The sequence below is a fragment of the Jatropha curcas genome, chromosome 5, assembly GCF_041381405.1.
Source record: "Jatropha curcas cultivar XTBG-Jc1 chromosome 5, XTBG_Jcur_1.0, whole genome shotgun sequence".
In the NCBI taxonomy this organism is placed as follows: domain Eukaryota; kingdom Viridiplantae; phylum Streptophyta; class Magnoliopsida; order Malpighiales; family Euphorbiaceae; genus Jatropha; species Jatropha curcas.
In genome coordinates, this window is record NC_143155.1 from 21604072 (window position 1) to 21674041 (window position 69970).

At 30.2% G+C, this 69970-nt stretch overlaps 10 protein-coding genes across 18 annotated transcripts in view; 5 read left to right on the forward strand and 5 right to left on the reverse strand.

Moving 5' to 3' along the window:
- Positions 1-690, forward strand: part of LOC105650696 (zinc finger protein BRUTUS) — a 10078-nt gene extending 9388 nt beyond the window's left edge. For all 3 annotated transcript variants that reach the window (XM_020676694.3, XM_012237640.4, XM_020676695.3), the window contains one exon: positions 242-690. In XM_020676694.3, the coding sequence (XP_020532353.1) occupies positions 242-379 (138 nt within the window). In that variant the 3' untranslated portion in view covers positions 380-690. The remainder of the gene's footprint in view (positions 1-241) is intronic.
- A 2773-nt stretch (positions 691-3463) lies between these two features.
- Positions 3464-6771, forward strand: LOC105650695 (DUF1639 family protein, putative (DUF1639)). 6 transcript variants are annotated; one of them, XR_002283539.3, is made up of 4 exons: positions 3464-4347; positions 4671-4748; positions 4854-4937; positions 5791-6771. XR_002283539.3 is itself a non-coding variant. In XM_012237639.4 (3 exons), exons 1-2 carry the CDS (start codon positions 3700-3702, stop codon positions 4743-4745), a joined length of 723 nt encoding a protein of 240 aa, XP_012093029.1. In that variant the 5' UTR covers positions 3464-3699; the 3' UTR covers positions 4746-4748; positions 4854-5010. The 6 variants fall into 6 exon arrangements, 1 of the variants encoding a protein (XP_012093029.1); XR_002283540.3 differs by having other exon boundaries at positions 5866-6771; XR_016320885.1 differs by having other exon boundaries at positions 5882-6771.
- Positions 6772-11457: 4686 nt separating this feature from the next.
- On the reverse strand, positions 11458-12982 carry LOC105650726 (uncharacterized). Its single transcript, XM_012237667.4, has one exon. It carries the CDS (start codon positions 12352-12354, stop codon positions 11566-11568), a length of 789 nt encoding a protein of 262 aa, XP_012093057.1. The 5' UTR covers positions 12355-12982; the 3' UTR covers positions 11458-11565.
- Positions 12983-18515: 5533 nt separating this feature from the next.
- On the reverse strand, positions 18516-26072 carry AMSH1 (associated molecule with the SH3 domain of STAM 1). Its single transcript, XM_012237638.4, has 14 exons — positions 25821-26072; positions 24820-24884; positions 24590-24665; positions 24307-24486; positions 24037-24131; positions 22376-22481; positions 22254-22300; positions 21595-21991; positions 21129-21218; positions 20983-21045; positions 20811-20885; positions 19453-19515; positions 18960-19012; positions 18516-18887 (listed from the first exon to the last, which is right to left on the reverse strand). The coding sequence occupies exons 1-14, from the start codon at positions 25938-25940 to the stop codon at positions 18713-18715; spliced, it is 1605 nt and encodes a 534-aa protein (XP_012093028.1). The 5' UTR covers positions 25941-26072; the 3' UTR covers positions 18516-18712.
- Positions 26073-29602: 3530 nt separating this feature from the next.
- On the forward strand, positions 29603-35739 carry LOC105650692 (cysteine-rich receptor-like protein kinase 10). The gene is made up of 5 exons (XM_012237637.4): positions 29603-30037; positions 33615-33825; positions 33941-34178; positions 34275-34425; positions 35124-35739. Exons 1-5 carry the CDS (start codon positions 29846-29848, stop codon positions 35532-35534), a joined length of 1203 nt encoding a protein of 400 aa, XP_012093027.1. The 5' UTR covers positions 29603-29845; the 3' UTR covers positions 35535-35739.
- A 2322-nt stretch (positions 35740-38061) lies between these two features.
- LOC105650691 (ethylene-responsive transcription factor 4) lies at positions 38062-39095 on the reverse strand. The gene has a single exon (XM_012237636.4). The coding sequence runs from the start codon at positions 38996-38998 to the stop codon at positions 38363-38365; it is 636 nt and encodes a 211-aa protein (XP_012093026.1). The 5' UTR covers positions 38999-39095; the 3' UTR covers positions 38062-38362.
- A 76-nt stretch (positions 39096-39171) lies between these two features.
- LOC105650690 (hypothetical protein) lies at positions 39172-43223 on the forward strand. The gene is made up of 10 exons (XM_012237635.4): positions 39172-39414; positions 40102-40410; positions 41105-41200; positions 41510-41594; positions 41793-41914; positions 42250-42274; positions 42379-42462; positions 42558-42587; positions 42676-42781; positions 42931-43223. Exons 2-10 carry the CDS (start codon positions 40318-40320, stop codon positions 42992-42994), a joined length of 705 nt encoding a protein of 234 aa, XP_012093025.1. The 5' UTR covers positions 39172-39414; positions 40102-40317; the 3' UTR covers positions 42995-43223.
- Positions 43224-43617: 394 nt separating this feature from the next.
- Positions 43618-46386, reverse strand: LOC105650689 (small ribosomal subunit protein eS7). Of its 2 annotated transcripts, none has more exons than XM_012237634.4 (6): positions 46232-46386; positions 45076-45180; positions 44911-44984; positions 44713-44836; positions 44159-44341; positions 43618-43905 (listed from the first exon to the last, which is right to left on the reverse strand). In XM_012237634.4, the coding sequence occupies exons 2-6, from the start codon at positions 45148-45150 to the stop codon at positions 43786-43788; spliced, it is 576 nt and encodes a 191-aa protein (XP_012093024.1). In that variant the 5' UTR covers positions 45151-45180; positions 46232-46386; the 3' UTR covers positions 43618-43785. The 2 variants fall into 2 exon arrangements, with proteins under 2 accessions (XP_012093024.1, XP_012093023.1); XM_012237633.4 differs by having other exon boundaries at positions 45076-45160; positions 46232-46381.
- A 6478-nt stretch (positions 46387-52864) lies between these two features.
- LOC105650688 (transcription factor MYB62) lies at positions 52865-54301 on the reverse strand. The gene is made up of 3 exons (XM_012237631.4): positions 53935-54301; positions 53722-53851; positions 52865-53642 (listed from the first exon to the last, which is right to left on the reverse strand). Exons 1-3 carry the CDS (start codon positions 54101-54103, stop codon positions 53078-53080), a joined length of 864 nt encoding a protein of 287 aa, XP_012093021.1. The 5' UTR covers positions 54104-54301; the 3' UTR covers positions 52865-53077.
- A 10127-nt stretch (positions 54302-64428) lies between these two features.
- Positions 64429-66265, forward strand: BEE3 (BR enhanced expression 3). Its single transcript, XM_012237630.4, has 6 exons — positions 64429-65045; positions 65140-65259; positions 65381-65446; positions 65579-65647; positions 65764-65841; positions 65941-66265. The coding sequence occupies exons 1-6, from the start codon at positions 64605-64607 to the stop codon at positions 66034-66036; spliced, it is 870 nt and encodes a 289-aa protein (XP_012093020.1). The 5' UTR covers positions 64429-64604; the 3' UTR covers positions 66037-66265.
- The last annotated feature ends 3705 nt before the right edge of the window (positions 66266-69970 follow it).

Below are 69970 nucleotides of genomic sequence, written 5' to 3' on the forward strand. Positions count from 1 at the left end.
TGAGCTCGGCTCGTTTGTTAAAAGAGCTCAATAAAAAAGCTTGAGCTCAACTTGTTGGCCTGACTCATTTACAGCCCTACTGAAATGCACTCACTGCACATTCACATCATGTGGTCCGTTGTATACAAGAAATGTTGAAGCCAGTATAATTATTGAATGGTATTATCAATAGTGCAAACTTCTAATCCAGATGATTACACTTAGGTATCAAATGAGTCTAATATTCATCTAAATAATGCAGGATATATTATGTAATGATTGTGATCGAAAGGGCACTGCACGTTTCCACTGGTTATATCACAAGTGTGGAGTTTGTGGTTCGTACAACACTCGGGTGATCAAGAGTGAGACAGTAAAGCCCAACTCTGCTCCACCTTAATGAGACTCACATTTTGATGAGTTATAGGTATTAGGCTGTATATACTTTGTCAATCCGATCAATTTTCCCTCTTGAAGGAGAGGTGATTTCTTGTCATTTTTTGTTTCTTGCACCAAAAATTCATCACCCTTATAGAAACTCTTTAGGATGATTTTCTCTTGCTTGAGTTCCTCAGTTGGTGTAGATGAGCAAAATTAGGAGATCTTTTGGTTCTGATTTACTTCATTATGTATAGAATAGAAAATGTTCTGTGTAAAGTACGTCTTTTCATGTCGAAGAGGACCCGGCTTATGAACTATTATTACTGTCAATATTTTTCTAATTAGTGATCTAATTGCCAGTGAAATCGTAGATCATACATGATATATACATGAACAGGTGATAAGATTCAAAATTTCAAGTCGTCATTGTGTTGCTGAAGTTATTACTTCACTAGCGTGTACTTATCAGATGCTGCAATTCTTTTTTAATTTCTACAGTTTATGAAAGTAAGAATCTTATTTATTTTTTCCTATATGATCCTTTTATCCAATGATTTATCATTTTAATTTTTAGGTACTGTTGGTGCTACATCTTTATTTGGTACGAGTGAATTCTATAGAATTTTGTAGTATTTATTTGGAATTTTATATTATTTATATTTGATATGAATAAAAGTTATATTTCATAAGTGAATTCAAAATTTCAAATTATTAAGAATTTAAATTATTCATAAAAATGACAATTATTATATTTAATAACACAAGCAAGTATTCCTCAAAAACAAATAAAAATAATAAAATAAAACATAAGAATTACATAATTATATTTTTATTTATTCTCTTTATTTTTTGGAAGGTAAGTGTAGTCATGTTATTAGCATAGTAAAGGAGTATATCCAAAATAATAAAAGGAGGAGACAAACTCCACTTACAGAATCAGATAAAGAAAAAGCAGCCCTAGCTAAAGCTTTTTGACATAATGAAAGAATACAAATGTTTGTTACCTCTTAATGCTTGAAGTAAAGATAAGCAATCAACCTCTAGCAAAAACAAGGTGCAAGGAACTGTGTCTTAAAGTTTCTGCAGTCAAGGCATCAACAGTAGAGGGAACCAGAACTATTTTACCATCTAAAAACCTCCATCCATGCCTCTAACAGTCCGACCCAGCCTCGCCCTACCTATTGTCACGTCAAACGCAGCACCAATGTTGCATTTAACTCTTGGATTTGTTGGAGCTGTCCAAGAAGCTAAGAAATATCCGCAGCGGTTGATATACGAACTGCAGCAGAGGCAGGCTGCTGAGAAACATTCCATTCATTCACAACAACAGTCGGACTTGAATTCTTTCCGTTCCAAATCAGCTTATTACGAGCAAACCATTGTTTTCTTAATAATGTAATTATTTTTCTTGATAATATAATTTTTTTTTTATCCCTTATGATGTACAATGTATATATTTCTTATTTTGTAAATATATATTATATATTATTTTTTATTCTGATATATTTTATGAATAAAAATATTAATTAATTTTTTTAAATAATATTTAATAAAAATATTATTATTAAATAACTATAAAGAAAATGATTATAAAAAATATTAATTTGAAAATTGTATTGGTACATATTTTATTGAAATCAGCTAACAATTGACATGAAAAAACTTCAAAATGTAGCTGATGAAATTAATAACTGTTAACTGCTGATTAAAAAAATATACCAGACATTTACAAATTAATCATTGGGTATGAAACGAAATGTCCTCCTAATAGTTCAGATTTTCATATAACACTGCAGTCGTGTTCGGCATCAGCTGTATTCAATAACATAACGTTTGAAATAATTTTTATAAAAAAATTATCTTAAGTAACATTTAATTTTTCAGCATTTTATAAAAAATATTCAAATAGTTAAACTAAACGCTATATAACGATTAATTTTGCCTACCAGGACTATGGGAAAAAGCTTATCCTTACAAGTCACTATGTACACGTAATCGACATTGTGATTAGTTGTTAATTTTCATATTATCTAGGAATTTTACCTATTTAGTTTAATAAAAGACAAAGGTCAACCATCTAAATAATATTAAAATATTTGATAAAATTCTCTTAAAACCTATTTAAGAATATTTTTGGATATCCGTAGCACTTGCTAGTACGAATTATTAAAAACTAATGAATTTCCATTCCAATATAGGCTAGTAAAGTTATATCTTTAGAATAAAATTTCTGATTCATGGATTTAAATACATAAATTAATTTTGCAAATTATTTTTTAATGAGATCCATTTGCAAATAAAATGAATTTCATATTAATTTATTTGTAGTACTATGTTAAAAAAAATGATATTTTTCATAAGTCGTATTATTTTTTTAATTAAATATGGCATTACAACTATTCTCAAAAAAGAAAGAAAGAAATAGGCACACTTTGATCCTCAAATTCTCGCATAAAAAATCAAGCTCAAATTCTCAGATTTTAGTTCATACGAAGGATTGATAAAAAATTAAGAGTTATGCCCCATTATATAAATCATTTAATTTTTATGTATTAAAAATATTATAGTTTTCATTTTAAAAACTATTTATTTTATATAAATATTGGGACATGCCAAAACTTTTTAACCTTACATTTTACATAATACTTAACTATCTAGCTTAAATTATACATCAAATTGAAATTTACTTTATGAAAATTTAATACTCTAAACCAATTTTGTGGGTTAAAAAAAGGAAGAAAAGAATTGAGAGTAAGAATACTTAAAAAAAAAAGTGAGATTGGATATTGAAATATAAACTACTAATATTAAGCTTAATGCTAGCATAAAAATATTAAATATAATTATATGCTTAAGATTTTAATTTTAAATATTAACCATGGAGCCACTATTTTTTTATTGGAAATTAAATTATTATATAAATAATAGGAAAAGAAAAACCCCTAATTTTCTTAGTAGCAAAAGAATAAAAATAAAGAAAACACTAAAAACATTGAAAAATTCTCTAATCTCTATAAATCTGGAAATAGCAATAATTTACTTGGAAACAGCAACTTACCTAAAGTCTTTCTACCCGAACGTTAAAACCGCTTTCTCTCTCTTAGTTCATATTCATAAAGGAAATATATAAATATAAATATAAATTTCCCGGCGATTATGATCATCGCATTACAACCCAAAAGCCAAAATTCCTTCTCTGTTTCTCAATCTGAGCAAAATCTTCCATACATTCTCAAAATCTAACCTCCATTGAAACAAACCCAACCATAAAAATCAAAATTTTACATGATTATCAAATAGAGAAGCTACACAAATAGAGGACTCTACACACAGACAACAATGGCGATGCCACCTCCTACGCCTCAACAACAACCACAGCAACAAGAGAGATCAAAGCCACTACACAACTTCTCTTTGCCTTTCTTGAAATGGGGACAACAAAGAGTCCTTAGGTGTGTCAAAGTCAGTGATGATCATCGATCTTCTTCTTCTTCGATTCCAAATGGATTTGGATTTCAATCCAAACCCACCAATTTTGACTCTTCGAACAATCACAACCCTAATTTAATTCAACAAAATCACATTTCATCTGATCTTAGACTCAATGGAGGTGCTGCTGCTAAAAGATTGAAGGTTTCTCCTCTTCTTGAAGAAGAGAGACCACCTCCTAATATTAATGATGATGCTGCTGCTGCTGCTGCTCGGCCTTGGAATTTGAGAACCAGAAGGGCTGCGTGTAAGGCGCCACTGCGAATAGAAGACAAGAGGAATTTGGAGTCTCCGAAGAGAATTTTGGAGATTGATTCGCCAAATAGAATTGAGACTTCTTTGGTTAAGAGGCAGAGTGTTGAGCCTGTTAAAGAGAGAATCAAGTTTTCTGTTCCTTTATCAAAGACAGAGATTGAGCAGGATTTCATGGAGATTGCAAGGATTAGGCCTCCTAGGAGGCCTAAGAAGAGGCCTCGAATTGTGCAGAAGTATTTGGACGTAAGGACTTCTGGTTTTCTTCTCTTTTCTTTTCTTTTTTCCATCTTTAATATTTTTTTTTTTAATATTTGCTGGGAACATGTGGGAAAGTAGAGGAAGTTTTGGATTTTGATTATTTGAAGTTTTGCTATTTGGGGAGTGGTTTATTTAATTCAGTTTTTGGAGCTTTAGAGGTTGAATTAAAATTGCATGTAATATTTAAAGTTGTTTCCTTTTTCTCCTTATCTTAGTAACTAAATCTTGATTGCTATTTCTATTTATATGTTTTATAATTTGTATTAAGAATGTTTGGTGTTTATATTTTGTTCTTTGGTTGTTTGCAGTCAATTTTCCCAGGATTGTGGCTAGCAGAAGTTACGCCAGATTCATATAAGGTTCCTGAAGTACCTGAGTCATGAGAGGTGATAATCTCTAATTTCATATTTATGTTCTTTTTTTTTTTTTTTCTCATTGATTAGATGGGTTATTTGGATTCTTACATATAGAATTCAATCTTGTTGTTGCAGAGGCAGAAATGAAAGTGTAATTGTTTTCAGGGGAATTCCTTATATTCTGCTTGCTAACAATGGTGCATTTGACCTCAATTAATGGTAAATTTTGCACCGTCTTTGTAAATTGCAAATTCAATGGAATAAAGTTCAAAATTTCAGTTGTTTTTGCTAATTTTTGGTCTCTGTGATTCTAACAGCATTGCCTTATCCTAATGTTTTTGTTCTGAGATAGTATAGTATGAATTACTCGTTTTGACATGAAAAATTCTATTGCTTCTCGATTCTTTGTACAGGTAGAATTCGAACATGCAGTTCACCTAGTTGGTATAAAGATGGCATTCTTGATCTTGCATTTAACCCTATCATGGTGCCTGCAAAAGAAACACACCTTATGATAATCTATCATTATAATCTCTCATCTATTTTGGCAAAAGTTGAGCCATAATTTATATCTTGAGATGACTGCTCCATCTTGTTCATCAACTATGAATATTTGTCACTGTAAATTCAAACATGAATTTTGAACATTCTAGAAAATGGTGCAGTCATTCCTTTTTATCAGCATAATCATCTGTTTAAAAGCTAAATTACATGGAAAGAACTATGTCATGGTTTTCAAGTCTCTGAACGTTAAGATTTTAGCTGATGGTAAAGCTACTTATTCTACATGTCAAAATGGTATTACAGCAATTGCCTTGATTGAATACAGATATATCTATGTTTGCTCTAGCAATTCCTGCATTGAACATGATGTCACTCATTAACATGTTTTAGTTACCGGCATAAAAAGTTTTATGTTGGATTTATAAGTTTCTTGGCTTATTATCAAAGCATGAAAAGGAGCGATTATTTTTGCTACTTCCACGTTAGTCGACTCATCCAGGTCTTCCTGGTATTTCCATTTTTTATTTTTTATTTTTTTTATTTTTTTTATTTTTTATTTTTGGAATAGAGTTAGAAAACTTACTACAAATGATAAAAGAGTAGTTTCCAAATTGGGATGCAATAATAGAGGAAGCTGATACAGGAATATGCTTCATCAGCAGCAGGTGAAATTTGTGCTGAAGTTTACTCTCAATTTTGATAGATATGTGGGACGCCGGAGGTAGTAGTTGTAAGCTAATTGAGCTCCATATCTGGTTGCCAATTTTATCAGTGCCTCTTTCAAGGTTGAAAATAGTCTAACAAAATAAAATCCTTTTCTGAGTGCTGGTGGGATCTTCCGCTCAAATGGCTGGTGTTATATTCTCTGCTTTACCACTTAGCTTTATGTAACATGCTGCAAAATGCAGAAACCTATTTTGCTTTGGAAGGACCATTGATAACAATATCTCAACCTAAATAAATTCATTCCTGAAACATACTTGGATTATTTGCTTTTCGGTTCTAGTCTGATATGAACTTTTCATAGAGAGCATCATGCAGCACGTGTTCAACGAGTAAAATATATGAACTGTTTGAAAATGCTCCTCCGTTGCCAAGGTCTTGGAATTTGAATTGTTTCTACTACTGAGACTAAAAGGATGTTCTTGAGATTTCAATGATTGTATTGGCTCAAAAGATGCGTATGCTACGAGAAGGCTGCAAATAACAGAGAAATGAAACAAAATATTAGGTAGGTAGTCTGGTGTTACGTTTGTTGCTCGTTTCATCGTTACTACACCTAATAAGTCTAAGCTTTTTGATAATGTTCTGTTATCTTTAAAAGTCAACTGAAAACAGATTTAAGCATCAAGTCACCTTATTGAGATGTGGGAATGAAATAGGAAATATTCCTCATTTCTGATATTAGAGTGAATAATAGCCAGTTCAACTGACCTGATTGTTTACTGATAGATTTTGAGGTTACACTTTGACATTCCTATGAAAGTGTATGTAAATATATATCTATATCTTTTGAACAAAGTTATTGATTGCATCTGCTCTATTATAACTGCTGTCCCTGCCTTTTACCTGTACATTGCAAATGTATCATTTCTTGTTTTCAGTTGCAGATGGGTACATAAATTCATAATTTGGTTTAAAAAAAAAAAAAAGAAAAGTTCCAAATCTTGTCATATAGTAGATGGATTCTTTAGGACTGTTATTACAACAGTCAGTATCTCTGTAGAATGGTCTTTTACTCTCTTCCTGTTATTGACAGAGACTATTTGATTTCAAGGTAAAAGCATCTTTTCTTAACAGGTAATGTATCAAATGCAAATAGTTGGTTGAAACTTGAAATTCCAAGGCATTCAAAAAACAAAGGGAAAAGCTCCCTTTCAAAGAGAAAAGGTTCCCTGTAGTTGGAACAACACGAAAAATTTTCTGTCCACAAAGGAAAGAAGTACCTTTTATACCTGTAGTTTGAACGCTAGGGAAAAGTTTTATCCTATCAGGAAAAGAATCTCTTGTCGTTTCCATCGTTTTAAAAGATCTGTTTTTTTTTTTTTTTTTAACCAGATTTAATCTCGTCGAACCCTAAAGCGTAAAGGTTTAAAAGATCTTTTTAATAATAAATAAGTGGTTTATATAATTTTTTTTCTAAAAACTTGTCTGTTAAGGTTCACTGGACAACTATCATTATATTTTGATTAAGGGGTTTGATTTAACTGATAGCTTATTTCGGACTTGAAAGCTCAATGCAAATTATAGCTTATAGAATTATGATATTATCTCTCAAGCAACCGTTGATTTGTATTTATATCAGTTTTTGTATTACATTAACTTTATGAAAATAATTGCTATTCAAATTATTTTGTGTTTAAGTTAATATTTTTTGTCATCATAATTGTTAAAAATAAATAAATAACTGTTAAATATTATTACAAAAAGCTTAATTAATATTTTTATTTATATAACCATTAAAATAACAAATAATATATATATAATACATGAGGATATGTAAAAATAATTATGTCCTTAATAGTTATTTTATATTTTAACAACAATTGTACTAAAACTTTCCTGACTATCAACAATTGCTAACACGAATGGTTAAACTAAATTGGCTCTAAATTGTATAATTTTCAATCTACAATTCTGATATTAATTTGTACTCCAGGAATTTTTTTTTTTTTTTTTTTAAAAAGCACAGACTATTAAAAAGCATTAAGTTGTTGGTAAGGAATTCTGAAAATCAAAGAGTTTAAGATTTTTTCCCATCATGGGGAGCATTATTTTATTTATTCACATATTTGGTAGAAAGGAAAAAACAATAATGTAAGAAGTCATTGAGTAAGTATGCCTGGATCAACAAATACAATAACCAATAGATGATATGATTAAATTTAGTTTATCAAAATTCAAACGATTGGATTTTATATGTTGATTCAAATTTTTTTAAAAAAAAAAAAAAAAACGTGTTTTTCCTTATCCTCACAATTTCATGTTTCTCTAGCAGCCTTAGAGGAATCAGCAAGCAACTAAGCACCAACATTAACAGCAAGAAGCAGCCTTCCGTTATTGCTCTTCCCCACTTTGTACAATCTCCATCTATATCTCAATCATTCTACAATTACACATTTAGGTTAAAACCCTAATTTTGAAGCTTAGCTGGCTATTAATGTTAGATTTTTATTTTTATTATATATTATTTTGGATTTTTGTAAAGGCATCTTCTTGTCAAAAGAAATCGAATGGCTTTTAGATTAGATGGGTGGCTGAAGACTACAGTTAATGCTAACAAACAAACTAGAAAAGTTCAAAAAGCATTTGGTCTTTGGATTTGATTTGAATTTTCAAGGGTTGCCTCTTCTAACATTGCCTTTGTCTTAATCTCATAAATAAGAAACATTGCCTTTGCGTTTGTCTTGACACAATGATTGCCTTCGACGATATTTTTTAAAAATAAAGACTAGTTTACAATAGTTTTTAAAAAATAAAGGCTATGTTAAAATGTTAAACATGTTATGAAATCAGTGGATGTCCTATATGGAGTAGAAGTTTATATTATTAAATATTATTACGAAATCTATCTTACTGATTTGTGTAGGGTTTCACTTATGTAACTATATATGTAGCTTCTCATCAATAATAAACACACTCTCATATTCTCTCATATTTTGCTCTCTATTCATTCTCTCTATTCTCTCTAGTTTTATATTATTTTATAACACGTTATCAACACGATTATTCTACCACGATTTTTTCTATCGATTTGAGGAGGGATCGACAACCAAAGTTAAGATTCAAGTATTTTGAATTTGTTTATCTTTAAAAGTGGTTTGAAAGGAAGGTACAACGCTTAAAAGAGCTAATCATAATTAATGCACTTATGGTCATAAGATCATAAAATTGTAAGTTACTTTAATTTTGCAATATCAAGGTTATTATTTTATTATTATAATTAGTGCAATATATTGGTATATATTATCCATGTGCTACAAACCATTGAGAATTGATTGATTTATTTCTTAAATATAATTAAGACATTGTTGTTATTATGTTTGGAGCCTATACTAAGCTCTTGATTTAAATTTATCAATGATATTTATGCCTCAAATATGCTCTTGAAGTAGTAATATCGATAAAATAGATTTTAATATATATATATTTTGGGTTTATATCATGTCCTTTTATCATTGAGTAAAATAAAAAGGTCGTAATGAAAAATCATGAAACTCATCCAATTGGATTTGCTCCATTCCCTGAAGTGAATGGAACCATATATAATAATGGGTGTGGGATAGTGAAACCCGCGTAACTAGACATGAAACATCACATGAAGTGAATGCAACAAATGGATGTGAGTGTGAATAATGAGGAAGATATATTTGTCATTGAGAATATTAGTAAGATCACAGTTGAAGTAATGATCTTAGCAATTATAGTGGACACATAATTAAGAATAAATTTTACCACCAGAAGTGATACAAATAAGGTGACATATATGGATATTGGCTATGTACTTGTTGTACACCAAAATATTGAAAGAAATTTGGCTTTGGTAGTAAAAAAATATTTAAAAGCTCTGGAAGAGCAAGTATTACTACCTAAAAGAATACATTTTATGCATAATACATCATTCCAAAAATATTCATCAAATTTGATATCATATAGAGATAATGATTGAAATAAATATGGTTGTAAACCAGAAGTTTGAAAATCCAAGTACTTTATTATTTGGCATAATCGGTTGGACCATCCTAATCAATGATGATGTGAAAAAGGAAAATTGATCCTTATATAGATATTTATTGAAGAACCAGAAGTTTCTTCAAATCTGTTGAATTTTTCATGCTTAGTTTGTTCTTGAAACAAATTAATTATTAAGCAATCACCGAGTAGAGTTTAATTTGAATTGTTTATATTTTCTGAAATATATAAAGGGAAATTATTGATCAATTTATTTGGATATATTATGGATGCATCTAAAAGATAATTACATGATTATTATTAACTTGCAACGTGAAGTTTGCAAAGATTATTATCAATATGCAATTAGAAGTTTGCATGATTATTTGTGCAAATAATTTAATGAAAAATATAATTTTCAAATTATGCTATCAAGACAATTTATCTTGAGAATGATGGTGAATTTACACATTGGCCTTTAATTATCATAGCATGTGTTAATTGAAATAATTCAGGGCAACCTATTATTGCTTTTATTTATGCTCAAAATGATTTAATATAATTATTTATTAAATGATTGCAATTATTGCAAGACAATTATTATAAGAACACAACTCTATATTTTTATAGAGGGACATGCTATTAAATGTAGTAACACTTACTCGTATCAAGCAAATAAATTATTATAAATTCTCTCATTTATAATTAATTTTTGGACTAGGAACCAAATATTATCCATCGAGAAATTTTAAATGTACATCATATGTTCTAATTGCTCCATCACAGCATACTAAGATGAGTTCTCAAATGAGGTTGGAAATATGTATCGAGTATTGATTTATTTCTAAAAGGTTAAATACTAACCAATTAATTAGCTAAATTGTTATTCTTATATACCCTTTTATGGATTGGATATTTAGTTGATATGAAATTCATTCTTAATTATTTGACCTAATTTATGAATAGCAAATTTATTTTAATCAATTACAAACATTGAGAAGAATCAATATATTGAATTTAACAATGAAAACAAAACATACAAGAAAACAAACCCAAAAGAAATCGTCCTTATGATAAGAAAAAAAAAAAAAAAAAAGACCCCTCTGGTGAAGAGAAATTGAAAAGATAGACAGAATGTGACAAGCCATGAAAGAAGCATACCTGTTGCTATGTCTCCTATGCTTGTGACATTTTGATTTACATCAACATTATTTCCAAGAAACCCCCTTCTTCCATCCCTATCTATTTGTTTCAAATTATATACATAATTAATTAATTACGTCGTATGTAGTTTTTATTAATATCTAATTCATTAAAATTTATTAGAAATTGATAACACAGTGGAGTTATAATTATTATGGACAATATATTTAATAAGGGTATATTATAAAAAAATTAAATATTGTATTTGGAATGATAAAATAACAGATATTTAGGAACTTAAAAAACCAAAAAATGATAGATAATCAGCAAGAAGGGAGTACTATATAATTACTTAGTTAGCTTTCCAGATTCTTAATTTACCCCTTCTTAATTAATTAATTTAAAAGAAATGAGAGATTAATTAACAATTAATAACAAGAACCCAGATAATCTATACATACACATATAAATATGACATAGAATAGCTAATTAATTTCATAATGAAATTACTAATAATTAATATCCTTGATCACTTTCTGTTCTTTTCTTTGCCATTTCTCAAAAGAGATCCCAAACCAAACAGATTTGCAGCTCCTTTAGCTATATAAGGAGGAGGAACATTCAAAATAGGACTAATTTTAACACCATTGTTGCAATTAGGTACTCCACCATACTTTTTCTTCAACGGAGGCTTATTATTATTATTATTATTATTATTATGAGGAAATGTGTACACATAATTAGTAGAAGAACCAGAAGATGTTGATGGTAATAACTTCTTTGCCATTGATGATCTCTTTGAATTTGGCGCTGCTGTTCCAGTTGAATTGCTTCTTGACAAAACTGGCAATGAAAAAATTGAACCTTTCTTTAGATCACAGTTTAGACTATTACTTCTCTTGAATCCCCAAAATGTTGATTTTGGCTCTGCCTTTTCTTCCAATTCCGAATTCGAAACCCTAATTTCAGTATTACTCAATTTCTTTCTTGAATTTGAAGAACTGGTAAGAGTGGAACAAGAAGGAGAAGGAAGAGGAAGGAGAGAAACATGTCGTGAAACGTTTCGTGAAATATTTTGAGAAACGTTTGGAGAAGTTTCTTGTTTATTATCTTGGAAAGGAAGTAACATGCCATTGGAGAAAAGCTCATCTGCCAAAGAAGATTCATAATCTAGCAGACGACTGGAGATGTTGAATTCGAAGTCGGAATTTGATTCAAGGAGCGTTGTGTCTCTTCTAGGCACGTGCTCGTTTTCTGTGCCATCGCCATGAGCAAGATCATTAGAGAATGATATACGAGGGCTTGTTTCTGAACACATATTAATGGTACAGCAGAAAGCAAGAAATTATTATTATTACAATTATGTTGAGAACAAAAAGAAAAGACTGAATTAATATTAGTTCAAGAAAGAGGAAACGAAAAAGTATTCAAAGATGATGGATGGACTATAAGATATTCTGATTAGACTACCGAGTCAAAGGAAGTGAAAATTGAAGATTTCATAGAATAATTGAAGAGGACAAAAAAAAAAAAAAAAGAATTGCAGCTTTTTGTGTAGATTCAAGAATGTGGGATGAATTTGAGAAAACTAAAGAATCAGAAGAAAGAATGTTTCTTTCTGATCTGAAATGAAGCAGAGATACTGCAGAAGGGAATTTGTTGCCTGCTAAAGTCAGAGAAAAGGAAGAAAGCAAGGGAGGTTCTTGAAATCAAGAAACAAGAAGAGGACAAGAAACTACTAAACTTTGTATGGGGTAAACAGGGAAAGGATATAAAAGAGGATTTTAATTTTGAAGTGTTTGAGACTTTTTGCAGTTATTTTGGTGAGAAGAAAATATATATGCTTGTGAGAAACAGAGAAGGGAGAGAGAGAGAGAGAGAGAGAGGTGGTTTCCTTCTATACAGGGCAAAGAAAAACAGCAAACAAGAATCATAGAAGAATTGTTAAAAGAAAATATAGGAAGAGAAAGAGTTATAAGTCTAAAACAGTTTATTTTAATTTCTAAATTAGCATACTGTAAATTTTGACATAACAGTGATTTGTTGTAACAAAATATTGAAATTGTTAAAATACATATTGTTAAAGTTGTTATTTGATACTAACTAGTAACAACAATTATTATCTGTTGAATTGATTAGGCATTATCCTATTTTATTTTCAATTTTAAATTTCTTTGTTCTATTAAATGTGATAAGTTATTAAATTAGTCAAGAAGAAATTTTTAAAAAAAAAAAAAAAAAAAAGGAAAATCTGTTAAGTTTTTTAATTAATTATTTAATTATTAATTTGTTTTGAATAACCATAGAGGGATAGAGTGAGTAAAGTAAATCATTAATGTTTAGCTTCTTTAGAAGCATGTTGTGTTAACCCTCTCACCATATAATTGACTTTTATGCTGCCACATCAACCTCAGAAGGCATCCTTTGTTCTTTCTTTCAGCAATTCTCCTGTTTCCATTAATTTATTTTATTGTTTTAAGGTGAAGGAACAGTTTCCTTTTGTCTCTTTTGAAACATAATTCTTTTGGCTTATTCATCCAAATAATTCAAATTCTTTGGTACGTGTGAACCTCTTCATTATAAAAAGATATTTTGGTTTACAAAATATATATATATTTTAAATATATTTTTTAAAAAAATGCATATATGTATGTATAGTTTAAATTATTTATTGTTTGTAAATCATTTATTTAATTTAAGTATCAAAACTACTCTGACAATTACAGTTTCTCTTGTAAGTTTTTAGCCTTTGCCTTGAACCATAATCTAAGGAATCCAATATTAGATGATAAAATGAAAAATGTTGCTTTAGGAGATTCCTCATATGGCAGTGGTGGCATTTACTATAGATAGTGACATAATTTTATATATTGGATACCAATTATTATTATTATTATTATTATTATTATTATCATCATCTTCAATTTATTAAAAAGAATTTGGTAGATGAATATAATATTGAGTATTATATAATAAGAATAGCTCTTCTCTTTATTCACTAAATTAATGAAAATTCTTATAGCTAAAAAACTTGAACTAAAGACCTACCATTCTCCACATTCTCCCTGTGTGCCAGAATTTTGTAGTATTAGACCTAATTTTGATATATTCACAAGCTAATCTAAGAATATTTCTTACTAATTTGAAAAGAAAAGAAAAATTGCAACAAAGTATCATTCTAAAATGCACATTTATTAAATGCCCTAATAGTTTGTCTTAAGAGTTATTTAATATTATACTCCCTCCATTCTTTTTATATATGCACAATCGTATTTTCACAAGATTAAAAAATTAGTTTAATTAACTATTTTTTCTTATTTTTTCCTACTATACCCCTAATATCACGTTAATTCCTCCCCTAAATGTAAAATTACATTTAGTAATATTTCTTGGTTTAATAACGCATTAAATGCATAGTCTTCGATTTGATTAAAGAATAAAAATTCAAAATTTTGAAACTCAATTTTGCATCCTTAGTTAAAATTTTGATAAATACGTTGGCTTCCTAAAAAAATTGGACCTAATTTATAAATTGGACTGCTCACAGATTTGGACAAATACAACAATATGTCTTATAAAATATGCACATAAATCATAAATTCGACCGAAAATCAAACGAGTCTCAAAAAAAAAAAAAAAAAAGTTATGCTCTAGCCTTTGAGAGAAACTTATTATTAGTCCCTCTTTGTATAAGTTGTATTAAAAAATGATTATTTCGTGCTCAAATAATCTTCCAATAGACTTGAGTAATTGTCAAAGAATTTAAATATACGGTCACAAAAAAATGGCTAAAGTACAAAATTAGAACTCTTAATTGTACTCCATTTCTAAGTTTTGTGCCATTTTAAAACTCAAATTTCATGTCAATCAAATCACATTTTCTTAACTGGACCATATTTATTTTTCCAACGTAAGCTTAAAGAATAACAACTGACTAACTTTTCTTCACATTTAAAGCCCATCTAAACTTTTGCCTGACATTAACTTAATAATCTCCCATAATAAAACTTTTACAAAGATAATATGAGGTTTTTACATTGGCTTTTTTTATAATGTTATTAAAAAAGGAAACTTAATAATCTCCCATAATAAAACTTTTACAACGAATAAGACAAAGATAATATGAGGTTTTTACATTGGCTTTTTTTACAATGTTATTAAAAAAGGAAAATTTGTCTATATAAAAAAGAACGGAAGGAGTATATGCATTGCGCATACTTTAAATTACATGACTTAAATAACCTTCAAAAGAGAATTATGTGACTTAAATAAGAGGAATATCAAATAAGCTTTAATACTTGGATTAGTTGAAAAACATTTTTGACTTTTCACTCTGCTTCAAAGACAAGGCAGAAGGTGGACACCAAATTTTGAATGTTTCCTTTGTCTAATCTCTGTTAATTTAACATTCTTGCTATTGACAATTTAGGTTTAATATTGTAATATAAATATGTTAGTTTGAATCTGTATACAAAAAAGATCCTTCACAACTTAATTCAATCTAAAGATAAAGACATATTTTCATATAGCATTTAACTTTGATTGCAAGATGTGCTAATGCTGAAAAGTCAAAAGAATTTTATAACTGAAATCGCAAAATATCTCTTTACTATGATTAAGGTATCGTTGTTTTATAGTTTAAGTTGAATTACATGAATTGATATTGTACATTTGAATTTCTTGTATGATTGATATGTAATTGGATGGAATTTTATTTGGATTTAAAAAAATTGTAGTAAAGTTGATTTTGTTGCAAATAATATGAGAACTAATACCTCTATAACAAATACAAATGAAAAAAAAAAAAAAAAAAAGATAAAATGTCTTTAGTGAAATTTTATATATCATACAATATCTTTAGTTATAGCCGATTAAAATATTTTACTTTAAAATATAGATAATATTTGAAATTTGATTTGTCTAAAAAAATTAAATTAAAATAATTAGCAATTTTTAATTAATTTATTTAATATAGATTATCTAAAAATTCAAATTAATATGATTATCCATTTCATTTAATTAATATGATTTATTTAAAATAATCAAAATAATATGATTATCCATTTTAATTAATTAATTTAATTTTTTATGCATAGGAGGTTTAATGAATCGAAAGAATATATAGGTACCCATTATCCGTTACCCGTTAATTGATATTACAAAAATATTTAAAATAATTATTTTTCTCAAAAAAAAAAATATATATATCCATGCAGTTCCAAATATAATTGAAGCTATATTCACATTTAATATTAATATTATATTTTTTAAAGCAAAATATAATTTTATAATTTTTATGTATTTTTATTTTTAAAGTTAACATGTATTTAAACGAGTAATTGTAATCGGATTTACAATGGGTTTCACATAATAAAAAGTAAATTTCTAAATGAATTCAAGACAGATTTAGGTACAGTTTAAATAAGCCGAGCCGAGCTCAAATCTGCCAAGTTCGAAGTTTAACTTGATGAAAGCTCGAGTTGGGTTCGAGTTTAACTCAAAAAATTTTGAGCTCAAGTTTGGCTTGAGGCTCGAAAAATTTTTTTAAAAAATATTATATATGTATATATATAAAGCTCGATGAGTTTTAAAGCTGAATATGATTAAACTCAAGTTCAGCTCATTTACTAAACAAGTTAGTTCGAGCTGAATTTTTTAGAACCAAACTCAAACAGCTTGTAAATTAGCTCAGTTTGTTTACACTCTTAAATTTAGGTACTTAATTTATAATTAAATTGAATTTCGAGTAGTACATTTTAAGGGTTACTTGACCCGCTATCCATGGGAGAAACCGTATGGCGTGGGGAAATGGGGTCCATTAGTGCAGATGAATCTAACAGCCATTCCTACCCTACACCAACATCATTGATCATGGACATGCAATCCATTTTTGTCAGATATGTCCACGTGAACAAGCAAAGAGACACATGGCCCCATCCTGAGTATTCTAATTTCTAACGACGAGTGCTTGGTAACTGCTTGTTAGCAACGCTTTGGTCTTATTTCCACAATGAGGCCCTACATACATCACCTGTAACATGTCTCTACCCACTACTTGCACTTCTCTAGTATTTAATCTCCATGAAGAATCGAAACCTAAAATTGAGTAATTTACCTCAAAACCACGTATAGTAAAAAAAATATAGTAATTACTGATCTGATTAGAACTAACTAAAGGTGTCACTCGTATGTTCTTTGATTAGTTCAAATTCTTCCAACTACAAGTGTTTTTATCAATTTATCGAGCCAAAATGAAGACTAACTTTATTGTATTTCACAATATTAGTTTAATTCATTGAACTTAAAAAAAAGGTTGAAAGTTAGAACTCAATTGAAACAACCCTAACCCTTAACTGAGATTGTGGGTGCGAAACTAATTTTAGGAAAAAAAAAATGCAAATAAAGTTGCAGTAATTTAATCAAAATTAGAGGAAGAATTTTAATAATATAGAGAATCAAAATAATCCTAATTTTGTTCGAACCAGTTGAGGGTGTAGTTAGATAAAACATAACATGTAAATGAAAAATAGACATTTGTTTCATCACCATTTTATTGGCAGAGCAGCTTTTTCTGTTGAGTTTTGATTTCATGGGAAGTCTTATCGCTCTTTCTCAAAATTGTGTTTGTGGCTGTATTTTTTCTTTTTTAATGTTAAAAGAAGCAACCTTACTGTCATTAGATTACAAGAGCGAAATTTTTGAACTCCATTAGAAAAATGTGTTTTTCCCCTATGTATGATAATAAGCAACCGTTTCATAAACGGTAGCCAGTACTAGTGCACAGTTCAAGATGCTTTGTTTGCCCCAAAGTAGAAGCATGAGAGCACTGCAGGTTGCTATGACCTAAAAAGCATCAGGAGGAGACAAATGTGACGCTTGTTGGGCGTGAAAGAAAGACTTGTTTTCTTTAATAAGAAAAGCATTTTTCACCAATCAATAACCAAGACTGAAGTATTTTCCAAGTCTTGCTTTGGAAAACAGAGTACTGGACGGCTTTTCATGGACAATACTGGGAATTCAAAAGATGCACGTATTAGAAAGGAAAAATAAATCCATTCCTAAAAGAGTCCACCCACCCACCAAAGCTGATTTCCCAATGCACACATTCTGTGGAGATTATTATTATCTCACCTTTTGCTTTTACATCACTCCATTTCTTTTCATGATTTCTCCATGTTTGCTTAACTGCTTTCTTCCTTGAGCTTTCATTTTCCTGATGTTCACACCAGACAGTCAAGGGCTATCGGAACCCAGAACTAGCTGGAAACTACTTTGAAACCACTTGAACCAGCTAGAACCACTCAATTCTGAACTGGATTCTTTTAAAAAAGAAAGAACCACTAGAACCACTAGCCGCCCCCTGCCCCAGTTTGCAGGAGCATATCAAGCTTGTAAATGCATTTGAGCCAGCATGTACATATGCATGCATATGTGCATGCAGGGATGTAACGGTCATAAACCAGCAAGGGGACTGAGTCCTCGCTGGAAAAGTTTGAACGTGTATTTTTCCAGTTCAAATAGACTGATTCGTATCAGTATACAGGCAGTTGTAATATATTCACTTCTTTACAATTTAATAAGGAACACATAAATGGTAAAGCCACTCACCATAAATTGATGGTTTATGAACAATTGCATTGCCAAAACATTATAGATTGCTTGAGATTGGAACAAGATTATCGTAGGTCAATAACATCAAACTTTAGGTTGGGATTCATATAGACATCTGTACAGGTGTTGTAAATCGGCCCACCATCTGGAGGTTGATCATGTGGATGAAATCCACGTTGCTGGCAGTGTCTTATAACGGACATGCCACCAGGGGATGTCAACCGAAAAATGCCATGTTTTCTGCACCAAATATATATATAATTAAGTTGACATAATTGCAAAAAGTTGAAATTTAATAACACAAAAAGTTACCTTGAAGTATCTCTTGGTGCCATGACAATGGCAACAGATTCTGGCAACATTATCTGAGGAATGAAAAATCGTATAAATGAACAATAAAGAAAATGATCAACAAAAGAACTAACTGATGGAAACAGGCAATGGAAAAAACTAGATCAAAATTGGCCGCTGCATTATCTAATCTGACAAAAAAATCAAGCCAAAAAACTGGATAGAATGAAAAACTACTGAATGTAAGGTAAAAAGATACTCTCAGATACATTATACACCATTCACATTTATGTAGCACCTTTATGATTGCTCTAACTATCCAACTGATTAAGCTATAAAGTGATTACTTTCTCAATAATTGCATAAATCATGGCCTTTGATGATGTAAAGGCGCTATATATATGACTCCCACTTCTACTGAACCACTTCAAATAATTAACCAACAAGAACATTATGTAATATGACTTCCTCTGCAATGAGAGTGAACTATAAAATAACAGGAAGAGCCAATCACCTGATAGGAATAATGGGTGTGAAGATCAATTGATGACATGAAACAAGACTGTGTAGGATGTGTCTGGAATTTGCAGCATGGGGAGAAACCAGCAAGTCAGAAGAAAATTTTTTAATAGTGACTGAGAAAATATATAAATCAAAAAAAACTTTGTAGTGAGAATTAAACTCTAAATGATATATAAGCATTTATTTGTTTCACAGAGTTTCACCAATTGCAAAGTAAACTTGAGTGTAATACAAGTTATCCAAATGCAAATTCTCACATGACTAAATTAAAACAGTATCAAGATCCCACAAGCAGCATCTTTGACATTATTTTTGCCGCAAATAAATATTAACAAATGATGTTTCTCAGAATCGTGCCCTGACTATAGCACACATAAGTAAACAGTTCAAGACCTGCTTCTTCTTATCATTGTTAACAGTGATGTTTTTCCCACACTCCTGCTATATGATGGATCTTAACTTAAATCATCTTCGGACCAACATACTCATTCATACCACTACAATTCATCCACTTTTTTACACAGTCAGATCCATAGGTCGAATATTAGAAAGGCTAAACCATTTCAGGAAGCTAAGCTGCCCCCAATTTCCAGAACATTAATGCATAGTAATATGTTCACCTTCTCTGTCACTTGCAATTTCCAGAAATTGCCATTTGTCATGTAGCCCTTCATTTGATCACGGCTCTTTTAAGTAGAGGGCAGTCAGTCCGATAGCGGTTTTATAGAATTTACTCTTCAGCATAACTAGTGGTTTTTGTACAAAGCACCCCAACAACAGCCAATTCAACCACCTGTCTTGCTTTCAGTTCTATGCATTAACATCTTCCCACCATATTCCCCATCTTTTCATATGGAACTGAAGTCTCCAAAATGAGCACACCAAGGCAGCTCTACTCCCTCTGATCTAATATCCTTCACTTATCCACAACTGGCACTATTAAATGTATAGTCCATTTTAATTATGTTTAACCTGAAATCTTCAGACTCTAAAGTTACTCCAACACTGAGTCTTGATTCAGGATCCAATAACATCCAAGTAAGGAAATCCCAGCAGACAAATAAAAATCATAACGATTGAAGTAATAATAATGGCATCAAGTACACATGAAACTGAGAAGAACTTAATCAGCATCAATGCAAAACTAAAGTTGGCAGGGTAATGTTAAATTTAGATCAGACAAGAAACATACACATACAGATAGATAATTGCAGAATAAACTTTTATTTCTGTACTCATAGTTAGCATGGCAAGAAAGCTTGATAGTCCCATACCAAAGGAAAGGCTCATCTCATTTTATACCAGAAGCGACAGATAAGCAAAAGTATATTAATGGACACTTTTACTCACATGAATCCACCCGAGAGGAAATAGAGATCGCTTATCCTGTACTTCAAATATTTCCTCTTCATTTGTAGTCTGACACTGGTAAGAAAGTGTGCATTTAAATGGCAATCAAATCTATGTAATTAATAAATAAATATGAAAAAACTATCCTCAATGTTTAAATAAACTGCCATACCGAATCTGATGTAGATTCCTGCTTTGGAATAATGAGAGCTGTAACATAGAACTTTCTGTTTTTCTACAAAGTGGTAATTAATTGAACCATCAGCATAAAAAATTGCAAAGATAAAAAACAGTAGTTTTTAGGTTATCAGAACTTACAAGAGAACCAGCTAGGACACCACAAGTTTCTAAATGTTTATCGGTATTTGACTTTGCCAACTTCATGAAATTCTCCATCATCGTGGTTGACTGCAAAGAAACAAGCAGTTAGTACATGACCAGAAACCAATATCTCCTCCCCTTCCATTGCTTTTCTCACACTCCAGTATTCCAACTTCTTAAGGCAACAGTGCCTTCATAAAGCTTGGAGAATATACAAGTTGACATAACCTTCCCACAAACACCCTTATTTTCTTTTGCTAACCACATTACTCCTGGATAAGCTAGTAGATCACAAATACTTAGCTTGAGAAAACAAACAGACAAATACAGGGTCCCAAAATTTTAAAGATGGACAAAGTTGCATGACACGTAATGAATAACAATTTCCATCAGCAAGATTCCTGACTAACTGCAAAAAATAGGACAGTAAAATTGTAAAGAACAATGTTCTTGAGGAGCTTACAATGTGCAATTGCAGGGGAGATTCAGAATGAACAAAATCATTAGGTGAGGAAATGTCCATTTTATGCTCTGCTTCAGTAACTTGGGGCGACAATGAAGGTATCAAATCTTGTACTTCAGCAAGCACAGCTGGAGGAGAAGGTTGTCTAATCAGATCTGTCTGAACAGGGATTTCAATTGTCTCAAAGGAAATCATGGAAGCAGGTTCTTCAGTTTGGTGCATCTGACTATCATCACTAACAGAAACAACTGATTCTAAACTTGATCTTTCAGGCTCTGGGCTGCTGCTGTCTGATTTTAATGTAAATCCATTTTCGATCGATTTTTGAAGGTTATTGTGTTCTGAATTGCTGTAGTTCTTATTCACTGTAACTGCATTTTCTGTAGATTGCTGCAGGCTGGTTCCGAATGTAGATCCACCCATCAAAAAGAATCCAAAACCACAAAAGAAAAAAAAAAAAAAAAAAAGGCAGCAAAATATGAAACAACAATATAATAGAAGTTTCTTCAGAAGAAACAACTTGAAACAAATCAACATCATCAAACCACATGATGACTTCAAACGATAACTTTTATTGAAACTCCCATTATCGTCAGTCAATCTATTGAAATCCAAAACAGCAATTAAAATATACTTCAAAAGCTAGAGAAGAGTCAAACCTTGGGATTTCTATTGGAGTGAGGTCCACATAGCTTGGATACTGAACCTGCTTTCACATGAAATAGATTAGCACAAACTTTGCCTGAAGGAACAAAAAACAAAAAGATGGATAACATCATACTCCTTTGTCACTCCTAGGTGGTTGCCACTGCCCATGAAGCCCATTTGGACCCAGTATAGAATGTCTGGAGAGAGTCTCCTCCTTTGGACGTGGGAAGTTTAAAGATCTGCAAGAAGTGAGTCGACTTGTAAAGAAGTACAGGATAGCAAAGGACGCGTATAAGTCAAAATCAAATCCTCATTGACTCAGGCATTGAAGTTAGTTAATTAATTAATTCTAATGAACAGACGGACAGACAGAAGAAACAAAATAATATCTCTTGGAATTATAGGCTCATTTCATGCCCTTCCTATAAACCAAGTTGTCTCTATCATCAACCTCATGTTTACAGAATCACCTAATTAGGCCTCCCTGAAAGTCTGAGCTTGGGAGGGTCACCAAACTGCCAATTTAGAAACTGACTAGAATTTCAAACTGAAAGCTGTACACCCAATAAGGATCTCAATGTACTAAAAGTTAAAAACTGACTGGCACTTCATATTATGTAGTATTCAGAGTAACTAATAATACGTGTATCCATGTCCCAACAGAAAAACATGCATATTAATACACATAGCATATCGGAGCCCTTGTGGCAGGGAATCCATCCTCCGAAATTTATAATCTCTGCTCTTCAGTATAATTTAGCTTGAAATGTTTATAGGCTGAAGCATCATCTCCCAGTTGCCATTAGAATATATTTGTAAATTTAGTTGGCAATGAAGACTTAAAACATTTTTTTTGCACTTTCTGATTTTGAAACAAAGAATAAGGAATTCATTTAATTTGCAAATAAATCTCATAATTAGAACATCATAAATTAGTGCCTAAAGTTCAAAAGATTTCGATTAAGCATCATATCTGTAAAACTATATTTATTTTTCCTAAAAATGCCCTATGAAAAATAAGCCAAATTTTCTCTTATTTCAACAAAGACGGAGAACAACAGAAGGGGTGGTCAGCAGTAAAGAAGAGTTTGTGTAAGTGGGTAAAGAGAGGAGAGAAAAAGTTGTGTTGAGGTGTCCCACTTTTGTGTCAAAAATAGGGTCTGTTGTCTATGTCAGCTTTCTGGCAGATATTTGGCCAGAATTAAGTCTCAATTATATAATTGATATTTGATACCTCAGTAAAGGTCCACAGATTTTTAAGAGACAAATTAAAGTTTAGTGAAATTAATATACAATAGTGATAAGTTAAATAACAACAATTAAATTTTACCATGCACTCCCAACAGATGCATCACCATTTAATGTCTCAACGGAACTGAAAGTTAATACTTAAGAATGCGTAATATAGGGACTAAAGGAGAGATAAAGTTTAATGGCCGCAAGCAAGAACTTAGAGATGCTTAAACCTTTTGAAACTGAAGTCAAAGGGGTGATAATTCCAAGCTTTATAGACTGTACTCTTAACATCAAAAATTCACGTAAAAAAATGTCCTGGTCCCTTATTGTCATTCAAATGAAAGGTTTAAAAGTAAGGATTTAAACAATTCTTCAAAGAAAAAGGCTATTCTAATTGTAAAGCACCAAAGAATTTGTTTTATTCAGACACAACCAAAAAACATAACATTTTTGCAAAGCAAAAAGTCACTAATGAAGATATACTAGTGGCATACTCAAGAAGTGGGAGGAAAACCCTTCTATTTGAAGGAGAACCACATCTTGTATTGAAGCACTTACATTCTCCGGAACTGCTCTTCCACTGGTCTAGCATATGAAAATTGCTGAGTTCTTGAACCTTGAGAAACAAATTCTCGTGTAGGCGGCCTCAGAGCCTGTAAATCCAGAGTAGTACAGGAACATAAGTTAATCCCCATAAAGCAGATAAAGCAAAAGTATCAGTTGATTAAAAGAGTAACAAAGGAGAATTCTGCCTAGCAACACAGTTGATCACAAGTTGTTGAAACTAGCAAGCAGTAGCTATCAACCAATATGGAGCTTTAACAATACCTTTATCCCATTATAGCTAGTCAAGGTTTTCTTTTTAACAGGAGGCCACTCTAATGAATCATTTTGCAGGAAATAGTCCCTCCCATTTACTTGATGTGTGTGTTTTCTGTTAAATTCGTTGATCTTTTGCTGCACTTCTGGCTTCAAATCCTCCAACTCATTCACAGCATTTAATAATTTCTAAAGAAATTAATTAAAATCAATATCAACCCCAAAATTTTAAAAAGAAATGGATTCTAACAAGGAGAAAAAAAAAAAAAGAAAAAGAAATAAGTGATATTACCTTTTTCAAATTAACTTTTTTGCTTTGTTGAGATGCCCCATAATCTCGATGACGTGGTATTGTTTCTGATACCAAACTACAGAAAAAGAAGTACAGCGTAAAAGTAAAATGTTATGATAGATCATCATTTTTCATAGACACAAACTAATGCCAAATCAAATTTTACACCAAAATGAAATTCCCCGCCCTTCTTGAAATTTTACAACAAAATTCGTAGCTCCTACTCTCACCTGGAAAACCTTAAAAGCATAATATACAGATCTATAATATTATTTTCTTCTCGAAAGATGTCAGCCTGCAATGTAAAAAGTGCAACAAAAATCAAAGTTAACAATTTTAGAACATTGAATTTAGAGCACATTGCAAAAGGATACAGAAACTACTGCAACATTATTCATAAATAACTGGAAAAGATGCAAAAAGGCCAGATAAAACAGTAGAAGACTAGATGTAATATCTGTGCTTTCTGTCCATAACAAGCATAAAGCAAAGGTAAATACTAAATGCATCCCATTTCAATGGAGATGCTAGATGAATGTACCACACTTAGAGCTATTAAGCCAGAGGCGACAAAAACGATCTACCAGCGAAGGAATGCAAACACATTTGACTAAAATTTGTTTTAAAGGTACTGGAGGAAAACAATTGAATTTAGTACATAAAGTGGCATTCGCTTAATTTAGTAAACTGCAGGCATACACATTCTCTTCCCACCTTTCTATTGTTCAACAAGTCTAGTCAGTATCACTCCTCATCAGACCAATTACTAAACTAGAACTTTAGTCAGTAGTTAATCTCTTAACAATTTCATACAATTTAAAAGAAAAAAAAGGAATTGAAGTCCCAAACTGAATTGCCATCACAATAAAAGAAAAAAGGCATAGCATGCACCAAACATCAAAATGCTCTCAAAAAACAACCATCTTGGTATCAATCCGTAAAACAACAGTAAATAATCAAATTGAGACAATCAATAATCAATTCTCATTTTCACATTTTAGGTTCAGCAGCAAACAAACCTAAATTATCAACTTTCACCAAGACAAAAGTAAAATGTAACAAAACTAAAAAGCACAAAAACAGCTCAAGACTACTTACACTTCAATCACAATGTAATCAAAGCTTCCTTAATAGAAAGGCCCAAATTTATATACACGCCTATAACCCTAGCCGAAAATGAGAAATTATCATAAACAATATCAAGCAATGGATATATAGATGAGAACAAGACCTGTTTGAGAATATTATCAGCGATTCTGTAATAGTATCGGAGAGAAATCCGATTATCGACATCGAGTTTTTGAGCACTAGCAGCGATGTTTATTGTACCACAAGTAGATGCCGACCTCATTTTCTATTTCTCCTTTAAATTTCCGTGTCCGTTTCAATCTATTTTCTCGTCAAGCAAACGAAAATCTGTTTCTCCAGTCTCCGATCGGTAACTGTGCTAGTGGCCGGCGTTTAAAGAAAGGTGGTCAATGGCTGCTCGGAGCTGACGAATACAAGGGGAGGGGACACGATAAAAGAACAGGTCAATTTGGCTTGTGAGAAGGGTAAACATGGGAATGCACTCCAACTACGGTTCTGTTGAAATATGCGTTTTCAAGTCGGGCATGACTATGATGCATCGTGAAAAAACAGCCAGAGTAATTATCTGCGTGGATTATGTTTATTTATTTATGTATTTATTAGTTTACACCTGCGTTTTCCCTTCGCAAATCGAATGTCTCAATACGTAAATTTAACCACGTGCAAACCGTACTCTTTATTGTTATAAAAAATATTATGGCAACTTTAATTTTTAGTTTACAGTTGAACGCTTCAATTTATAAGTTAAATATTTTAATTAATTTATTAAATACTTTAATTTATAAAATTATATCAATTAAATATTTATTTATTAATTAGAAATCGTAAAAATTATTGTTATAAAAATATATTAACAATATACCAAATTAATATTTTGCGAATAATAAAAAATATTAAAAATTATAGGACGGAGGTAGTTTTTTTTAATTAATGTAATTAAATACTTTTTCTTTTTTTGCAAAAGTAAATGAATTTGTTGCTGCAAATTAACATATAGAGCATTAACAATAGAACAAGGACGAACATGACCCTACTTCTCACCGCTAGTCATAAAATAGGATTGGGTTGCTAAGTGAGCAACTCTATTTGCTCACCTTTTCACATAATAAATGGTGGAATGCATAACTTGGCCCCCTATGTTTTAGTTAAAAAAACCCCTATAACCTTATACTTTTTTATTTTATATCTATTATATACCTTGCTACGTTGGATTAGGCAAGTGGAAAAGCACGCACTACAAAAGAGAGTGAGTGCTTCTTGAATCATCGAATGTGGCTTACCTTTCTATTCTTCTTTTTCTTTTTTCTTTTTTTTAATTTTAAATAAATTTTGTTGTTTTTAGATTTAGAGAAGAAAACCCAGCAAAGAAAACTAAGCAATATTTTAACTTTCAATAATAATTCAATTAACTTTTCATTTTCATAGGTTTTTGAGTGTTTGTTTCTGTTTTGTTATTCTTTAACACACAATAACTCTCTCTCTCTCTAAGAACAATCCGTTCTTTTTTATGGGCACTGATTATTGTTTTGATTTTCTCTTTTATTTTATGGGTTTTGAGTTCTCTCTCTTTTGAGATTGTGATTTTTATTTTGTTTTTCTCTTTAATTTTTTGAGTTTTGAGTTGTTTTTTTTTTTTTTTTTTTTTTTTGAAATTGATGTCTTAGATATAAAAACTGATCTAGATACTTGGATTTTTGAGGTATATGATGAATATCAGAGAGAAAGAGATAGAAATGGATCCTATACACTAGAGAGCCTGCCTAATTCAAGCAATAGGAGGAACAACAGTAACAATAGAGAACAACGTGGATTTTGGGCTTCTATACTTGGATTTTTTTTTTTTTTTTTTTTTTTTGACATTTTCTATACTTGGATTATTATTTTGTCTTTTTCTCTTTTTTTTTTTTAGTCTTATTTGGTGTTAATATACAAAATTGCTAAAAAAAGTCTAGATCTATGCTGGATTTCTAGCCTTTTAATCTCTTAAGGGTGTGTTTCTGCATTGTTGAGTGTTTGAGTTTATATATGTGAATTTCTATACAAGATAAGGAAGGAAATAATTATAGAATTTGTTCCTTAGATGTCATTTTTGTTTCTTAACATTGTTATTCGAGGAAGAAGAAGAGAGAAACTGGGTTATACTAATTATATTTATTCTCTGAGCTCCTTTTTTTTTTAAATTACATAATTTGAATTTTTTATTATTTTATGTCAGATAAGCTATTTTAGTAGGGTAAAAAAATAAAAAATAAAACGGTTGTGTTTATGCAATTACTAGTACGTTAGAGCCATTTGCCAGCTCACGGCGAGTACATGCGTAGAATGATAGAATGAAGGATATAATATATATAAAATAAAAATGGGTCATTTGAATTATAGAGGGCTACAAGATTTTTTAGCTAAAGTAAACGAGGCAAATTATGCATTGGGCCCATAATAATACAACTATTACCAAGTTCTTTTAATTTTGACTTTGAAATTTTCCTAATATTAATTGTTCTAATTAAGAAATTTTGGAAAGAATAATCCAACTTAAACATGACTGGTTTTGTAAAGGTCAAAAAAAGAAAATCAAAATGGTTTTGTCAAATGCAAAAAGAGAAGACCCTATAATTATAATAATAATAATAATAATAATAATAATAATAAAAGAATAATAAACTTTTTTTTTATTTTAGCAATTGAATTAATTCACCACTTTATTTTGCGTCAGGGATCGTTTTTTTTTTTTTTTTTAATTGACTCTTATGCATAATTTGGCCTTCAAAATGAAAGCATTTAAAAAATCAATGCTAATTTTCAAAATATAAAACGGTACACACATTGAAATAAAACTAAAACTTTACAATACAAAATAAGAGAAAATGAAAGGAAAAAACTAGGTATTGAGATCACATTTGGTAAGCCATAATGAAATAGAATGTAATATAATTAAATACACTTTTAATATAATATTACTATAATTTTTCTTATGACATTAATATAATATTGTAGGATCACAAGGATAATCATTAATTTAAAATTTTTAACTCTCTCGATCCAACGGTCTCAATTTAAGTTCTATTCAAAATAATAAAAAATAAAAAAATCAACGAATAATCTCAAAAAAATAGTTTGTAATTGATTAGAGTTTTTTTTTTTTATTAATTTTCTGAATAATTAGTATTTACCTAATACACGTACCAAAATACAAGATAGATCTAAAAATATTCGTAGATTTTAATTTTTGGAATAATGAATAAAATAGATATTTTGTTTCAATAATACATAGGTTCTGTTCAACAACATTACTACTATGTTGAAATAAAAGAATTATACATGTGTAATTCATTTATAAAGAGATTAAAAAAAATTAAGAAATGAATATAAGAGCAAAATAATTTAAAATTTCAATCACTAGTTGATTATTATAATTTCTATTTTTATTTTAAATTGTATTTTCAAACTTGATGACAAAAATTTTCCCCCTTATTTCAAAGAAGCATAAATAGCATTCTCCAAATTATCTTTTTAAAATGAAAAAGATAATAATTTAATCATTTATTTTCATTAATAATATAAAAATTTCTCTCTTTTTTCAATATAATTTAATCATTTATTTACATGGTTTGATAAAACATGTATATTAAACAAGCATAATAATTATTTAGATTTATAAATTTAAAAACCTTATAAATATTTTGGATATAATAAAGAGATAAAACGGGAGGGAGGAAGATATATTGTTTGAAGGAAAATTTTTACCTAAACGAGGTCATGCGCTACTCATAGACCAAATTAATGAGAATAAAATTTCTTATTAAAATGAGGGTATTTTTGACTATATATCGATGAAAAATAAATAAAATCGAAATATTTTATAAAAAATTTTTATTTTCTTTAATACGAACGTAGCTATGGATCCTGTCCGGTCAAGCAATTTCCTCGTTGGAATTGATTTTTCTTCAATGTTATTTGGGTGCTGAAAGTTCAAACCAAACATAAAAACCCAGAGTCAACTACTATAATAACAATCGCTAACAGCAAACACACAACTACTCCATTCGATGTCTTCCACGCTGGTTGTCTTTTTTTGATTCTAAGCTGAACAAACTGCTATCAATAAACCTGGACGAAGATTCTCCACCACCACCTCCATATCAGGGCGGTGGTTTATCTGATGCCTTGATGGGCCTTCTCTCCAATTTCTGCGGCTGCCTGGAGAAACTCAAATTCGCCCGAGCCACTGGTACAGGCGGCGACGATGACGACGCTAACACTAATGACCTCTTCTTCGACCTCCGCACGCTTCAAGTCGCTACCAATTTCTTCTCAGAGTCGAATCAGCTTGGTCATGGAGGATTCGGTCCTGTTTACAAAGTAAGTTTTCGCTAACTCATTGGCTTCATTACTTCAACTGTAGAACATTGGATTCGTATCTCGCATTTTCCGTGTATGGCCGGAGGTTTTTCTTAGTAATAAATTTACTGAAGTAGCCTTGGAGTTGCTGAAATGTTTACGGAAGTGGTTTAAAATATAGAATGAAAACATCTTCCGTTTACAGTTGGCATTTTCCCAGTCAAATGCAAATATAAAACATGATAGTTATGTTAACATAATACGTTAGTTGTGACTAAAAATTATTTAAAAAAAAAAAAAATTCAATGCCGTTTTAAATAGGAAGTCATTTGAAAGGAAATCTAAAGTTTGATTTAGAGCTCCATATGGAACTTTTCCTCCTTTGATGAAGGATATTGTTTTTCTTTTTCTTTTTATATTTGGAACAATTTGTCCCCATCAACAACAATTTCATGACACAATTATCGTTTCTTCTAATTAAATGAACTATGCAAATAAATTACTGACCCTTCTTTTATGCGTGTGTCCTAGTAATGTGAATCATGCATGGGAACCCTTTGCAAACCAAAATATTAAAATTCAAATCTCTCCCACTTGACCAAGACTTAGGATGGAACATTTGGTGTGAGGATTCACGAATGTAGTTGAGAACTATGTTTTGTTGATATATCATAGCATAAATTAATCATGCTACTTCCTTTGGGAAGACATATTTGTCATTCTTGATTACTTGGAGCTACGTTGCTGCAAGTATACCCTTTTTGTTTCCTACTTTCTGGAAATTGTTAACTTCCTATTAGTTTTGGAGGGCATTCAAAGTGGAGTAAAAATGTTCTAATCATGTTTGACTTTCATTCTTCGTTGAGTGCATGTATAATCAGATATTAAGATTTTAGTAGATTCATATTACTTTCACAAATACTGAATTAGCAGATATTTATATTTATGTTCTCAATATAAATTTCAAATTGATAAGCCATATTATGAGTTCATCAATGATTAAGTGGTATTGAAATAAATCCATTAAAAAAAAAAGTGGTATCGAAATAAATACAATTTTATTATTATTATTATTATTATTATTATTATTATATATATATATATATATATACACACACACACACACACACACACACACACACACATACGAGGGACGTCATGTAATGTTTGGATTACAAAACACAAATTTGATATATAATCTTGTAACAATTGTTAAATAATGGTTGATAATTGGTAGGAGAAAGCAATACAAACTCAATAAAATTTTTGGAGAAATTTTGCTTTTAATTGATGATTAAAATTATCTTAAAAACAAATTTATCTAGGCGCCAGTCAACCCTTAATGAAATCCTAACCTAATACAAAAGGATAAAAACATATAAACTATATTTTCAGCTCAAACTGCAATTGAATTATGGTATACTAACTCAAACAACACCAAGATGCTTGAAAATGGTGTATTTTACCTTGTAACTGCCTCTAACCAGGTGAATTTGGTTTGAGATGATATGGAATAAAGTTGTATCGATATAATTGGTTTTGTAACCCCATTAAGATCAAAAGTTATGGCTATTTAAAGTTGATGAAGTGCCTGGTTAGGACCTCTTAGGTGCATGCTTCAGCTTCCACTCTTGGACCATCGTTTTAAGTCAGAGCAGAACACTGATATTCACCCAAAGGCTACTTCAGTGATTCAAACAATAAACCTCCTTCCTATCCCAGACCAAAACCAAGACCTTTCACAGGGCTGGTGGTCAGCTAGAATCACATTACTTGTTTCTCTTTACTTTAGCTTATGGAGAAACAAATAAACTATCTTGGGCAAAGAAAGGCATCTATAACTTTTAAATTTCATTCCTAGATATTGAATATAGTTGCTTTTGGATATCTCATAAGAGTTTGCCACAATTTGTGAGGTATTTTCTCATTTTTGAATTAACTGTATTATTGAATAATTTCTGTTGCTTGTGGACCTATCTCAAACTAGATCATCCACAAGGTATGCATTTCATTTCTGCAATTGGTTTGGAACTTTAATGATCTTTCTTCAATCAGTTTTTGTCCCCTAATAGATCTTTTATGTTTTTGGCCTTAGCTTTAGTGTTTGAGACCTCAAAACACAAATTTGGTTAGACAGACACATCATCCATTAATTTACAAGGTAATTTGGGGTCCCTTCCTATCTTTTTCATAGGTCTACCTTTGGGTGTTTTATTTCAAATATGAGAAGAATGCAGAGGATTCTCTTGAGGCGGTGCGAGCAAAACTGACTGGGTTAGAAGAGGCGGTCTTTTCAAAATGTGGGAGGTTTATTTGCCATATAGAAAGTATACTAAACTGTCTTATATTCCATTCTACTTTATGTCTCCTTTCAAAGGCTGGAGGATATGCAAAAGGCTTTTCTTCCCCTGGTAGTCTGATGTAGATGGTGCCCCGATTATAAAAATGGAAGACCTTTGCAAGCTTAGCAAGAGCAAGAAGAAAAAACCTACATGAACAGGAGAAAAAAAAAAATTTTAATTACTAGATCAAATCTCTTATTTCAGGAAACAGTTTTTCTTCAGAATACTGTAGACTTACATGCATGCACGCAAATAAAACTGTAAATGATACATCGAAATAGTAAAATAAAATTGTATATGAAGAGGTTTATTGCCAATCAAATAAAAATAAAAGCAAAACCACCTAAATCTGAAATCCTTGAACTTGTAGTTCCTAATTAAGCTCATGGTTCCCATCTGGGTGTGGTTATTGTCTAGTGCAATGGCAATGGTCCTTGGTTTCATAACTATGGGTTTAATGGTTTTTATGGCCTTCTTGGACTGCTGTTTCTTCAAATGAAAATTGTTTCTTATTCAATAAACTGGTGTTGCTTATGTGGAGTTGATCTTGGTGAATAACTGAATTGTTTGTTGAAGGCATATCAGTTACAGTATGTATAGTGGAGTCTAACACAAATATGAAACACTCTTTAAGTTGAGACAAATGACGTGATATGTTCGAAACATGACAACATGTGTAGCTTTTATCATATGATGAATGAGATCAATCATATTGATGGTAAAAATATATGAATGGCTTGGAATGTTATAGTTTCTTCATGAAGAAGTGTATTTGGAATTTCACAGCCTCTATGGCCAGATTTATTTCCTTGTACCTTTTTGAAAAAGAAAATATTGTAATGGCAATTTACTTTTTACTTGTTAGAATATTCTCTACATTGAAAAGAATAAAGAGATTAGGAGGACAGGGCATTTAAAGTCGTGCTAAATTTCATTTGCAAAAATGGGGAAATATTTAAAGAAACCAGGTCTGACAAGCTAAGGGTGTACGTAAAGGACATAAAAAATTTCCAGTTATTCTGTGTTTTAAACAAATGCCTGAGCATCTCTCTTTTTATCTTTTCAAATCTCTCTGGTGGTTTTCTTGTTGACTAAATATATTCATATCTTAATACAATAAACCAATGTGTTTGCCATGATATAAGTAACATTGTGCATAAAGTCATAAATCCTTTGTCTGTAGGCCTTTGGTAGATGGATGTGCCTCTGGTGTTTCTACCACAAATGATAATTGAATGTTTGCTTCCTGTTTACAGGGATTGATACCAAATGGTCAAGAAGTTGCTGTGAAGAAGCTTTCACTAACATCAAGACAGGGACTTAGAGAATTCACTAATGAGGTAAAAGTGTTATTGAAAATTCAGCACAAGAACTTGGTTACTTTGTTGGGATGTTGTGTGGAAGGACCTGAGAAGATGCTTGTTTATGAATATCTGCCAAACAAAAGCCTTGATTACTTCCTATTTGGTAACAAGCTCCTTCTTACTTGTAATTTCTTAAATAAGATAGTTGCAATTTTAGTGGGAAACCAGCTTGGTTTTTGGTACTATTGAGGTAACAGTTGAAGACTTAAGTGTTTCAGATAAACAGAAATCTGCATCCCTTGATTGGACAACTCGATTTAGAATAGTTACAGGAGTAGCAAGAGCTCTTCTCTACTTGCATGAAGAAGCTCCTGAAAGGATCATTCACAGAGACATCAAAGCCAGTAATATTTTGTTGGATGAACATTTGAATCCAAAGATATCAGATTTTGGCCTGGCAAGACTCTTTCCTGGTGAAGACACCCATTTGGATACATTCAGGATTTCCGGTACTCAGTAAGTAAATTCATCGCTTTTTTGTTGTTTTAAGCAATATTAGTCTGCATATTTGTTGGGGCAATTTTCTTGCTAAAAAAATTTTACTGGATACAGTGGTTACATGGCGCCTGAATATGCAATGCATGGATATTTATCTGTGAAGAGTGATGTTTTTAGCTATGGAGTTTTGATACTGGAGATTGTGAGTGGAAGAAAAAATTATGACAGTCAACTTGGTGGTGAAAAGGCAGACATTTTGACCTATGTAAGTTATTTTTAGCTTTTTGGGTGAAGCTATATAAATTAAATACATTCAGAGTTGCAATCGTATCTTTTGTTGAGATGCTAATGGCTTGGGCAACCAACCTAGCCTTGCTTTGAATTTTTCAGGTTTCTAATTTTACAGCCCAAAACTGAACCAATAAAAATCAATTGCCTAGTTATGTGGTTAATCAGTTTACTAGTTCAAGAACAATTTTGTAATGTCATTCTTTCTGAAGTCCTATGAAGGTTAGACTTAAAATGTAACTAAGCTTTAAGTTGATGTCAGTCTAGATGGCATAGAGGTTCCAAAAAAAGCACTTATTTCAGATACCTTGGATATATTATACAAAGTGATAGAATAAGTGAGGATTCTGTCAATTATAGCTTTAATTTCTCATTTTGTTTATAGCCCCTAAATGTTGCTTAACATTGCCTCGTACATGCATCTGTAAAACTTTGATATTTAAGATCTGCAATGTTTATCTTTCCCAAACCGCCATATCATAAAAAAGTATATTATTGCAGATGATGCTATCCTGCCTTACAACTAAAATCAGAATTTTATTGAAAAGCACATGATCCCAATGCTTAAAAAAATGAGGATAATAATGTTTCTATTATTTTTTTTTCTTTCTTCATTTAAGTATGCGATAGGTCAATTGATTTAATCCTCATTGACTTTCCTTGCTTTTTAAGCAGACATGGATGCTCCATCAACAAGGAAGGACATTGAATTTAGTTGACCCAACACTTACTAAGTGCAATCATGACGAGGCAGCAATGTGCATTCAACTAGGGTTGTTATGTTGTCAACAAACAGTTGCAGATAGGCCTGATATGAATACGGTTCATCTCATGCTTTTAAGCGACTCATTTACTTTGCCTAGACCTGGTAAACCTGGAACTCATGGTCGACGAGGACATTTTACAACTACTGGAACTTCTGCTTTCACTAACACTAACACCAACACCAACACTAACACTAACACCAATACTGTTGGTAGCAGTATGAGCATTGGTGTCATTGCTAAAGTTTCTGGAGGCAGTAGTTTTGTTGAGGACTATTCTAGAAATTCCATGTCTGTCTCTTCTATGGATGAGGGTAGATGACTATTATTGTAGTTTTTATTAATCCTATGTAAATCATTTATTCTTTGTAATATTTAAGTGTGTCTGTATATATGTAGAATGCATTCGTTCTTCTTTGTCTTGCCATGTAAAGGTTATGCTGTGTTAGCGAAGAGGGCCATTTGTTGTGCATTTTGCCAAACAGTGATTTCAAGATTTTGGATTATATTTGCCTGGTAATTCTTAAGATATTTCCGTGCATGATTTTCCTTTTTATATGCTATTTTTTTATTATTCTGCCTCAGGAATTCTTAAGTTATTCTACAAATGGACCGGCTGACCCTCTGCCATCTTTCCTTTCCTTTCTTTTCCAACATCAGAGCTTGAAAATAGTTGGGCATTGAGGACTGAAATTTCTTTTCCAACATCTTTCTTTTCCTTTCTTTTTTCTTTTTCTATTCCCCGGGATAGATTGAGGACTGAAATTTTCGCTAGATGTATTTTGGCTACTTATTTATTTTTATTACATTAGACATTCTTTCTTTGAAGGGAAAGAGAGGTCAAGATTTTATACTAATCTAACGGCTTAGTTTGTCTAGCCAATTTTCTGATTTGTTGGACTTAGTCAAGCTTCTCAATTATCTTTGAAATCCAAGTTGAAAGGATAAAGATCACCATAGTTGGATCTGTATTAAATCACTTATAGAGAGAAAAATCTTGAACTAATTATCGAGAAAAACCTTCAACTAATTATCTGGAGGGAAGCCGTGAACTCTGAACCAGCAATCGTCACGAATACCAAACTAGAAAATTTTCATCTAATAGAAATAATTTAGTATACTTATGGACATAAAAAAATTGACTAATATGGTTTTGATTAATTTCAAATTGATTGATTTCAAATATTTTTTATATATAAATAATAATTATTTACTACTATTTTATGAAATAATACATGACTTCTTCTATTTTTAAAATAAGGATATTTATGTCATTTAACACAATTTACCTTCCTGAAATTAAACATTAATCAAAATACATTAAAAATCATACTACTGAAAAAGATAATTTTTCTGAAAGCTTAGATTTGAACCAAGGGAGCTGGAGGCCGATACAAGGGATGAAGCCGAGCCGAAATCCCAGTACACGTCTCCGCATATCCCGCCGACACGATTAATAAGAAGGTGGCCCCACCGAAAGCGGTAGCGGAAGAGGGGGCGGCCCTCTTCTCTCTCCAAATGTGTGGGTCCCATTCAGGATTTGTCTCGTTTACGTTTCCTTCACACTACCAGGAACCTGCATTTCAGGATTATATTTTTGTAATTAATTAATTAAAAAATAAAAAAGGATAAAAAATTGATCTGGACGGCAGAAGTACACGTGCCGGCATGCTGTTGTAGCAACCTGTTCCCTTCCCTCCTCTCAACGCGGGAATTCCTGTGTGGCCCCACTTCTCACTCTCGCACTGGTCGGTGCCTCTCTGCTTCGTGTACGCGCTTAACCTAGACCTGGTGCGTGCATGGTACAAAATCAATTCATGAAATATTTTTTAAATTGTTATTATTATTTTATCTTTTCTAATAAATGGTAAAAAATATAACCGTTACAACTAAAAATTTGTATTTAATTAATTTAATATATCAGTCTGAATGTACAACAGCTTTGTAAATAGATGCAAAATCGTAAAATATTATTTTTTATAATATTTGATAATATTAAAGTTTGAATTAATTTTAGAGTTTAAAGTAATATTTTATAATAAAAAAAATTAATTTTATGTTTGACAAAATTAGTTAGCTAGCTGTTTGAATAGTTTTGTATAAAACGCTAAAAACTAAACATAATATAGATTAATTTTTAATAAAACACTACTTTAATTCTTATAAGATAATTTAAAAGTTATGTTACCTAATATTATATAAAAATAGTATTTAGCATATTGATAAAAACTATTTAAAAAGCTGTCACCGAACACCGCGATAATATTACATCTCTAGATAAACACAAATTATAAATATATTATTTCACTATTTTATGAAATTCATTCTCTCTATTTTTCACAATTCCTAAGGTTTTCTTCTATACGTATGTTGAGCATTTGAATTTCACTGACTATCAATTTATGTTGTTTGAAAACTTTGGGACAGAATGCATACATTTCTTTTCAACACGGAATTGTTATCGAATGCAAACCAAAATTTATAATTTACATACGTGTCAATGCATGGTGTGTTCAATTAAAATCTTAACCTTATAAGAAATATTTATTTAGAGATATAATTAATTATCATTAAAAAGAAGACTATCCATTCCGGCAATTCCAAAAAATTGCTGAACTTTTCAAATTTGAATAAATGTTAGTTTTGTTATTGTAGTTTAACATTTTAATATTTTAAAATTAAAATATCAATACATACTGATTCAACCAATTCGATCTATATAACTTTAATTAAAAAAAAAAAACTCACATAAAATTCACTTGAAAACGTGATTTTCTTCAAATATAATAATTTTATGCAAGAATAATTTAAAACAAACACTACAAATTATGCAGCTATAGAGAAATATATAAGGAGGAATAAACATTAGCAATTTCTATTTCATTATAGAAAAAAAAATTAAATGAAAATTCTGTCGAATATTGCAAGGTTACAACAAGAGAAAAACTCCGGAGAAATTAAGATTAAATTCCTCTTTTTAGTTGCAAAAAACTTAATCCTAAATCATTTACATCCAACGGTAATAATCTACTAAACGAGATTATTACCATTTTTAACCTCTCCCTACTTCTGTGGAAGATAAACAATTACTTAATTAGTCCTTACGAAATTAGTTATTTGCCTAAACAATTAAGTATAAAGAGAAAAAGTTTAAGCATCTTCCTCCTCCGATGGAAGAAGATTAAGATCGAAGTCTCTTGCTGGTTTGCCATCAACGACGGATGACGAGTCTGAGTCACTCTGACTTCCACCACTCACTAACCCACCATTAAACGCGAGCCCCACTGGCTCAAACCGGACAGGAAATTGCCGAGTCATAAACTCAGGTCTTATACTGCCATCAAAAAACCAAACCGGACCCACCACGTTCTGCTGCTGATAAACAAACGGAAACCTTTCCACAAGGTCGTGTGTGATCTCACGCGCAGCCGGCGGACTGGAGGATTCAACCGTGCTGCTCTGGCTAGGACTTGGGTCATCAGTGCAGTTAGCGACCTTGGTTTTAATCGGAGTGATTTCGGTGGGAAGAGGAAAGTTAGTCTTGGCCTTAGGGCCACGGAATTCACGCGCCGCCTTGTCATAAGCTGTAGCAGCTTCCTCAGCCGTATCAAAAGTGCCTAACCAGACCCGGCTCTTCTTCCCCGGATCCCGTATCTCGGCGGCGTAACGACCCCAAGGCCTCTTTCTAACTCCTCTGTAATGCATTTCCTTCTTATCGTTATTGTTGGTAATGGTACCTTTCTTGAGGCCAGTGGAGGCGGCGATGCTCTTCTCTTTGGGAGCCATTTCGAATCTTTGGTTGTCGTTTAGGTGAAGCGGAGAAGAAAATAATGAGTGCCGGTTTTGGTTACCCAACGCGGTGGGTTGAGACGGGAATAGGGGCAGCGCGTTTTATAGATGAAGTTGCAAAGAAGTAAGAGAAAAGGGTAGGCCAGTCAGAGAGGATTTTGACTGAGAGCGCCGCCCAAACGATTACGTGGAGACAAAAATGATAATGTTGTCTTGGACTCTGGGGGGTACGTGGCACGCGGTATTTTCGAGACAAGGAGCGTTCTCTGCCGGCTTTAGCCTAACAGACAATAGCCGTTATTTCACGGCTTGACTTTGTGCTGAAGCAGCAGCCGATCTGTTTATACCAACGGAAATTACGTATTTTGTTTGTATGGCAAATGCAAAAAGCGCAAATAAGCCGTATAATGGAGGTAAATATACTCTCTGTAGGTCCCATTAATTAATTCTGTCAGTTTTATGAACATGCCTATTATTTTGTGCCATCTGTAATCATATACCACTGGTTTTTAGACAAGGAAGACGTAACTTTCATAGTTTCATTTGGAAAACGGTAACGGCTAACGGTGGTTGGCTCACATGATCCGGGATCATCATATCTTAAATGTCATTTTTATCCAAATTTAATAATAAAAATGTGACTTTTGTACTCACTTAAAATTAATAAATTTAATAGAAAAGAGAGATGTAAAATTTGAATTTCAAATGTTTTATATCTTCAATCTTTTATCTTCCTTTTATACAATGAAAACAGAAGTAAACAATGTCATTCTTATCCAGTTATCTTTCGTACGTAAATCATGTTGTATAAATACATGCATGTACAAATTACTGAAATTCCCTTTTCTTTCCTCTTTCTCAATAAAATAAATGTTGAAATGATCTATGAAATTCAAATATTTGAAATCTAATCTGTTTATTAATAACCTTCCTTAAATTGATAGACAATTTTTATTACTCATAAGCCAATTATTGTTAGTGTTAGTCTAATTTTTGTCTGTCAGTGTTAGTCTAATTTTTTCAACTAATTCTCACGTCAAAACGGTTAAAGAAAACATAATAAAAAAACACTAACAGACAGAAAGAAACACTAACTGCAGGAGGTGCTCCCCTCAAGTTTCAGTCAGTACACTTACAGGTGACCAACCTTGAGAAGGAGGACAAGAGAGGATCTCTCACTCTCTCTCTCTCTCTCTCTCTCTCTCCATATATATATATATATATATATATTCAACCACCAAGAAGAGATCAAGTAAGACTCTTGGATTTTGTGGGAAAAGATAACAGAACTCAAAAACAAAAAGCTCGAGAGAGAGATGAGGCCAAATTGGGAGCTGAAGAATTGCTGCAACCATGAACAAGTAGTGTTTCTCGTCACTGTCTCTGTCTGCACTGTTGTCATTCTTGCGGTATTTTTCTCACTCCCTATCACTTTTGTGATTTCATAGAAGCTGCATTACTGTTGTTATTATTATTTTTGATGAGGCAGTGAAACCCATTAATGCTGTTAGTTTTCTTTTTCTTCCTTTTCATGGTTATGGTCAAGAAAAGTTGGAATTTTTGTTTGATCTGGGTATGATTGTCTTTCCAGAATAAACTGGTCTATTTATCCGAAACCTTTGCTATAATTTTCTCCTACTTTGGGTCCAATTATGTAAGATGTGTTTGATTTCTATGTGTTCACTAAAATCCAAATGGGTTTTCATGAATGCATTTTAGTATTTGTGAATCCCATTACAGATTTGGAATTATATCACTGAAGATTGTATGGAAGTCTAAGTCTTGGAACCGGAGTATCAATCCTCAAATTTAAGTAATTCTTTTAGTGGCTTGATTCATTAATTGATATTTATGATTTCTTCCAATTAAAAGTGAAATGCCATAAATTCTGTTACATCTGTTGACTGATTATGCTACATTTTTTTTTTTTTTTTTGAAAATATAACTCATTAATGATAATATGAAAAATTGCAAATACTTAATAGACCAGACATAGAACTTCATGCTACAGTTAATATGAAGAGTTACAAATGCTTTTTAGTATTGGTTGACCGATTATGCTACAGTTAATACTCGAAAAAAGTTATCTTTTTATCTTTATAGTTATGGAGAACAGTACTGCTGACACCATTCAAGCTTGTGACCGTGTTCCTTCATGAAGCAAGCCATGCCATTGCCTGTAAATTAACTTGTGGACATGTAAGCAGCTGCTCTCTCTCATTTCTTTTTCTCTTCTTTCTTTTGAATTAAACAATTAAGAAATAGTTTCCATTGTCTTTTTTTTCTTTTCAATTAAACACATGAATTTAATTCTCAAAAAAAAAAAAAGCATCAATTTATTCTGAAACCTGCAAATTCTTCATTCCACAGCACTCTCTTGCAGCAAAGACAATCAAACATACATTTGGCCAAAGTTGAATATCAAAATGTGAAGTGATTATGTGATTATCCAACTTTGAAATGCTTATAATTTAAATTAATAACTGTTTGGATGAGTCTATATTGCAGGTGGAAGGGATTCAGGTTCATGCAGATGAAGGAGGAACTACTCAAACACGTGGTGGTGTATACTGGTTTATCTTGCCAGCTGGATGTAACTTCTTTTTCCGTTGACTACCTTTCTTTATTCTTCTGAGAAATTCTTGGCTTAACTACATATATAGCTTCTCTCTGGATGAGCAATTTCACATATGGGGTTCAGAATCTGTAGTTCTAATTTAGTTGTTTCCACATGAATAAATGATCGTTCTTCGTAATAATTCAATTTTATTTTCACGTCTTTCCACTCTAGATCTTGGTTCATCCTTTTGGGGGATGGTTTTGATACTTGCATCCACAAATCTTCTTACAGCAAGAATTGCAGCAGGATGTTTTGTTGTTGCTCTGCTTGTTGTGTTGTTGGTAGCAAAAAATGTAAGTAGTTTCAAGCATCTAGAGTATGTCCTAATTATAGAGTTGTAGTAAGTAAACATAACATTTGTGGATACGTGTATTTCAAATTCTTAAGGTGAAAATTCATAGCAGATTTTATATTTATGGCAATTGAACGAAGTTATTTAGACACCAAATTCTGGAAATAAATCACATGAAATGGCAGAAAATAAATAAATGAATATAGTAAAATGATTCTTAATAATTTATTTCATGGACGCCTTTCAATTTTAATGCATTTCTAAGATCAAGTCAGTCACATAATATTATATCTATTAAATAACTGAAATAATTATTTTTCTATTATTCACACACAGTGGACTCTTCGAGGACTTTGTATTGGTACGTATTTCTGTAACCTCGATAAATCTAGCTGCCTATGCTATGTACAAGCTTCAATATTCAGTGTACAACTTCAATGATATTTTTACATGTTGAGCCATCAGGGTTTGTTCTTTTCCTTGGGGTGATTTGGGTCCTGCAAGAAACAACAAAAATCCGTATCCTTCGGTATATTATTCTATTCATTGGTAAATGTAGCTCTGCATCTTTGCTTTCATTATGCCTCCTGTAATTCACACTCTTTTCTTTAAAACTATTGAATGCTGTGATGTGTGCACTGCAGGTGTAATGAACAGCTTGTTTTCTGTTTATGGTATGTAGAACAACCTTTCAAATTTTATCATTAAGTTGTTTGTTTTTATTGAATTATAGAGCTCAACTACATCTCTTTGATTGTGCAGATATTTATGATGATCTGATATCTCGTAGAGTTCATTCTAGTGATGCTGAGAAATTTGCAGAAGTCTGCCCTTGTCCATGTAATGGCATGGGGTGGGGCATGATTTGGTGAGCATCTTATATTCACCAAGTCAAATTGAAATGCTTGGTTTCTAGTTTCTATCCAAAGTTTTTCTTCCCTTTTGAATAAACTAATAAAAACTTAGATTTCATTTTTAGTTGTTCAACTTTATTAATGAAGAAAACTATACTTGCAGGGGGTTTATATCTTTATTGCTTCTCTGTGGAGCAATGTACCTTGGTCTTGTGATATTGTCTTGAGGTACATTGCTAAGTAGCATGACAGAGAATTCAGGTTCAAATTGTTTCATCACTTGGAGGCCTAGACATCAACTTATTAGATAGCAACTCCATGTTCTTATCAATGCCATCTCATTTTGTACAGGAGATGCTTTGATAAAGTGTCCACTTTAAAATTTTGAACCTTTAGCGGCTGAAATTGGTTCAGTTTTAAGCTTTGGCTATAATTCATTGCTTTTACATTGTTCTATTTGTTTTTCTTCCCCCCTTCTCCCCATATTTGCTAATTAATTTCATTGAATTTGGATCCAAGCTGATCTTCTTCATGAAATAAATAAATAATAAAACGGTTAGGCCTTGCAGTATAAAATTTGATAGTGAATGTTTTAGGGAATTACTTGAGAGTTTAACTTCTGTAACTATGAACCACAAATGGTTTCTTTAATTAATTATCAAAGACTATCATTTAATTATCAAAGCATCCACCGGCTTGTGTATTTTTCATCTAAAAATCAGAAATTCATAAAAATGTAGACATTACCTTCATAGTGGACACAGTTTCAAGGGAGATCAATTTAAATTCAGCATTAGTGTAAAGAAGGTATAAAGAATATGTAAGGATGTAATAATATGAACTTAGCTGATATCTGTAAAGTTCTAGAACTCAGCATTGATCACAACAAAGAAGATGAATCCATAACAAACATTTTCTGATTGCTAAATAAACTCATCATTGTCAAAATTTAAAGAGCGCACTACAAGTAATTCAGACGAAAAACATTCAAAAAAAGATGTTATAGCTCTCAGTACTTTTATGCCTCGGTTACTGGAAACTCAAACACAACATCTTTGCCTGAAAGCTTCCTGTAAACTGCAGAAAAGGTCTCCAACTTATATTCCGTGTTGTTTCGCTCCTTTGGGTCCAAGAAAACCTGTGCACAAAATGTAAAATTGGCATAAAAAGCATTAATTACATAATCGGTCTTCCACGAGTCAACAAAGTTCATTATGAGGATGGGATGCTATTAATAGTTTCCAGAAAGTAATTTTTTGACAGAAAAGGTTAACAATGAACAAGTTAATCAACCAAATATATTCACTGACAACCTGAAAAGATAGTTGGGAATTGATGCATCTAAGCCTGGGACTAAATCAGAAAGTGTTTACGCATGTGCATAGAATTACCTTCATTATCTTGGATCCATCAATTCGATATCTGATGCGCTTGCCAACAATTTCAGCAGGTAATACAATATCCTCCAGCATTGCCTCATGCACAGCAGTGAGTGTGCGGCTGCGAGGCCTTTGAACAGCTGAACCTTTCTTTGGAGGCCTTAAAATCCTCCGGGTGGCAATCAGGATTACATCCTAATAAACAATAGCAATGGCAAGATTATAAAGATGAGACGCTTGAAACATTTGACAATCATAAAGATCAGTACACCTTCAACTTATTAACCATTATAGAATCATTCAATTTTAAATTAATGTAATTTAATTAATTTTCATCACACCATTCAAGAAGGTACTAAACCTAAAATTTAGTGATGGACTACAAACAAGATTCCATGTGTGTGTGTAAATATATATATATATATATATATATATATATATATATATATATATATATATATATATATATATATATATTCCCCTATAAAAAAATAATACCAATTGCTTATTTCTTTTTTAGCATCACAATAAAATTAAACAAGAACAGAACATATGTTTGGAATTACCTTGCCACTGAACTTCTTCTCAAGTTCTCGCACGAGTCTAACATGAATCTTTCTGTAAGCTTTCCTCAATCTGAATGGAATATGGATAACAACAGCCTTCCGACTCCCAGCAACATCAATTTGACTGCAAGATTTATGAATTATATAAGAAGCAAGACCAATCAACCATACTGAATGCCTCAATTCGATCATTCTTACACTGCTGAATTAATGTAAAGATCCTTCATGTCACTTTTCAGCTCCGGATTGGTATTTTCCAAATCAAAGAGAGCCTACATCGACAGTAGAAGTAAGCATTGTCAAAAAAACAAGTCCAGTTTGCTTCAATTAACAAATCCAATAACAACAAAAGAATCTTCAAACCTGTGCAACTGACTCCTCAAATTCAGTGGGTTCAGCATCCTTGTCTTTATGAATCTTCTGCTTAGTAGTATACATCTTCACAAAACTGGCACAAATAGAACAGAACTGAGAAAAGAAGGGAAAAGGAGCAAAATAAGCCAACAAGACTCCATTTATCACTGAAGATAAAACTGGAACAGCTCATTTTATATGCATCTTAACCATGCTATACTTGTTATATTTCAAATGAAAAGGCAAAATAAAACATTTGCAATCACAAAATTCCAAATTCTACAGTGTACTGTACTACCTCCGTTTAGTATATTTGACACTTTTCACTTTTCATAAGAATTAAGAAAATGATTGAAACACCTCAACTCTAGAAAAAAAAGATAATTAACTAAATTATCCTTTATGAATTCTTTCTAATTAAGAGAAATAAAGTTTGGCAGATATAACCAGAGAATGTAAAGTTAGAATAAAGTAATTAATTTTATCTTGATTTCTAAAAGTGTCAAAAGTGTCAAATTTAACGAAAGGGAGAGAGTTTTAAATTACACTTCAAATTTAGCAGTATAAATGCTTCTTGAAACTTACTGCCCAAGGAACAGAAACATATCATAAATGCTGAGTACTGAACATAAAGTGCATAGCATCTAGTAAAGTCGAAAGACTGATAATTTGCACATTAGGCACTCGAAGATGCAAATTGATTTCCAGCATTGCATTTCACAATAACCAAAAATTTGAATAACAGGAATCATCAACACATTTATTTTCCTCTTTACAGTAAAGGGCAATGTGATATAAGCCAAAAGAATCAAATGCAACAAGTGAAGCAAAACTGCAAAAAGTATTATAGTCCCGTTTTTACAAAATATGGTTGATTATAACTTTATAAGTACGAAAAATAACTGTAATTTCTCATTAATTTAAATAGCAAATTAACAATTAAATAATAATCAACTTCTAAAAACAACGGAATAGGAATCTTAACCAGTAATAAAGCCAACTACTTGTTTTTCAGCAAAAAAATTGAAAAGATGCACTGAGACAACCCCGTTTGGTTACTGAGAAAACTGGAGAGGAGAAGCAAGAATTCATACAAAGAAAATGAGCCCCTTTTCTTTTCTCGGCAACCAAACAATGGTTATGAGTGACAAAGTGAATGGCATACCTGAAGGAGAAGCAAATATCGAACTAAACGGTGTGTACGAGTGGGAGAGGGAGAAGCTTTGCGGATCAGAGAAAAACCCTAGGGTTTGGAGATTAAGATGGCTTAAAACTACAGAATGAAGGATCAGGATCGCTTGGTGTTTCTGCTTGGACGGTCACGATCAAAAAGAGGAAGAGTGGTATTAGGCTCATTAGTTGTAGTTTATAAAAAGAACAAAAGCCCATTTCTACTTTGGGAGTCAGATTTTGCAAAGAAAGATCGAAGCCCAATCCCCTTATTTTTATATTTTATTTTACATTAGAGATGGGTTTCTTTGGGAAATATGAATTAGATATATGTTAAAAATTTATTTGAATTTATTTTTAGAAACTCTTGGAAAAGTTTAAAGGTATCCATTAATGGCTTAAACTATAAAAATACTGTGAATTATATGATTTGTCACAAAAACACTCCAAAATATCTTTTATATTCTGAGCATTTCCATTTTGAAACTTAGATATACTAGCACTCTAAATTTAAATTAGGACCACAAATTGGACTAAAATAATATTATGGCGCGACCCATTGCTTAACTTTGGGTTAATTAACTCAAGGAGGCAAAACTCACCCATTTAATTTTGTTCTGTCAGTGGTTCTCATCTATTTAACCCATTTAACTCAAGGAGGCAAGACTCTGTTCTGTCAATGGCAAATTGGACTAAAATAGTATCAAGCGGCTTGCTGGTAATCTATCTTTTTTTTTTTTTTTTTTTTTTTCTATCAGTGGTTCTCATCTGTGCATAAGTTTCCAATTCTAATAAAGGAGATCAAATGAGTTATTTTACTTTCCAAGGAGAGTTCGTCATCATACCGTGGTTTCTTCCTCATCACTTGTTCAATAATTTAACAGCTCTTTCTTACCTAGAAAGAGGTTGAAAGTTTTAGATTTTGAGCATCAGAAACTAGATTTGCATACCTAAATTGGTGTTGCATTAATTCAGTTGAACACAAGTGAATGCTCCCCTCATTATCTCATTGAAAGCAAGCTTTAAAAACATTTGATTCCATTTTGATGAGATAAACGTTTGCAAGGTTTTTTTTTTTTTTTATTTTGAAAACAGACACGATTTGGAATTTTAGAATAGTCCTTCAATGGGTTAAATTCAATTTCTTAGGTGCACGAGAAATTGTATCAAAACGGTGACTTTTGTCTCTATGGTCTCAGTTTAAATTTAAGGTGCCAATATATTTATCTTTCGAAATAGAGGTGTCCAAAATATAAATATCACTTTATGGTAATTTTACAATAAGTCTCATTGTTGAGAGTATTTTTGTATTTTAAATCTCCATAAATAAGTATTGATAATTGTTACTCTCTATTTTTTAAGGCAAATTTATATTTTAGAAAACTTGTATTATTCTCTACTAATTTCTTTTATATTATATTAATTTTACTCAAGTTTTTCTAGTTTTTTTTTTTCAATTATTTTTTTCATTATATTTTATTCAAGATTACCACGTTAACACATGTGATTGAATTTTTTTTTTTTTTAAAAAAAAACTTTCCTTTCATTTTGAAGTATTTGTTCACAATAGAAATGTTCAACTTTTACATTGAATATGTTATAAAAAAACAGAAAATATAAAGGATATAAAGAATATGGAAAGAGTGGAGAGAAAGAGATTCATTGTATTACAATTTAAGTTGCCTAATCTAAAGGATTAAAAAACTAATTGAAAATTGGGTAGATGGGTCACTATTTCAAATAATGAATCATGATTTAATTAACAGAACATAAAAATATTAAAAATTGTATTAAGGCTTTATATCTTCTAAATTTGACACCATCTTAACAAATAAATGAAGAAAAAAATTATCACCATTCGCCAACTTTTTAATGTGTAGTAAGTGACTTCCAGTACTAAAAAAATACAAATTTAATTTATGGGTAATAGACTTACTAGGTGATATTTCGTATAAAGTAAATAGACGTAAGAAAGTATAATTTCCTAAAAAATACGTAAAATATTTATGTTTAGTTCGTATTATTAATTCTACTTTTCTCGCAAAATAGATCATTCACTTCCTTTACAGAAGCAAAGTAACTTCTCTGGGAATGGCTAGGGAAGTTGGCTATTCAAGTGCATGAATTTATCAATTTATGCTATTATGTAAATAAACCTAAAATTACTCTATATTAAAGACGTAATTGGTTTTTCTAATTCGAAAACAATTTATTTTCCATGAAATTAATTTGCACACCAAATACATTTAAATTATATTTTCTGAGAAATAATTTTCTTGAAAATGTACTTTTCAAGAAGTATACTTCCCCTAAAATAGATCATTTTGAACCAAATGGAGCCTAAGTTTACATTCTATGTTATGAAAAGAATTAATACCTACTTATTTTACAAAAAAAAAAAAAAATATATTTCTCTTTCAGTACTAAATAATATTTATCTATGATAGAAATAAGTAAAATTATTTAATCTAATTTAATTTAGTTTCATTTCTAATTATGTAATTGATAAATATGTTATGAAAAATGCAACTAATTTAAATAATTGAAAAAAATTAACATTAAAATAATAATAATTCATTTAATTTTTAAATTATTATTTATATTTTAAGATACTTTCTTTAATTTTAATAAAATTATATTTTATATAATTTAAGCTAATAAAAATTTAATACTATAAATTTCTTTTAAAAAAATGATATTATAAATATCAATGAATAGCAAAACGCGATGACTCAAAAAATAAAAAATAAAAAAACAAAGCAAAACGTGCGAGCATAAATGATTTTATGTTCAGTTACATGTAAAGAAATTTTACAATGGACTATGAGAAATATCACATTAGCATTGAGATTGAAATTTCTTTAAACTATCATCTCAAAAAAAAAAAAAATCTTTTAAAAAATCTTTTTTTAGATATTATCGAAACTTTTTATTTTTTTAAAATTACTTTTATTATTGAAAATTCTCATAACTTAAATATATGATATTACCATAAAACAAGTTCTATATAACATCTATTCATGATTTTTACTCTAAAAAAGAAAATATATTTATATTGATTTGGTCCATAGACGGCGGAACATATGTTGAATTTAGATAAGTTTTTTCCATATATTTATTACTTCATTTATCCTAAAATATAAATCATTTAAGGTTGTTGTACAAGATTAAGAAAACAATTAATTCTTTTTTATTATAACAAACTCAAGACTAATTTGACAGATTATCTTTTATCTCAAAACTAATACTCCATCCGTCCCATTTTATTTGTTTGTTTTTCATTTGTCCTAAAATAATTTTTGTTAACTAAATTCTTAATATATGCGTGTTTTGTCAAACCATTCAAACAAAATGGAGATAGTAGTTATTTGTGAAAGTATTTATTATAACTAATCTAAACAAGGGTAGCATTGAAAAAACATCATTTATTACTCTTTAAAATACTCAAAATAATTTAAATTTATATTTTGAGATAAAATTATCACAAAAAATCAATTATATTTTAAGACGGATGGTGAATAAATTAGTAAATGGTAATGTGAATCACATCCAAGTCAAGATTTAGAAAAAATAATTCCACGTGTAACTGCAATCAAGTCAATCCAAACACTTCTCCCTCAAATGAGATGAGAGTGGGTCGGAGTACAAAATATACGGGTCATTTGCCCTATTCGCACTCCACACAGAAACAGTAGGAATAATCAAATTCTAAAGCATTTAAAATGCACTAATCAATTCTTTGATTATATTCAAATACGCAAATCAGATTATTTTATATTTTCTTTTTTTTTTCAAGGAAATCAGAATATATATTTTTAAAATTTAATCATGCTTATACCAATTTTCGAGTTTGAGTTTTTTTGTTATTCAAACATTTATCACCATTAAAACGACATACGAATGAGCTTCCCTTCTCTCGTTGATCTTAAGAATTAAAGGGACTTTCTACGGAGATTTTTTACTGCAACCCTTCACACGAGAAACGCATCCCCCCAGCAGAGGCAACGTGAAACTGTGTAAACATATGATGGGTAGGGGGACAGATAAAGAGAGACCAAGACAAAGAGGAAGAGAAAGAGTTCAGTCTCTCTACGTATCAAGAAGACAAGACAATGACAAATGATATAAACCCTTCGTAATAAGTATAGATGAACATGCATTTGATGGATACATGTTTCTTTTTTAGACTTTTGGCTCTTCAAAAGCTGTAATGCACCCAATAACCAATAATTTCCAGTGGTTCATAATGCTGGATTTTCATTTCCTTCAAATAATATATACATGTTTTCATGTCTTAAATTTTTAATTTTAGTGAGTTAAGAAGATGGTTATCTTTGTTGTGTCGTTCACCATAATATCCAATAGCAGCAGCATCTCCTTCAATGCAAAAGACTTCTACGTCAGCTGTTACGGCTCTATTATAAAAGAAGCCGATCCCATATTTCATTTCAATTCATTGGACTCTTAATGAATTAAAAAGTTCTTTAACTTTTTATATATAACGTAACGATCAAACATTTCATTCTAGTTTTATGGGAAAAAAAATGATTCTTAACATTTTCATAAATCAAAATCTACCTTTTTTTTAATTAATACAAATATTTCCCTCATATCATTAAATTTAAACTATACAATTATACCATATTGATAATGCGTGAAAATCAAAATGAATTCTTAAATTGAGTAAAATTAATATTTCTCACAAACTTTAGGATATAAAATGGAATCATTAGCTAAAAAAATTTATAAAGTTTATAGATGAAATAATGAATTATTTGAATTCCATATACTTGCAAATTCTATTCGAGGACCAATTACCATTTACCTTTGAAATAATTCAGGAATAGCACATATAAAATAAAAGCAAATCTATAATGGATCGACATATTCTTAAAATTTTCCAAGTTAGTAAATGGAATGGTCAAATTCTTTCTAGAGAATTTTCTTTTTTAGCATAATAATAATAATAATAAATTATTACTATTAGTATTATATTTCTAGTGGAAGGGATGATGAGTTCCCGGACCAGTCAAATTCTAATTAGAGTCTTAATTGCTGTTGCCAGAGCTGTATATCCTTTTCTTTCTTTTTTTTTTTTTTTTTTTTTTTCCAATTTCTTAAAGAAACTATGTGCTACAAAATTGGAATTTTGCAATGTATTCATTTATTAGAACAGAATTTGTCAATTCATAACCGTTGGTACCCAAAATGGGAATTGTTTTTAATCTTCGGTCAATATTAGTTAACCGGCACTATTCCTCCTTTGATTTTGAAAGAATTAACATGTGATATAATAGGCTTTTGTAGCCATTTAAAAGTTTAAATAAATTTCGCCACCATATTTTGTCTTAAATGCATTGCCAAGATAGGGATTTAGATTATATCTATAATAATAATAATTAGCGCTTCAAACGACTCAAATTACTCCTGAGCTGCTTGGTATTTGTTTTAGAAAAAAATCATTTGAATTCATTCAATAAGCTCTTCTTTAATCTTAATATTTATGGGGAAATCAAGTATAACAAATAGTTTCAAAGAGATATACATTTGATGGAAACAATATAGTAAAATTATAATATTATATTTATGATAGGAATAAAGATTGTATTAAAATTAACCAACGTGGTTATCTACTGAAAATAATTCAAGTCTTAGCACTTTTCTTTCATAGGTCTGATCGGAGCAATCAGAATCATCCGACAATCTCAATTTTTAAAAATTTTGAATATATATGAAAAACATATTTCTATGATTTAAAACTAAAGGACAAATCGAAATCTAAATGATATTGAATCTGAGATCTTCCCGAAAAACCTCCATTTTAGTATTGTTAAAAAATAATTTTGAACTATTTTGAAACTTAATAGAATTTAGAACACATAAATCTACCTTAACATTGTTGCCAAAATTAGAAGATGAAGTCAATGATGGGGTAAAGAGCTTGCTCATGCTGACAACATAAGAATGGTCATGGCTATGGCTATAATGGTGATTAGTTGCAAACAATGAAAAAGTAGAATATGGGTTGGTGACTAGGTTGCCTAAGTAATTGATTCAAAGTGTTTTAAGTGCTTTCAACAAGAGAAAATGACAAAAAAATTCCCCATGCACCATCTATCACAAACTAAGTCATCATTTGATTTATGGTAGGTGGATTCTTTTCAAATTAGAGAAAAATATTATAATAAACTAAAAGTCTTGTTTAGAAATTAGAAGCACAGTTGTGAGAAATTTTGTTTCCTGGAATTAGCTCATCTTTGTTGGAAATTCTAATAATGGATTTCTTTCTCTCCAAGGTGTAATGATGGATTTACTTCAAGAAAATCATAACTCCAATAAAATCAGAATTCCTCATCAATGGCTTTGAAAATTCACCAATATTGGAAAAATCACATTTGAGATTTATTCTTGTAGTTATTTAAAAAATAGGGTTCTTTGTATCTAGCAATCCGATTTGTAAATTCTTCTTTGAATAAAAAATAATAAAAAAAATTCAATAATTAAATGGTTTATGTCCCTAAATATCTCTACCATTCCATTTCTCCAACAATAACAGAAAAGGAAAGAGAAACATAATTAAAAATGACATCTTCAATGATTTTTCAAAATTTATTTTTATAGTACTCTGTTTTGTGATCTAAAGTGAAAGTTTAATTACATATAATATAAAAGCTTGAATGCACAGTTGCTGCAAATTTTTGGGTACAAAAGTTAAAAAAAAAATTGCTTATCACAAGCAATCCTAAAAAATTCACATATTTTATCGCTGAATATCTTTTTTTGGATCATTAAAACAAATCAAAAGAAAGACCCCAAATTTCCTTAATCTTCTTGTAAGTTCCTAAATTGCCATAAATTCATCCATGGTCCACGTATTTTCTTCAAAATCATATCCAACCCAATCACTTTCTGCCAAATGGCGATCGCCGGCTGGACTGTCAGACATAGTTGGTAGACTCATTGGTCCAATGTTATAGCAAATACTATCAACATAATATCCATTTGGGTATTCTGTTACTCGGGACATATTGATTGATTCTGCAGAAGAAATGCAAGAATTAGAGTCTGAGTTGTGGTCAAGACCTCCCTGACAAGAAATTTCTTGCGGCAAAGGAGGTGGTGCTGGTGCTGCTGCTGCTGTTGGCAATAGTAAATCATGAGGAGAACAATTAATAGATTGAGAAATTGTTGGGTTTTCTGATACAGTGGTTGCAACTGAGGAAGAAGATGATCCTTCAATTTTCTGAATTAATCTTGGCATCCAAAAATATCTAATTATATCTTGAAATGCTCTGCTATTTGCATCTACCTTGAGATGCCTTGCTTGTTTTTGCACTCTTGTTCTCCAGTAATTCTTGATTTCATTATCAGTTCTTCCTGGTAAATGCTGTGCAATCTTTGACCACCTAAATACAATAAATAAATAATTGATTACAACAACTATAACTATGCTTTTCAAGAATATTTAGTTAGTAAATTAATTACCTGTTACCCCATCTGGAATGAAGATCAAGAATCAAGAGTTGTTCCTGTGGGGTAAGATTTCCTCGCTTGACATCTGGTTTTAGATAGTTTAGCCATCTAAGTCTACAGCTCTTGCCTGTTCTTCTCAATCCTTCTCGACCAAAGAACGAATAAATAAATAAAATAATTGATATTAATTATAATTGATACCGAGTTGATTAATAAAATTCTTACCAGCACGTTTTGCGAGCAAATTCCATCGACCCTCGCCATGGCAAGCAATGTAATGAACAAGAAGAGAGTCTTCTTCAAGGGTCCATGGACCTCTCCTAAGTTGCTCTGCATCATCTTCACTAGAGCTACTGCTTATACTCTTGCTTAAAGATGACATAGACGATGTCATTTAGAACAGAAAAGGATATATGAGCATGAAATAGCTAAGCTTTGAAGCTAAAATGAAGCAAGAGACAGCCAGTCTATGCTTTATATGTATATATATACACCACAAAGTTCAAAAGGGTTCACCTACCATACTGTACTTAACTAACAACTTTTCAAACGAAGTAGTTTGTACAAGCAAACCCATTAGAGCTTCCATTGAACTTCCTCTAAGTCTATTTCTTCGTATAAAAGAAATATTTTACTGTGGGGAATTTTGATAACTAAGGTCTCTTGACCTAATAGCAGACAAATTAATCAAACTGTTCATTCTGCATGCTTTTTTATTTATTTTTTTTAGCATTGGTCCATGAAAATACCAATAACAACAAAAATTATTGGATTTTGAGATATTTTTAATCTAAAATTTATGACATCGTATCTTAACTGAATTTCGCAATTTTTTTATAAAATGTTAAGATTTGTAATCGAATTCAAATATTAATCTTCTATTTTATTAAAGATGTTTCAATATTTTCTAATGTGAACTATATTTTTTTTAATATCAAAATTCTTAATTAAGTATTTCTAAATATTTTTTCTAATTGAATTCAAATATTCCTTGTTGAATTAAAATGCTTATTTTATTTTTGATAATTTTTCATCTTGTTGATAATTTCACATAAAACCCAAATTTTGATAACTTTTCATATTTAATCATGAAAAAAACAAATATCAAGTTATCATAAGTTCAAAAAAATTTCTTAACCTTATTTATGGAAAATAAAATAAATGAATACTTTCTAAAACACGAAACAATAATTTCCAATATTACAATTAAAAATAAATAAATTTCTCAAAAAATATTTCCTTCGATCAATTTTATTTTATTTTTCACAAAATAAATACAATTTATGTACTGTATAAAATGTATCAAAGGATTGAGATATTGATAATTAAGAGCTACTAATTTAGGGTCTAGAATTAGAATTCAACTCACTTACTCAAAGGATCTCGTTGACCGATAAGGATATGGACCTCACAATTCACAAACAAAATTAAATAAATATAATTTCTTGAAAATGAAATTACAAAAGTATAAAAATATTATTATATGGGTGATGGCTCATTATTATTATTTTTTTTATTAATAAATTATATTGTGATTGTAGATGCTTTATAATAATGTCTCTACTCTCCCAACTAGAAATAAAACGTGCTTGACTAACCAAAATATATGTTTGTTTTTTTTTTATTTTTATCAATAAAAATATGACTTCTTTTAAAACGTGTTGTTATTGGTGATCAATGTCCACCTAATGAGGCGGCATTTTTAAGCTTTTGCTTGGAATTTCAAAGCATATTTCATTTTCTTTGTATTTGTGGCTATTATTTTCCTAAATTAATTTAATATGCAAAGATATGCTTATATATATATACACACACATATATACATGCATTAAAATTAAATTTGAGTTGGTTTCGTTCTATTAATATGAATTTGGTTCTTTTTCTCTCGATCTATTAATAAGAATTTTGTTTTTAAAAAATAATTTTAAATATACAAATTCAACTTGCTCGAATTTCTAAACATGGGTTAAAAGTACATGAAAATTAATACTATAAAAATATTTCTAATCTAACTGTTTTTTCATTTAAAGAAGAAAATTTAAACAATAGAACAATCAATGGTAAAGACTTGAAATTATCGCCAATAAATCTAGATCGGAATATCGGTAGAAATGAGAAAAATACTCATTATGTTGATCATTCAATGTATCAGGAAAAGATTTCTATGAAAAATTTAATTATTTAAAAGAAATAATAAAAATTTTAATTTTTTTTATATTACAAAACGGACACACACATACATACATATATATACATACATATATATAACTGATAAGGTTATATGTTTGTGTGTGTTGGAATTGCAATGCAAATAGTCCTATGTGGTTGCCGTTGCTCCGAGTTAATTAATAACTCAAGTGTCCAAAACAAGACAAAAAAGGCGGTGCTAGAAATTAGAAATTAGAAAATCGAAAATAGAACATAACGGAAAAGTCTGTTCTAAACTTGTCCATGACTGCCTGCTGGCTGCTGCTATGTTTGACTAATGCATGTACTGTTCCTTTCATATTTAGTGGAACTGTTTGTTTCTCTATCTTAACTTTTGAATTGACGATGAACTCTCATGCTCTATGCCATATATCTCAGCTTCATATATAGGACTTTTTTTTTTTTTTTTTTTTTTTTTTTTTGATTTTATATTTTTTTTTTTTTGAAAAGAATGATTACGTTTTATAATTATTTCATTGGAAGCATAAGATATGGCCAGTCCTATATACTCCTTAAAGTGTGCCCTTTGGCCACTTACGAATAGCTGGTTTTAGAATCTTGCTCCAGCATACCCGGTAGTCAAGTTTATTCCAATTGATCCACTAGTGTTTTGGCTTTTGTCTCTCCTTCCTTTGGAAGGCTACTTTGTACTAGCCATAGATCGGATTTTCTTTCCTGTGTTCATGCATCTTCAGAAGGCTGTTTATATTTTACATATCTAGTGTTTTCTGTTTTTTTATTCTAAGGCTTGTGCTGTGTTCTGAGTTGGAGGACTGTATTCTTGAGCTTTGTGCTCTTCTCCGTAACAGTGTTTTGTGTTCATGATAATATCTTTGGTAAAAAAAAAAAATAAATTGAGCCGACCCGAGAGATTAATCAAAATGAAATTAAAAATATATCCATTGATTTTGGCATTTTAGCTAGAGAACAAAATTAAACAAGGGGCACGTTTGCTTCCATGGAAGTCTTGGATTAGGGAAGGAGAGTTCAAATTGACCAGAATTGAGCGAAAGCGACGTATGGCTCTCCACGTTGATTCGTGTATTCAAATCAGCAGAAAGCATAAATTTTGTCCTAAAGGTCGATTGCACGGTCCCATACCACATGACTTATTATTCTGCCAAATTGCAATGTTGCCCCAAGATAGAATTTCCATATGTTTTTGGTTTTTCAAACTATATTTATCCTTTTCACTCATGAAACCCAATATTTTAGGGATTATATTTTTATTTTTATATAGAATCAGGAGGTATAATCTCCTTTACGAAAATTTAAAATTATATTCTCATCTTGTGGACTGTTTATTACTCCAACCTTGTAGTTAATTTTTAGAATTATATTTAGATTTTTTATCATTTTTAATTTTTTAATTAGATTGAACAAAGAAAATCACAGTTTTAGAAAAGTGCAAAAAAATTATTTTTTTTTAAAAATCATGATTTATTAATTCTTGAATATATACCAAGAAGTGATTAATTATCTTATAACCATAAACTGAGTAGAATATTTACATTCAAAATGCTATCAATTTTTCATACTAATAACACCAAGATTCTATGTTTAAAAGAAAATAAAAAGATTACTTGATGCTTACTACCAAACATGCCCTAACATCATGATTTGAAAGAATTTTTTTTTTCCGTGATTTTTCTTTTAGTTTCAAAAGAGCATGATAGCCTTTTCTTGTCGGTAAAAGAGATAGAAACCTTTTTCATTCTGAACCAATTTACGTTTCTAATTAATTGCGTGTTAAGCATGTCATTAGTGGATTAATAGGTTAACCAATAAATGTAGAAATCAGTAATTCAACGATTTTTTTTTTTTGGGTGAAGTTGAGTGTTTGATTCTTATAAATAAAATATTTATAATTTATAATTTATAATTTATAATAAAGAGAATGAGTATTATGAATATTAATTTCCCTATTTGGTCCGTCTCAAATGTATTTATTATTATTTATATTCTCGTTAAACAGATCGGAACATGAGTCTAAAATATCGTTGCGCTTCCATCACAAGGAAATGTATATTTTTTTAGCTCATCCAATAAAAGTGAAATGAGGAATATTCGAAAAGCATACACTTTCACAATTGCAGATGCAGCCATCAATTCTCAATTTTTCGTGATTTAAAGATTTAGTCTGCATTCGTGGTATATCAAAAAGTCTTTTCTAATAGCGACAGTGATGACGTGTTGACACTTTCACACCATCTCATCGTCAAGCCTAGAAATTAAATCAAACCAAAATACAAGTTTAGATAATTAATTATGAGGTTTGATTTTGGGTATGTTTAAACCAAAATATGCTCTTAGAGATATTGGAGCCGTCATTTAAAATATTGAGGTTGCAAATTTGAATCTTAATTCAGAGTCAAATTAATAAAAGTTAAAATTTATATTGAAATATCTTATTTGGAACAATATTTTTTAAAAATAAATAAAATTTAATATTTGAACAAATAATTTAATTGATCTTTTAGATTGATGGGTTGTGAAATTCATAAATTTTATATTATGTTTGGAAAATAAAATCCGGATTTTTGAAGGATATTTTTGAAATAAAATTAAATAATTTAAATTCTATTTTAGTGATAAATGATGGAATTGAGAAATCTCTCATCTCATCCAAATAAGATTTCTTTTTTTTCAAAATAGTGGAGTTGAAAGGATAATAGAATTTATTAATTTTACGAATTATAATTTAGTTTTGTTAAATTAAAATTTGACAAATCTACCAATATTAATTGGGATGAACTGCTTGTGAATCTTCCCTTGATTAAATATTTCAGGTTTGAGTGTTACATAAAAAAAATTTCAGGCAGAAGAGTTGATCCTTATATGAGTTTTGTAGCATTCGAGATCAACTTAATCTATCTAAAATTAAAAATTTTCATTAATTTGAACACTTTTTTTTTAATTCGATTTTCAGAATAAACCAACCGTAAATAATAGTAGAAAACTAGGAAAATGCGCATCAAAGCAATGACAATCGATGTAGAATATAGTACGGCGATGATAACGTGGAAAACGACAATAGAGTAGACGCGATTGATCAAATCAAGCGTGATTAACGGCAACTAATGGTGTTTACTTTAAAATTTTATTTAAGACAATCATATCAATAACTATCTATGATGATGCGACGACGAACATAGAACAGTACTTGCGTTAGAGGGTGTCGCTTTTATCTACTACTATTACTACATGTCGCTTTGCAATCTTTGGTTTATTTCTACAATTGGACTTTAGACCTAAATTTTTATATAGTAATCGAGTATTTAACTATTTGTTGTTCTTTAATGTATTTTTTTGGTTTTATTATTTTCTTTTTTTTTTTTTCAAAAAGTGATTGCAAGATTTTAATTGACAATATAACCATTTTTTACTTTAGGGTCAATTTTGAAAGTTGAAAGGAATTTTGCAATTATCCTAAAATATAGTGTTTTCTTTTTTAATTTATTAGGAGACCCAATAAGCCAAAAAACATTAGGACCATATAATAAGGGTAATTTTCCATTTACTCATTGACTCTTGTGGTCGAAAAGTTTCGAACCTTAGACTTTTTGCTGCCTACGTAATTGAAAAGACCAAACAGTCTAAAAAATAGTGATTAATAGAAAGTGAAAGCACAAACTGAATAAAATTATGGAATTAAATAAAATAAAATAAGAAACTTTAAAGATATACTTCCAATTCTTCAATAAGTGCATTACCTAATAAGATTTTGCACTCCCCAAATATTTAATTGCTGCCAAATTGACCTTCCATGAAAAAAGGATTGGGTCGGTACTGAGCCTTTTAAGCAGTAACAGCTAAGGTTTCCGGCTGAAAATAGCCCAATCGGTTGGGTTCAAGCCCAGTTGGCCCTGCTCTTTTGCCAAGCCTTCGCAACTTCAATTCTTAAACCTACAAGTAACTTACAAGCATCAAGCCAACTTAATTTAATATTTACAATTGTGTTTTGATCTTTTTTTTTTTTTTCAAGTTTTAACCTTGTTAGTAAATTAAATTTTAATTATTATCTTTAATAAAGTCGTACTAAATAGGCATAACTTGGGGCTCAACACAACTTTCACTGTATTTTTAATGAATGCAACTATTATTTTTGTTTTTAATATAATGCAAATTATGCAATCTTAATAACTTTATCAATATTTTTAATATAATATAACTATTTTCTTTTTAAAAAATTCAAATAATAATGGCAAATATAAAAATTTTATCTTTCTGTCTTATTAAGTACAAATCATTAAGGATACTCGAGACCACACTTAAGTTTTGATCATTAATCTTAAATTTTAAATTTTTGATTAATAAAACAAACATCAACTCCTAAGGTTAAAAATAAAGTTCCATGTATCAGTCTGATGAATGGGATACCTTCTGTTTGATAACTAAGGTAGCAGTTGAAGATACATTATCCCTTATCGTTTGTTATTATTATTATTGGTTTATTATTTTGACAATTGTTGTAAACGTAACCCACTATTTTATGCACCAAATTAAGGAAGGAAAGTGAGACTTCTCCATTTAAGGCTATACACCAAACCCATTCTCTTTGGTGTGTACTTTCCATAATTCACAATCTATCAAGCTAGAAATCAAAATCTACCAAACAATAGGATGGAAATTTATCAAATTTGATCGTTTCATCACCATTACATTGTGTAACTCCAATATATATATACTAATTAATTGAAAAAGACTTACGAATATGCATTCAAAGCACACTAAGACATAATCTAGCGGTAAGTATATGTGCAATCTGTCAATTCGGATACACATGCCTTAATTGTTCTCCTCCTCATCCTCCTAATTTGTCGCATTGGTTGCTCCTTGACCGCGTGAGATCATTAACACTAGATGGTTCGAGTAGTTTTGTTTTAAGATTTGCTCTTGTGTATCCAAACACAAAAAAGAAATGTTTAAGTTGATTAATGAAATTAATTGCCTAGCTAATAGTTAAAATTTGGAAGAATATACTTTGAGTTGGCTCTCACAATCTTGATGTTGATATGGGTAAGGCTTAAAAAACCTTGTCAATAGTGTTTATTGGATAATGGGGCAAACAAAATTGTCGCAGTAGGAACAGTTGAAACAGTATCTCCATATACAATCAGAAGATCAAAACAGGACCACAGCTGATCCTTTGGGTTGATCATAAACAAGCGAGAGCCAAATATTTCATGGTTCACAAATTATCTTCTGGACTCTATTTTCAACCATGGACGTGGCAATTTAGATACCTTTAGGTTGTAAGACAACTCCGACTTGATTATAATTAATACTGTTTTTTAAGATTGACTTTGGTGCAACAGTAAAATTATTTCATTTGTGATCTGAAGGTCATGAGTTTCGAGTTATGAAAACAACTTCTCTGTAAAAGAGTATGGCAAAGGCTGCATATATTATCTCTCCGTCGATCTCACACACATGGAATGCTTCGTGCACTGGGTTTAATTTCTTCTTTTTTTTAATTAATGAGTGAAAGGTTAATATGACTTCATTATTACAACTTTTTTTGTTTTTTAATGTAAATGAAATTTGTATATTTATCAATATCATCACATTATTGTTCTTCTAGAAAATAACTAGTATAACTAAATTGCAACATAAAAATAAAACATGCATTATCTAAAAATAGGTATATATATTATTAAAATGAATTAAATTCCTTTTTTTTTTTCCCAATAAAGTGAAGAGTAAAAGTACCAAAAGCCCATACCTTATTCTCAAATCTATTGAGTGGATAGATTTCAACCTTTTTGATGGTCTAACCAAATATAAGTTTGCTATTTCTCATTGCATAAAGACATTAAGTTCAAGATAAGTTTATTAGTGTAGACAATGAAGAGCCTTTAGATCATAGGGTTTTGACCACAACTCAAGCATGTGAAATTTACATATATAGGAAAGTAATTAACAAGTCTTTATGTTAAATTTTAGATGAGTTAGGGTTAGGTAATTTCACTAATCATTTGTCCAATATAGCCTTATATAGGTTTCAAATTTTAAGTTGGAAAAAGCATAAATGAGGAAACACTATTAATTGGGTTAATATGAAGCATATGCTACAATTGAAAAGTTTTAGTTCTAGTTAGGGTAGTGACAAAAAAAAAAAAGATAGATATATCCCATCTTTTCATTCAAGTACATATATATTTTGTAACATAGAAAATCAAACATTCTAGATCTTGTTTTAATTGATAGATATTATGTATTTTGTTATGTTGAAGAAATTATTTATATAATTATCTTCGTATTCAATATATATATATATATGCGACAATCAGGTATGGTTTGATTGGTCTTCCTACCTTTCGTAGAAGATGTAGAAAGTAAGAGGTCTCAAATTCAATTTGGTGAATGTTATTCAAATGGGAGACCCTTGTTGTGTAGCCTACAACATTACTGTGGTTCGTTAGTCCTCCCAGATATTCAAATTGAAAAATGGATATAATAATAATAATAGAAAATCCTTAAGGTGGGGTTGAAATTCCATATTCAAATATATTTATGATTATAGTCGCTTCCTTTAATTTTTTTTTTTTTTAAATTTTGAGATATAACAAAATGGAAAGGAAATTGATATGTTTAGATTGATCATTGTTCACACACTATATATGATCAAATAGGAAGATAGCATTGATTAGGTTAAGAACAAAAAATACCATAAATAAAGAATTTTATGTTTTGAGTTACCAAGTCTTTTTAGTTATAGTAATTAAGTTATAGTAAATGAGCACCCACATCCTGCTTGAGAAAATGTCAAACCAAATCTATGTTAGGTAAGGGCTTCAATTAAGAAAAGAAATTCCTAATTGAATACCAAACTATTATTAAAGCATTAAAAGAATATGCCAAACACACATCTCACATGTAATGCCAAATTCTATAATCTTTGCAATTTTTACATTTAAGGGAGTGCTTTTCTTATTATTATTTATTTTGGGTCATTGAAAATCTTTTTAGAGGGAAAATTTACAAACATTTAACTATGAAATGACTTAAATGTAATTTATATGAGTTAATCTATATATTATAAGGTAATTGAAAGAGTTGATTTTCCAAATAATAGTTTCACTAATCAACTAATTAATTAATCTCTTCTATATTTCAGATTAACTATATATTCTTTTACTAATCAACTTTAACCTAATGTTTTCAATAATTTTATTGATAAATATTTATCTCTATTTATTTATTTGTTATATATATGTGACTGTGATAAAAAACAAAAAAAAAGAAATTGCATGACAACCAAAAAACAGCTCTGTCGTCTAATTCTCCAAAAATAGTTCTTGGTACTATTGTGTAATTTAATAGAAATGAATGTGTGATTGGATAATAAAATAGTAGAGACTCATTACAAAATGTCGGACATTGCTCCATGGCTAACCGACAAGATAATCCTTAGCCGGAGAATTTCTAGTGGAAAGCTTGTCACTTGAAATCACAAATTATATTGTACCAAAGTTGGATTAGGTTTATGTGTATATGCCCATTTTATGTCCAAATCCACTTATCAAAAACAATAACTAAGGTTGCGTTTTCACAATATTATTTGGTGTTCGAGATAATTATAGATTTCTTTTTTTATTTTATTAATAAATCATATTAAACTACAAAACCAACAACCTAAATTACAAAAACAAATGTTTAAACATCTAAACAAAAAGAGGTAAACAGATGCCAATCGAATGGTCTAATGATTCTCAAAATTTCATAAAGTGCGAGAGTTCTCAGACTCAATATTTTATTCGACAATAACTTTTAAAGTAGTATTTTTATTATTTATATTGCTCAATGACACAACCTTTAGAAGAGTATTTGAAGTTTGAAAGGGCGAATTATAAAATCTTACTCCCTTTAAACATTTAATGAAACATTAGTTGAACAGCTTATAGCTAGTAAAATTCTTATGAAAAATAAATAAACTAAATTTATAATAAAAGTAATTCTTTCTTCTTATGCTTAATTGACAAAACCCTGAAAATAGAAATAGCTATTAAAAAAAAAAGAAAACACAAGAAAGGTATAGAGAAAATATCAAAACGGGCCATGATGAATTTATACATTCAAATAATGGTATGAGACCCATACTAGCTAAAAATAATGGTGATTTATGTATCACAAAAAGGATAAGCTAGTAGTCAAGCCTTTCCATAAAGCTCATGTCTTTTACAAGAAAAAGCTTCTTATTAGCTTAAATAAAATAGTGAAAAAGAAAACAAAAAATAATTATACTTTAGTAGTTTAGTTGAACCTTTTTAACATACTTCTCCCCTTCGGGGCCAATTGGCAAAAGCCTTGTAATGGGCCCATTTTATTTTTTGGATATATCTCTTGGATATTGGACCCACATTAGGGAACACAACCATAGAAGCTTGTATTGCCACGTGGTCCCCCTAAAATTGTTACTATATTTTGGTTTCTTGAAATTAATATGTCAAGGATTAAAAAAAAATGATTAATATAATATAATACACACACACTAAGCATAGATAGTGGCAGTCATTCTGTAATCCCACACTATAAATACAACTCTCTCTCTCTCATTATCTCAAGTATATGCACAAACCCAGTTTCAAGATTCAAGAATTCAAAACTTCAGTTCCTTTTCCCCTCCAAGATTCAAGAACTAAGTTCCCTTTCCCTTCCAAAGTTCAAGAAACTAAACCCCATCCATGGCTGACTTTAATTCAGATTTGCAAGGTTTTAAACCCTCACTTCCATTTCTTCTAGATATGATAGATCCAAATATTGGACCCAACATGAACCAATTTACAGAAATAAACCAAACCAATATTATCCTTGAAAATTCAAACTTTAATAGTCTCCAAAATTTCTTGACTTTCTCTAGTGACAATTTCTTTAGCCATCAAACACCAGCAGAATTTCCAGGGAATTTGACAGAAAATTTTCCTGGTATTTTCCATCAAAACAATCAGCATGTTTTGCCCCTTTCTCATAATCATCATCATCAACAACACTCTTTTTCCACTCTTGGAAATGAGCAAGAAAGTGAATTTCAAGAATCCAAGAAAAGAAAAGCAATATTGGATTTATCAGAAACAAGTTCCTTGAACTCGTCTCCACAAGTTTCTGAATGCGGAAAGCGCAAAAACGTAATCAAATGAAATCTTTTCTTTTTGTTGGTTTTTCTTGTTTCTTTTTCCTTTTTAAATGGAATTATATTTATTTAATATTTATGATTTACAGAACTCAAGAAGAGGAAAGAAAGCTAAATGCAAAGAAGAAGAAGAAGAGAAACCAAAAGAAGTTGTTCATGTCAGAGCTAGAAGAGGACAAGCCACTGATAGCCATAGTCTAGCAGAAAGGGTAAAAATATATAAACTTCTCAAAGAAATATATATATATATATATATATGCAAAGAAATTCTTTTTTTTTTTTTTAAATTTTTGGACTGATAATATTTGGATATATTTCTTTGTGCAACAGGTAAGAAGAGGAAAAATCAATGAGAGACTAAGATGCTTACAAGATATTGTCCCAGGTTGTTACAAGGTAGAAATTAAAAAAAAAAAAAAAAAAAAACTAATAATAAAAATGTCAATCAATTAATTATATCTTCTGAAATACGTTTTTTTTTTTTCTTTTCTTGCTAATATTCTGTAATTTTGTCTTAATATTTGACAGACCATGGGCATGGCTGTAATGCTGGATGAGATTATTAATTATGTCCAGTCCTTGCAGAATCAAGTTGAGGTGAGTTAATAGTAAAACTTAATGAAAAATTGAAGGCATATAATAAATTGTAAAATTGAAAATTTTCTTTTGTAATTCTTAAACTAATAAATTTTTTTTTTTATTTGAATATTCAGTTTCTATCCATGAAGCTCACAGCAGCTAGCACATTTTATGACTTCAATGCAGAGACAGATGACATAGAAACAATGCAGGTTCTTGAATATTTTCTGCATATAAATAAAATAAATAAATAAATAAGTTAATAACTTTCTTCTGAGAAAGTTGAATGGTTTATGTATATATAATTGCAGAGGGCAAAGGCACAAGAGGCAAAAGAGATGGAGAGAGTGATGAAGGAAGGATATGGAGGACTGACTAATTACTCCCAACCAACATGGTCCCTTTGACTTCAATTCTTTGGATGCTTCTCCTTATTTTTATTATTACTATACAAACACATGAAAAAAAAAAAAAAAAAATCAACCCATTTCCCAATATTTTTAACCTTCCAAATATTTGTTCCCATTTCATGTATACCTAGAACAAACAAGTGAACGTATTTATACAATTTGTAGAATTACTCAAACCATTTGTGGGAATTCAATTATTATTTATGGCATTTTAGCCTTTCTACCATTTATATCATCTTATTAATTTCGAGACCTTATTAATTTCGTGTTTATAGTTCAATTAAAGATATCATTTATATCAGCATTAAAAGATTTATAAATAATTTGACCCAACGTTAAAGTAAACCAACATATGAATTAATTCAAATATTCTTAAAATTATATAAAAATATTTTTAATGGAGAAAGATATAGGAGTTGACTCCTTGATATTTTCCTTTTGTAAAATACACGATCAATTTTCATTAGCCATCTTCAAATGTCATTAACATTTATATATATATATATATATCATTAACACACTATAGAAATATATGAGAGATATTTAAAGATAATAAAAACACTAAATTAACCTTTTGATCTCATTTATTATAAAATAAATATTTGGAATGTCAAATTATTTGTTCAATAACTTATTGACTTGGACACAACATAAATATGTCATATATTATTTCATCCGTTCCACTCCAATGTATCTATCAATTTTTAAGATTTTTCTTACATTCACTTTAAATGTGATTTTTTAAAATTCAAGAAAGTTTTTTTTTTTTTTTTTTTTTAAAAAGTTTATTTATCAAATCGGACTAACACCTAAGGAAAGGTCAGAATTTGGAGAAGATAAAAGGGTATTGAGGTTATTTGAAATAAAAATTTTAGATAATTAAGATAAATTTAATTATTTGCTTATTGTGTATAAAAAGTGGGAAGTTGGAAGTTGAAGGAAAGAGAGAGAGAGAGTATTAGTTTGTAATTAGTGATATTCATATCATAAGAAATTGGATTAAGCATGAAATGACTTGATTAGGACTTGAATGCCATGTGTTGAATACATGTCATACCCACAAAGTTGTTGAAATTATGTAATTAAGATATTAGGACAATTTCAAATCTTGCATTGGAGGTTGCTTTCCATTATAACAAAAGAATTTAGTCTCGGTGATACTAATTGAAATGATGTTCATGCTAGTCAATGACATAACAGAATTCTTTCTCATACTTGGGTTGGGCCCCTCAAGTGATCACGGAAATGAAAAAGACAACCCAGTCAAAATATTGCATGCTAGAGGAATAACTCCATTAATCTATATTTAAATGATAATTACCATGTATCAATTTTATATTATAGAAAAAATATTTTATTGCTAGTAAATTATTAATCTAATTAATGACAATCGTATCTAATCTGATTGATCTTCTCACGTCTTGTAAAAGATATAAAAGATAGAAATCTTTAGTTTAAATCTTGAGTTTAAATAATTTAAAATGTACAATAAAAAATGCTCGTGAAAAAACAAATTTGTATCAAATGGAAAGGCCCATGCTGTGTAGGGTCAATATTCAATTACAAATAAATTATTGGCATCAACTTGTGGGGGGAAAATCCTTTTGTCCACGAAATCAAATGAATGTAATGTTCCAATTTGCAAATTGCAACTAACAGTAAGGTCCATTTTAAAAAATAAACATGGCTATATATATAGTTTTCTCTAAGAATGAAATTCAAATTTAATTTTTAGAATAAGATTCCATTCTTTTGTTTCATAAATAAAAAAAAATTAACATTTTATACTATTTTTTACTCATAAAAAGGTTGAATTTAAATGAGAATTACATCTTCTTTTCATGAATTTTTAAGATTACCATTTGGATTTTATTTCATTATTGTAAAAATATAATTAGAATGAAATGTTTGTTATATACATATTTATGTATAACTTCGATTCATTTTTAAGGTGAATAAGCATGTTAAAGAATACTATTTCCTTTTTTACCAATAGTAATTGAGAATGATATAAGACCATTCACACACTAAATCAATTAATATAAGGGTTTTTTTTTTTTTTAAATTATGACATTTTATTTTTTCTTTCTGGGCGAATTATTAAAATTACTCTCGTTTGAACTAAAAACTTATTTTTAATTAACTTAATAGAAGGAGTGATCCGTACACCAAGTATAGGTAAGTATTTCTCCTTATATTATTTAATAATAATAGTTTACAAGTTTAATACATTATAATATATTTATATGTACATAATTGTAATAGTTACAAGTTTTATGGGAAGAACTTACCTGCTTCTGGTCTATGGACCCACCATACACCATAATTAAAAATAAATGTTTGATTGTGTCGAGTATATTTCTAATTATTCACTAAAAATAGATAATTGTTTAAAAATTCAATTACGGATCGGTTTGGTGTATAGCACCGCTCATTCATACACTAGATGTAGATAAATTTATCGCAAATTTTATAATGATGCAACCTTGTTGAATCCACATGGACCAAAGAAACAAAAGCAATGGTCCCCCAAATTAGATGGATACTTAAGATCATATGGATGTTGCCAATTCATTAAGTGAATGATTGGAAGGGAGAAGTTTTTGATTTTAAATGTCTTTTGCTTGTGTCTTCTTTTATATTTTATTTTTTCTAATATTAGTATATATTAATGTGGGAAAGGAAAAGCTGGAACGGAGATAGATGCATTGCACCCAACAAAAAACATGAGAGGCAAAGGGAAGACAGCTGAAATGGGCCATAGCATGCTCGAAAGAAGAGGGGGCAATGTGGGTTCTAACAACATCTCAAATATGATAAATAAGAAAGTTTATTAACCTTTTTGAAGCCATTTTTGTTTCTCTTCTCCACTCAAAAATCTTTCTTATTTGACTCCCCTTTGACCAAATAGTCTTTTGCTTGTTTTTTGGAGCATGCATGAACAAAGAGGAAGAAGAGGACTCTTATGGACCCCATAGTTAAACTAAATGGATAGTGTCAAATATTCCATTTATATATATATTAGGTGAAGTTGGAGAGGGAACTAGTAACTACTATGGGCAAGTTCAAGGATCCAATTTTATTGTGGGCACATTATCATAAGCTTTGGGAAGTGGAGGAGGTTGTTAGCTAGTCAAATATCAAGTTTAATTTTTTATTTTGTATTACTATAGCCAAAAAAAAAAAAAAAGTGGCTCAAAAATCATATTGTGTTCATGCATATAATGATTTCCAAATCTTCACCACTAAGATTACTAAGAGAAACTTTTTTTTTTTCAAACATTACATCAATATCTTAAGCAAACCTTATTCTTGCTTCTTAAAGAAAAAACATAAAATAAAAGTACAATTGTATGTATGGGTGTGCAAATCCGCAGTTGGATTTGGTTCTAAACCGAATTGAATCGCAAAAATCAAAAATCAAAAGTAAATTTTCTTTGAAGTTGAACCAAACTAAAATGAAAGTTCAGAAACTAAATCAAACTGATTAGTTCAGTTTGGTAGGCATTGGTTGGGTCAAACAGTTCAATTTTACTTAAAAACTAAATATTTTAGATACCCGATCCAAAGACCAAAATCGAAAGTATAGAAGATTTCTAACCGAAACTAAAAATAAAATAACCAAACCAAAAACTGAAAATAATTGAGTTTAGTTCAGTTTTTCTAAAGTTTGCTCGCCCTTAATTGTATGAATAAATAAGTATGAATCATGTCTTTTTTTTGTATTAGAGAATAATAATTTTGTTGGATTATATTTGATTCAAATTCATATTTAATTTGTCTTCCATTACCATAATAGAAATGTATCAGTTGAATAAGTTGATCCCTTCAGAATTCAAATTCAAAAATATTTTATTATTTTTTAGCATATTATTTTAGTAAATTGTCTTTAGATATACAATTTAGTAAAAATTACTAATTTACATTATTT

What these genes read in the sequence shown, in the direction of transcription:
- LOC105650695 (XM_012237639.4), top strand. Translation starts at nt 3,700, where the DNA reads ATGGCGATGCCACCTCCTACGCCTCAACAACAACCACAGCAACAAGAG. An exon ending in TTGTGCAGAAGTATTTGGAC is followed by an intron (nt 4,348 to 4,670) that starts GTAAGGACTTCT and finishes GGTTGTTTGCAG; the next exon opens with TCAATTTTCCCAGGATTGTG.
- LOC105650726 (XM_012237667.4), bottom strand. Translation starts at nt 12,354, where the DNA reads ATGTGTTCAGAAACAAGCCCTCGTATATCATTCTCTAATGATCTTGCT.
- AMSH1 (XM_012237638.4), bottom strand. Translation starts at nt 25,940, where the DNA reads ATGAGGTCGGCATCTACTTGTGGTACAATAAACATCGCTGCTAGTGCT. An exon ending in GAAGAGCAGTTCCGGAGAAT is followed by an intron (nt 22,482 to 24,036) that starts GTAAGTGCTTCA and finishes CACTTCTTGCAG; the next exon opens with ATCTTTAAACTTCCCACGTC. An exon ending in GTGTCCTAGCTGGTTCTCTT is followed by an intron (nt 21,046 to 21,128) that starts GTAAGTTCTGAT and finishes ACCACTTTGTAG; the next exon opens with AAAAACAGAAAGTTCTATGT.
- LOC105650692 (XM_012237637.4), top strand. Translation starts at nt 29,846, where the DNA reads ATGGGCCTTCTCTCCAATTTCTGCGGCTGCCTGGAGAAACTCAAATTC. An exon ending in GATTCGGTCCTGTTTACAAA is followed by an intron (nt 30,038 to 33,614) that starts GTAAGTTTTCGC and finishes TCCTGTTTACAG; the next exon opens with GGATTGATACCAAATGGTCA. An exon ending in CCTTGATTACTTCCTATTTG is followed by an intron (nt 33,826 to 33,940) that starts GTAACAAGCTCC and finishes TAAGTGTTTCAG; the next exon opens with ATAAACAGAAATCTGCATCC.
- LOC105650691 (XM_012237636.4), bottom strand. Translation starts at nt 38,998, where the DNA reads ATGGCTCCCAAAGAGAAGAGCATCGCCGCCTCCACTGGCCTCAAGAAA.
- LOC105650690 (XM_012237635.4), top strand. Translation starts at nt 40,318, where the DNA reads ATGAGGCCAAATTGGGAGCTGAAGAATTGCTGCAACCATGAACAAGTA. An exon ending in TGTTGTTGGTAGCAAAAAAT is followed by an intron (nt 41,915 to 42,249) that starts GTAAGTAGTTTC and finishes ATTCACACACAG; the next exon opens with TGGACTCTTCGAGGACTTTG. An exon ending in TCTTCGAGGACTTTGTATTG is followed by an intron (nt 42,275 to 42,378) that starts GTACGTATTTCT and finishes TTGAGCCATCAG; the next exon opens with GGTTTGTTCTTTTCCTTGGG.
- LOC105650689 (XM_012237634.4), bottom strand. Translation starts at nt 45,150, where the DNA reads ATGTATACTACTAAGCAGAAGATTCATAAAGACAAGGATGCTGAACCC. An exon ending in TTGAGGAGTCAGTTGCACAG is followed by an intron (nt 44,985 to 45,075) that starts GTTTGAAGATTC and finishes CTGTCGATGTAG; the next exon opens with GCTCTCTTTGATTTGGAAAA. An exon ending in AGAAGAAGTTCAGTGGCAAG is followed by an intron (nt 44,342 to 44,712) that starts GTAATTCCAAAC and finishes ATTGTTTATTAG; the next exon opens with GATGTAATCCTGATTGCCAC.
- LOC105650688 (XM_012237631.4), bottom strand. Translation starts at nt 54,103, where the DNA reads ATGACATCGTCTATGTCATCTTTAAGCAAGAGTATAAGCAGTAGCTCT. An exon ending in TTTGCTCGCAAAACGTGCTG is followed by an intron (nt 53,852 to 53,934) that starts GTAAGAATTTTA and finishes TTGGTCGAGAAG; the next exon opens with GATTGAGAAGAACAGGCAAG. An exon ending in CATTCCAGATGGGGTAACAG is followed by an intron (nt 53,643 to 53,721) that starts GTAATTAATTTA and finishes TATTGTATTTAG; the next exon opens with GTGGTCAAAGATTGCACAGC.
- BEE3 (XM_012237630.4), top strand. Translation starts at nt 64,605, where the DNA reads ATGGCTGACTTTAATTCAGATTTGCAAGGTTTTAAACCCTCACTTCCA. An exon ending in AATGCGGAAAGCGCAAAAAC is followed by an intron (nt 65,046 to 65,139) that starts GTAATCAAATGA and finishes TATGATTTACAG; the next exon opens with AACTCAAGAAGAGGAAAGAA. An exon ending in CCTTGCAGAATCAAGTTGAG is followed by an intron (nt 65,648 to 65,763) that starts GTGAGTTAATAG and finishes TTGAATATTCAG; the next exon opens with TTTCTATCCATGAAGCTCAC.